General features: G+C 42.9%; 2 protein-coding genes and 1 long non-coding RNA gene across 7 annotated transcripts; 2 read left to right on the top strand and 1 right to left on the bottom strand.

Moving 5' to 3' along the window:
* The first annotated feature begins 22,042 nt into the window (after positions 1-22,042).
* LOC116374023 (uncharacterized) lies at positions 22,043-23,259 on the top strand. Its single transcript, XR_004209833.1, has 2 exons — positions 22,043-22,229; positions 22,772-23,259. It is a non-coding gene; the product is annotated as an uncharacterized LOC116374023 (long non-coding RNA).
* A 1,235-nt stretch (positions 23,260-24,494) lies between these two features.
* fancl (FA complementation group L) lies at positions 24,495-41,307 on the top strand. 3 transcript variants are annotated; one of them, XM_031823531.1, is made up of 15 exons: positions 24,498-24,676; positions 24,745-24,866; positions 25,099-25,157; positions 25,434-25,494; positions 25,956-26,012; positions 26,141-26,238; positions 31,047-31,143; positions 32,114-32,182; positions 35,707-35,857; positions 36,041-36,124; positions 37,005-37,050; positions 37,283-37,364; positions 37,856-37,972; positions 38,245-38,316; positions 38,710-41,307. In XM_031823531.1, the coding sequence occupies exons 1-15, from the start codon at positions 24,658-24,660 to the stop codon at positions 38,743-38,745; spliced, it is 1,170 nt and encodes a 389-aa protein (XP_031679391.1). In that variant the 5' UTR covers positions 24,498-24,657; the 3' UTR covers positions 38,746-41,307. The 3 variants fall into 3 exon arrangements, with proteins under 3 accessions (XP_031679392.1, XP_020337349.1, XP_031679391.1); XM_020481760.2 differs by having other exon boundaries at positions 24,497-24,866; XM_031823532.1 differs by lacking the exon at positions 38,710-41,307 and having other exon boundaries at positions 24,495-24,866; positions 38,175-38,291.
* vrk2 (VRK serine/threonine kinase 2) lies at positions 38,588-54,595 on the bottom strand. 3 transcript variants are annotated; one of them, XM_020481758.2, is made up of 15 exons: positions 54,467-54,595; positions 53,902-54,053; positions 53,557-53,612; positions 53,163-53,232; positions 51,995-52,082; positions 51,698-51,806; positions 51,365-51,457; positions 51,043-51,175; positions 44,913-45,033; positions 43,443-43,501; positions 42,728-42,927; positions 40,363-40,491; positions 39,969-40,139; positions 39,706-39,852; positions 38,598-39,412 (listed from the first exon to the last, which is right to left on the bottom strand). In XM_020481758.2, exons 2-15 carry the CDS (start codon positions 54,029-54,031, stop codon positions 38,957-38,959), a joined length of 1,962 nt encoding a protein of 653 aa, XP_020337347.1. In that variant the 5' UTR covers positions 54,032-54,053; positions 54,467-54,595; the 3' UTR covers positions 38,598-38,956. The 3 variants fall into 3 exon arrangements, with proteins under 3 accessions (XP_031679390.1, XP_020337347.1, XP_020337348.1); XM_020481759.2 differs by lacking the exon at positions 54,467-54,595 and having other exon boundaries at positions 38,600-39,412; positions 51,995-52,077; positions 53,902-54,054; XM_031823530.1 differs by lacking the exons at positions 53,557-53,612; positions 53,902-54,053; positions 54,467-54,595 and having other exon boundaries at positions 38,588-39,412; positions 51,995-52,077.
* Positions 54,596-72,089: the final 17,494 nt, after the last annotated feature.

The raw sequence follows: 72,089 nt of genomic DNA, 5'->3' as shown, positions 1-72,089 counted from the left end.
CATGATACTGCCACCATCATGCTTCAGCGTAGGGATGGTGCCAGGTTTCCTCCAGACATGATGCTTGGCATTCAGGTCAAATAATTCAATCTTGGTTTCATCAGACCAGAGAATCTTCTTTCTCATGGTCTGAGAGTCCTTTAGGTGCCTTTTGGCCTTTTACTGAGGAGTGGCTTCCGTCTGGCCAATCTACCATAAAGGCCTGATTGGTGGAGTGCTGCAGAGATGGTTGTCCTTCTGGAAGTTTCTCCCATCTCCACAGAGGAACTCTGGAGCTCTGTCAGTGGCAATCGGGTTCTTGGCCACCTCCCTGACCAAGGCCCTTCTTACCCGATTGCTCAGTTTGGCCAGGCAACCAGCTCTAGGAAGAGTTTTGTTGGTTCCAAACTTCTTCCATTTATGAATGATGGAGGACACTGTGTTTTTGGGGAGCTTCAATGCTGCAGACATTTTTTGGTACCCTTCCCCAGATCTGTGCCTTGACTTAATCCTGTCTTGGAGCTCTACAGACAATTTCTTCGACCTCATCGCTTGGTTTCTCCTCTGACTTGCACTGTCAACTGTGGGACCTTACATAGACAGGTGTGTGCCTTTCCCTATCATGTCCAATCAATTGAATTTACCACTGGTGTATTCCAATCAAGTTGTAGAAACGTCTCAATGATGATCAATGGAAACAGGAGGCACCTGACCTCGATTTCGGGTCTCATAGCAAAGGGTCTGAATACTTATGTAAATCATGTATTTCTGTTTTCGCTGTTGTCATTACGGGGTATTGTGTGTAGATTGATGAGGAATTTATTTCACTTGGTCTATTTAAGAATAAGGCTGTAACATAACAAAATGTGGAAAAGGTCAAGGGGTCTGAATACTTTCCGAATGCACTAGGCTGTACATAGGCTGTAGCGTTGTGCTATAACCAGTGTAATGTGTCATGCTAACGTCACTATGACTTGATGGCCCATAGTCCACCAATATGTCATGCAAATGAGACACTGTTTACTTGACTGGCCACGCTGGGTATTCATTCAGTTCTTCTGGTGGTAGTAATCAGTGCTGTATACAGGCAGACAATCTGCTGAACAGGCAAGCATAGCTAACTATAGAGAGCAATAGTAATGGTTTCTTTTTGTAGGCACTAACTCCACCATGGTTCGTCGGACAAAGCCTATGAGGAAAATGAATGGCGTTTTTGGAGGGTTTTTGGATAAACGGCGATACGATAATTATTTTGCTGGTAATCGACCAAAATAGAGCTCACCAGCTTGTAGTTCTAAAACACGGATATAAGTTACCTGGTTCATGCAGCCATCCTTATTGGAAAAATGAATGTGGAGAGAATAGGGGTTTGGAATAAATACTGAAAATAAGGTCTGTGGTAATCACAGGCTTGGAAGATCTTATTCGTTTTGTTCTGCTGTCACTAGCCGGCAACACCCGGTACTCTACCCTGCACCTTAAAGACTGCTGCCCTATGTACAAAGTCATTGAACACTGGTCACTTTAATAATGTTTACATACTGTTTTACCCACTTCATATGTATATGTCTTCTATAGAACTACTGCTGTACACACCTTTTCTGTTCATATCCTGTCCATACCGTCTATACACGACATCATAAACGTATTGTATATAGTTATATTCCGGATTCTGACTTTGTTTGTTCTGAGATTTCTTAATTCCTTTTTATTTTGGGGATTTGTGTGTATTATTTTGTATTGTTAAGTATTACTGATCTGTTGGAGCTAGGAGCATTTCACTACACACGTGAACACCTGCAAAATATGTATTTGTCATCAATAGAGTTTGATTATGTGTTATCACGTGATGCTGCCTTCGAATCCTGTCCCTAATGGATGTAACCTAACTGGAAGAGTTCTACTTCTAAGGTAGGTGTCTTTGGAGGTAGGTAGGCAGCAGCCTTTGGATTAGTTAAATAATAACAGTAGTCTACACCAACGTTCGTTTCAATTCATACAAAGTGTCAAAGCGATTGCCAAGCACGGGGTGCAAACTCTTGATGCTCAGAGACAAAGTGTGCTGCACAGATCACTGCACTATGGCAGTTTACAATGCTCTAGCAAGCTGTGAGAATACTTGATGATACTTGATGGTTGGTTGGCAGAGACTTCCCCAAACTACAGCCCCCTAGGTACGGTACTGCATTGTATAGCCTACAAACAAACATCGCTCCCAGCTGCCTCCTGACAGCCATTTTAAATATTCAATATTCATTCAAATCCTCCTTCTGCAGGACTATTTTCCTCCTGCGATGAAATGGGGCATATTAAGATCTGACATCTGTGACTAGCAGGTAGCCTAGTGGTTAGAGCGTTGGGCCAGTAACCGACAGGTTGCTGGATCGAAAACCCTGAGCAAGGTAGTTAACCCACTGTTCCCCGGGCGCCGTGGATGTCGATTAAGGCCGCTCCCTGCACCTCTCTGATTCAGAGGGGTTGGGTTACATGCGGAAGACACATTTCAGTTGAAGGCTGACTAGGTATCCCCCTTTCCCTTATTTGTCCAGCCTCCCTCATTACTCACTCTAAGGAGAGTAAAACTACATTTACTTTAGATTAACATTTATTGTTTTAATACAATTATTCTTACATTGCATTAATAAAAGCAACGCCACCAATTAAATGCATAGACTCATGTGTATGCACCAGAACAGTACATTTCATAACAGGAATAGAGAGCATATAAGTCTGTCCTTGTAGATGTGTACAAGCACATTCGCAATGTCAATGTGTCACAAACCACACAGAACTCTCTCCTTTCCCCCTGTTTTGAGTAGTGGGGTCATAGCGGGCCAGTGCTTTATGGTATGTGTATTTTGGGATCAGAGGAAAATGGCTTCCCTGAATAAATAATCAGCATTTGTGAGCCATTACCATCGGCAGCACACACAGGGAGATGAGAACTGCATCGCCCAAGATATATTACCCACAATGCTTTTCAACAAGGCAACTAATTAGAAGAAGAAAGGTCAAGTAAAAGCAGAGTGTGATTAGAGAGAGAGAAAGAGAGAGAGAGTGTGGAAAAAGAGAGCGGAAAAAATTTCACATACATAGTCGCTTTTGGACCGATGCCAAAAAGGCTTTTTTCTGCCACTAGAACTGCTAGTAGCTTGTAAACGGTGGCTTCAATATTTAATGAAATGCTTATGTTGCAGCACCTGGACATATCCGCTCAGCCGCCCAACAGGGCGCTCCCAGGAGGGTCATTACCGCAGCCATTTTCAGAGAGGGCAGATCCCAGGCCTGGGTGCCAACCATGATGCCTGTCTTCTGGAATCTACGCTCACTAAAACAGCAGGGGAGGGGGATGCACTGCTGCTGGGACCAGCGCCTGAGAAGGTGTGTGTGTGAGAGAGAGGGTGAAGAGGAGAGAGTAGTAGAACACGGTGGTGTAGTGTGGGGCCAGTGTAGTGTGGGGCCAGTGTATTCCCAGTGAGTGCGGTAGGTAGGTATTATAGCCTAGGGCTTCTCTCCTAGCATCTAAACACCACAGTGGTCCTGCAGGGGGACATTGAGCACTCGGTGAAGACAGACTGAAGTATGCTTTCCTGTCAACACAAAAACCCTTACAGTATGTGTGACGTTGCCTCGGCTGCAACCTGTCATGTAAACTGTACAAACACTAACACACACGCACACACGTAAACACACTCTTTTGGGATCAGCAATGAAACATGGGAGATCATAGAGACGCTTGCACTCATGAGTCCTTCACACACAGACTCAGACACACACACACACACACACACACACACACACACACACACACACACACGTGCCCTTTTCCCTAGGATGGACTGGCTGGGGATAATGCTGCTTTCATGCATTCTTCTACCTCCCAGCCGCCTGACTGTCCGGCACTGCCCTGGCGCACACGCACGCACACACACACACACACACACACACACACATCCCTGGGTAAGTGAAGTCCCATCCTAATGGAGTTTAATTACTCACACCACATCCATCACAGCTCCAGTAGGAGCCCACAGTATTTTATCACCACTTTTAGGGGTTATTAGTACAAATACACTGTCACACTGCATTACCAGAGAAGCGCTTTAGGTGCCATCTCTCCTGAACATTCATTAAAATCTCTATCAATATCTATCAGCGCCCGCTCTCCCTTCACACTCTCTCTCGCTCCCATTACAGAAGGCCGGGCAACTCTTCCCCATCGCCCCGGCCGGCTGCCGACACTCTGCATACCTCGAAAAGTTTTCATTTCATCTATCGCCCCTCTCTTCCTCTGTTCCGCCCATCGCCGGGCGATTGATGGAGGCTGGCAAGGACACCGGTGGCAGGGGCTTTAAGAGACCGCGTCCTGAGAAACATGGATCAGATGACTACTTTTAGGGGAAGCAGAGCACATTATTCATTCTGCACCATTACCAACTGGACAAAGGTGAGGGGATTAAGAAAGACTAAGCTTTTGCAAAGTTTCGGGAAGAAAGGGACAGTTTGCAGTTCTGGAGAATGAACTAAGTTGGGCATCCATCACATAGTATCAGACACCAATTCACAGTACATTACAGTATCAGAACTGACATTCTGACAGAGTCTAATGGATCATTATGGTTAAGGCCTTTGGACAATGTTGGCCGTGTAGCTACTGCCCATATCTGAATGAATGGTTGTACCCTAATAGCATTCATCAGATAGACAGAGAAGTTAAAAAAGCCTGACACCTCTAAGTGGCAGCTGTTGTGTTCGGGTGGTGGGTTGATGCCTCTAAATGTTATTTCCAGGTAAATGCACACAGCTTGGGGCCCTAAGTGGAACAATTAGCATCCTTACATGTCTGTTTAGGTATAGGACACAAACACCTGGTGCTGTTACCATGAGGATGTTCCCTTATCATTCCCCTATAGGAAATATTATCCCCCTTCCAGCTCCTATTCTCTGTTCATGTCTGTGCCACTCTCAACTCTCTGGGTCATCAACTTGAGTGAGTTCCCTCACGTTAGAGACGAGAAAACTCAGACTCCAACTTTCATCCCCCCCCAGTCCCCCTCTGACCAGGTGCCTGTTTACACAACTTTAATTATTTTGTATTTTTTTCCGGCCACGAAATAAAAATCTATAAGCGGATTCCCCAAAGCTCTCATTATCCTGTTGAACATATTTTATAGTGAAATAAAACGCCAGTGTAGAGAACGCTGGAATTTGAACCCTGCTGCTCGGGCGAAGCTAAGGTCAGGGAAATTAATTTTACTGACTGTTGAGGAGGGAAGACGAAGGCAAATAAATAGAAAGAGGGATGGAGAGAGAAATATTGCAAACTCAATCAAAATCATGTAACTTCAACCTCTTCTTTTCAACTGCGAGTACAGTGTTTCACCTTATTCACCTTATTGTATTTCATATAATTCACTAAACTAAATTTACTTTATTTAATTTGCTGTTCATACATTATTGAGATCTAAATCTATACACTGAGTGTACAAACATTAGGAACATCTTTCTAATTGAGTTGCATCCCCTTTTGCCATCAGAACAGCCTCAATTCGTTGGGGCATGGACTCTACAAGGTGTCAAAAGCCTTCAACCGGGATGCTGGCACATGTTGACTCCAATGCTTCCCACAGTTGTGTCAAGTTGGCAGGCAGTGGATCTCTACTCCGAATTGCACGTTCCATCTCATCCCACAAATGCTCAATTGGATTGTGATCTGGTGACTGGGCAGGACACTACAGTAAGCTGAATTCACTGTCATGTTTGTGGAACCATTCCTGGACAATCCTGGCCTTATGCTGAAAAAAAATCTATTAGAAGATGGATACACTGCTGCCATGGAGGGATGCACCTGATTGGCAATGATGTTCAAATATCCTGTGTGCATTTAAACGTTCCAACACTTTAATCAAGGAGCCCAATGTGTGCCATGAAAAACACACCCCGCACCATCACCACCAGCCTGCGATGTTAACACGCAGCATGATGGATGCATATACTCATTTGGTTTTCTCCATACTCTAGTCGTCCCATCAGCATGAAACAGCAGGAACCAGGATTCATCAGACCAGGCAATGTTTTTCCAATTCTCCAGTGTCCAGTGTTTTCGTTCCTTGGCCCACTGCAGCAGCATTGGAACTCTGTAAGGTCATCAGCTGCCACACCCCATTCATGTCAAGGTACGACGAGTTGCGCAGTCCTTTGTGTCTTTGGGCACCAATGTTGTACTGGACTGTCAGTTGACAACTGTAGCCTGTCTGTTGCTCTGCACAATTCGTGTCAGCCTCCTTCGTCCCCTTTCGTCAATTACCCGTTTTTGACCACTGGCCTGCCGTTGGGTGGTGGAACATTATTGATACACATGGGAAACTGTTGAGTGTGAAAAACCCAGCAGCATTGTAGTTCTTGACACACTCAAACCGGTGCGCCTGGCACCTACCACCATACTCAGTTCAAAGGCACTTAAAAATGTTGTCTTGCCCATTGACCCTATGAATGGCACACATACACAATCCATGTCTCAATTGTCTCAAGGCTTAAAAATCCTTCTTTAACGTGTCTCCTCCACTTCATCTACACAGATTGAAGTGGATTGTGACATCAATAAGAAATAATAGCTTTCACCTGGATTTACCTGGTCAGTCTACACACATTGCTACACTTGCTATCCAAAATAGTTTAAATAAGTCTACACATTTCTGGTAGAAATAACACAAATTTTGTGCTGTGCTAGTGTGTGTGTGTGTATCAGTGTGTGTGTGTGTGTATCAGTGTGTGTGTGCGTGTGTTTACACATCTCCTCAGGTAGTGTCAAGCAGTTGGACTGCTTCTAAGCTGAGGATTCTGGATGTGAAAAAGACATGCGATGAGAGGAAGAGGAGGAGGAGGAGAGAGGAAGAGGAGAGAAAACCTCTGGCCGCCTGCCACTCATCTGGGCACCTTCCTAAGCAGGGCAGAAAATAAAACACGCTGGGAAAGAATTAAATAAAAGAGAGGAAGAAAAATGATTTCTTATAAATAGCAGGGCTCGCCAGAAGGCAGAGGAAATGAGAGCAGCGAGCTCTGGAAAGGAGCTTGAGCTTGACACGGGGCTTAAAATTGAGAGGGGGCGGAAAGAGGGACCTACTGTGCGAAAATGTCTCCAACCAAAGCGCAGATTAGTGTTCCAGCCTTCTCCACTGCCAAGATCCGCCAGAACAACTAATCACCTTCCAAATTTTTTCTCTTCTTCTCCTTCCCTTCTTTCTCTCCTTCTCTTTAAAGTATCATTTCCCCCTCACCGTCTGTATGCCTAAAATGAAGCATAGGATGTTCTGCCAGGGCCGGTCAGACACATCAGACTATCTGGGTGCAGTGAGGTGCTGCTGCTGCTGTGTGTGTTAGTCACTGACTATGGCTGTCTGTCTGTCTGTCTGTCTGTGTGTGTGTATGCTTTGTTAGAAAGCAACGGGACTGCAACTACAAAGGAATCTATATAGAGGTGTAGCAGATAAATTATCTCCCTCTGTCCCTTCATCCCTCATTTTATGATGACCTTTCATTCTCTTTCCTTCCATTTTGCCATCCATCTCCCTCTATCCCTTTCGCACAATCTATTTCTCCTGAAAGGATTGCGGCGGCGACGAGAGATCCTGCAGAAACCACATAAACAAGTCAAAGTGATCACATAAAGATCATTCGGTGGATCAGGAAGACAGGAGCGATTAAGCCTTCGTTCTCCCGGGTCGTGGAAGAGCGTTCCGGAATGCTGGGAGTAAAAGAGCCACTTCATAAACAGATGCCTGGCGTATGATTTCACTGGGGGAGTGTGAATACATTTCAGCTATAAATACTCCCGTCTCTGTATAGGTGCGAGCATACGTAATTAGACACTGCAACAGAAAACCTACTTGTGTTCTTCTCTGTCTGCATATTTTGTCCACAAATAATGTACTACAAAGGCAGATCGTGCCTGTATATTCATTTACAAAATAACAGTTTGCTGATAAGACTGAGGCATGTGATAATCAATTAGCTAAATGTTAGACAAAAAAAACAAGCTGCTTTTTGGGCGTTTGGTGTTTGAGAAGACACAAAATGTCTACTTCAGCAAAACTCTCTCGTCTCTGAATATGAATTCCACATTAGCCCAGATAAGACCAAAGACAAAAGAGGGAAACAGGAGATATATTTGTAATGAGTTAGTTTCGAGGGTTGTTCGGCAGTACAAGGGGTTTGTTTTACAGAATGGAAACAGGGTGTCTAAATGCACCTGCTATTGCTGTTTCTAAACAGACATTGGGTGAAAATGAGCTTGCCACATAAATTTGTCAGAAATCTATTGACAGTCAGAAAAAATGTAAATAAAAATGTTATGACATTGAAGACGAAAACAGTAAATGGATAGACTTGGAAATCCTGTGTGCAATCTATTGTTGTGTGCACTCTATTGTTGTGTGCACTCTATTGTTGTGTGCACTCTATTGTTGTGTGCACTCGATTGTTGTGTGCACTCGATTGTTGTGTGCACTCTATTGTTGTGTGCACTCTATTGTTGTGTGCACTCTATTGTTGTGTGCACTCTATTGTTGTGTGCACTCTATTGTTGTGTGCACTCTATTGTTGTGTGCACTCTATTGTTGTGTGCACTCTATTGTTGTGTGCATTCTATTGTTGTGTGCATTCTATTGTTGTGTGCACTCTATTGTTGTGTGCACTCTATTGTTGTGTGCACTCTATTGTTGTGTGCACTCTATTGTTGTGTGCACTCTATTGTTGTGTGCATTCTATTGTTGTGTGCACTCTATTGTTGTGTGCACTCTATTGTTGTGTGCACTCGATTGTTGTGTGCATTCTATTGTTGTGTGCATTCTATTGTTGTGTGCATTCTATTGTTGTGTGCATTCTATTGTTGTGTGCATTCTATTGTTGTGTGCACTCTATTGTTGTGTGCATTCTATTGTTGTGTGCATTCTATTGTTGTGTGCATTCTATTGTTGTGTGCACTCTATTGTTGTGTGCACTCTATTGTTGTGTGCACTCTATTGTTGTGTGCATTCTATTGTTGTGTGCACTCTATTGTTGTGTGCATTCTATTGTTGTGTGCACTCGATTGTTGTGTGCATTCTATTGTTGTGTGCATTCTATTGTTGTGTGCATTCTATTGTTGTGTGCATTCTATTGTTGTGTGCACTCGATTGTTGTGTGCATTCTATTGTTGTGTGCATTCTATTGTTGTGTGCATTCTATTGTTGTGTGCATTCTATTGTTGTGTGCATTCTATTGTTGTGTGCATTCTATTGTTGTGTGCACTCTATTGTTGTGTGCATTCTATTGTTGTGTGCATTCTATTGTTGTGTGCATTCTATTGTTGTGTGCACTCTATTGTTGTGTGCACTCTATTGTTGTGTGCACTCTATTGTTGTGTGCATACAGTAGAGTAAATTGTTACATATATCACTTGAGCACAGCTTGACAAGAGACATGAATGTTTTTAGTTCCACCTTGGTGATCCTGGAGAGCATGCATTGACCAACAAATGAAATGATCCCTGCATACTTGCAAATGTCTCACAAATATGCAAGTAATTTACTGTTAAATTCCATTACAGGAAAGTCTAATTGTACAGCATGTACAACTTAATTGAATTGTTCTACAATTACTGTACTGTAATGCATTTCCAGTGGTACCAGTATTAGTTTTTGTCTGGGCTAATACAGCAGTTATCTATCTATTAGTTTGTAATTAGGAGCACTACCTATTAACAGTATTAGTAATACTACTGAGTAGATATATTATAACTTACTCCTTCCCACTTATACCTTTAATAGTAATAATATGAAGAAAAATAAGAAAATAATACTGAACATGTAGTCTGATGTTTTCTCTAGTCGGGACAACCCTGTGGTTTTTAAAATGCCATACCACTACTGTACAATATCTCCTTCTCTCTCGAACTACGTCCCCATGCCAGGGCACCTTGCCCTCTGCTGGCCAGATATTGAACTACCACTGACCCTGCCACTGTATTTCCAGCAGGCTGTCCCTGACAGGGAACAAAGGCAGAACACTGTGCCAAAGAGGGCTATCATTCTCCACTCAGGGACATGGGTTGAGGGAGGACAGGAGTGCAGGGTAAGGGGCTTCGTGGTACAGAGGGTAGCAGTGGAGCTGAAGATGGTGGTCTCTTCAGCAGAATGGACTGGGGATACTACTTGACTAGGACAACTATGGGGGCGTGTTGATGTACACCCATAAAACTACTGTAAAAGCATTCAATAGCAATCAAAAATCAACTGTACGAATCAAAGATCACTTCAACTGGACAGCTTTAATCTGAATGTGGGGTGTTTTGTAAATGCATTATTTTTAGAGATGACTTGGAGATTTCTCAAATTTTCCATTAACAAAGCTTCCATTAACAACAATGGTAAAGATAATGATACAAATCTTAAATATAAATATAATTAAAAGATAACTCAAACTCAGACTAGAATAGTAATAAAAGTAAAGTAATATAAGAGGGTTTGTTTAACATCCAGACGTCCTTGGCTGAGGCCCAGCCAGGCAGCTGAGACGGTTTCAGGAGGAAGAGACTGGCACATTTAATTTTCCCCTTGTTTTGATTTGGCTTCCACGCCAAGGCAAGGTCTTTCATAATGGCACCTTGACTGTGAAGAACTTCATCCCAAGCCTCGCTGTCTTTACCATGTGACAAGGTGCTGCTTTGTAGCCAGGAGAGTGGAAGGCGCTTTGAACTGCAGACTGACAGCGCGAGGGAAGCCGTTCCAAGCGTAAATGTAAATTATTGTTACTTACGCGTTTAACCCGACACATACAATCTCATTCAGGACCCAGAACAGGAATTCTGACATCATGTTGCCCTCTTTTGGTCGGCATGTGCAACTGCAACTCTCTCCTCACTGCAACATGCTCCTTATCTCAACATTCAAGATTAAATTACTAGATGCCCAGAAAAAAAGATTAAGTAAGTGACAAATATTGCTGAAAATGTAAATTGTACAAAAAAGTTAAACTTTCAATTCTTCAAGAATCTGATAATACAACAACAAATTATATCATTTTGGTTCAACTGAAAAGGGACCATTAACACAAACAATGAGAAGCTTTCACAGACAATGAGAAGCAGTCATACCAGTCACAGGAACGAAAATAATGAATGTATTAACCTTGCTGTGGAAACACCTGCTAATATTTCCACATGTCTATTTATCTCCTTGTGCTTGAGGACAGACTAGGTGTTAATGGACTGACAAGCAGCAATGACCCCATCCGGTAAACAATACACTACACAGTCAGACCAGCCTAATTCTGGTCTGAGATCAGCAACAATTCACCAGCAGCAGTCACATTAGGAGACGGTTACCAAGGTGATCAAAGAAATCTCAGTCATCTAAGCTACGGCACTACAGAGACCGCATGCCCTCTTTCAGCAGCAATGCCAGCCTCACCAGGAACCGTTTCAAAGAAATACACCACTTTAGATAACAAACACTGTAGAAATTCCCAATTTCCTCCAGCTCTCTCTCTCTTTCTCTCTCTACTTTCCTACTCCCTCCCACCCGCTCTCCACACCACTTTCCCAACTCACCTCTCTCTCTCCTTTCCTCCAGCAGATCCCTCCGTCCAGGGCTCAGCTTCACTCCTTCACTCACTCTCCAGCATTCAGCTCCTCTACATCTTCTGCAAAGAGAAAACATAAACCCGGACTTTAAGTCTCCCTGCATCCTTTCACACTGTCTTTACACCTGTCTGTTTGCCATCCCTGTTTCCTACCTTGTCTTCCCCCAGAGAGGAGAAGTGGAGAGGTGGGCAGTTTGTTTGGTAATCTCACCCAACTGCAGATCTAAATAAAGATGGTCTTCAAATTCCATTACATGTCAGATAGTCTGCTGCAGTGGAAGGATTATAAATGTGATTTAAGCATGGCACAATAGTGAGAAAGAGGAATGAAGACAAATCTTGTTTGGTAACAAGGTTTCCTTGTTGAGTATTCCAGTGCCTCTGAAATGCTAAGATAATTTTCTGGCTGGTGCAATTCAACATACTAACACTGAATCGAAGTGAGTGGCAGAGATTGCCAATAGGCAAATTTGCAATTCATTTAGTCCAGGTGCATCATAAACTGAATCAATAAGCCTCTCTCAGCATATCATTATTGGCAGAAGTATTATAATGACTTATGTTATAAAAAAAATCTTAATTTGAGGGTAATATGATATGTAATTCAACCCCTATTGAAGAGAGGGAAAATAAGATCATCATAAATGCATCTTTTTTTTTTTAATCAATTCCAAGTGGATATTCCGATATCGCCCCACCACTGCCCTGTGGTTTTCTCATGCATATCAACCAATCATTTTCTGCATTCATCTGGAAAAATATATAAATATATCAACATATTTCACAGTGCCCCTGTCCAAGGAAAACAATATGGATTTGTATTTCTTTGCAAACAATTTTAATAAAAAGCTATTGATCAGCGATCGAGTGGCTAGCCCGTGGGCTGGGTACACAGACCCCAGTGAGTCTGGATCATTATGTCCTCAACTGCTGGGCTCATTCACACAGATTTGGTCAATAATGGTCTGGCACGCTTCAGGCTCCATTACCGCAAAGACTCCACACTATTCTCAGCTCTGACTGAGGGCCCTGTTCATTTAAAACTGCCAGAGTATGACTTCCTAGGTAGCACAGAAATAAACATTGCTTTTATGCAACAAGAGAGCATGTTCTGATTGTTGAGTTTCATTTTGTTTCAATGATAATATGATTACAATGAAACATACCTGGCATTATGAATGCATTTCTTACATTGGATTAACGGGATTCACTGTTTATCATTTTTTTGACTGAACAGGGCCCTTGTCTCAGGCCCCCTAAAATGAGTTAAAGAGGTGAATACATAGAGCCACAACTTTTCACTAGTCTATCCGGTCTAAGGAAATACCTCAGCATACCACAGAGACAAAAGCCAATCAATCCACAAAACAGACACACAAGGTAAACTGAATGTACATCCCTATTCTGAAAGAATGGCCTCCGATTTAATATATCCTAGACTGTGAACGCTATTGGATGGTGTGCACACACACAAACACACACCCGTGCGCACACACACACACACACACAGACACACACACACACACAGAGTCAGACAAACACACACAGACGTTTGAGTACGTATCAAAGCCCTGGCGCACCGAGACAGTTTTAATTATCAGGTACTGTCCTTATGCTATGATTTGAATTTTAGCAAAATGTGGTAATGATATTCCAAAAGCCTGCTGGCAATTCCAGCTCTTTCTCTCTCTCGCCTTTTATTTTCTTTCCATGAAAATGTGAATACTTCAGTTTATAGGCTTATTTAACGGCAAGTCACTATGTAAAATCTTTATTCTAGTGAACATATCTTTCGCTGGAGAAATGGCAATAAAGGTTTGGAGGGGGATCAATTCAGAATGTATTAGTCTGCACTACAGAGGCCGCCTTTAATAATAAAAGAATTGATCCATTAAAGTGAACCTTAGTCTGTGCCAAAATAGGCGAGGTTAGTCCACTCTTCACTCTTTACTCGTGCCTATAAGGCCTATGTGAAGAATCGCTATATTTTACCGAGAGACAGAATTAATGACAGCTTATTGGAAATGAAGAACACTCATTACTTCACTGAAATATACTATAGTCCGTATCTTTCCATGGATAACTTTAAGTTGATGTTTAAGAAAGAGAAAAACAAAGGGATAGCATGCAGAACTAACTTAAAAATAAATGAATGTTCTGTTTTAAGTACATCTAAAAGACATCTCTCACCAGTGCAGCTATTTACAAGACATTAGGAAAATGAAGTTGGAAATAACATATTTGATTGATGTGTTAGCCGACACTGTATAGTTCATATTTATATAATGGCTTTGTGATTATTTTGCTATGTAGTATTTAAAAAGACAAAAGAACACTTCCAAGCTTCTTTCCTTAGTCAGTAGTGCTACTGAAGATAAGTGGATACATACTATAACACTACTGTATCACTGGGCATGGCAAACCTACCATAGCCTACTGGTTAGATGACTGTAATCAACAGTATGGGGTGAAGGATACATCACAATAACACTCCACAGTGTGTATAACAAGCACACTTCACTAAATCAAGTGGACTTTCTACATCCACACCCTGCGTTTTCTCACCTTATCACATGGGAACCTCTTGATTATTAAATTGTCTTGATATGATTAGATATTACACTGAACAAAAATATAAAAGCAACAATTTAAAGATTTTGAGTTACAGTTCATATAAGGAAATCAGTCAATTGAAATGAATTCATTAGGCCCTGATCTATGGATTTCACATGACTGGGAATACAGATACGCATCTGTTGGACACAGAAACGTAAAAGAAAAGAGTTGGGGATCAGAAAACCAGTCAGTATCTGGTGTGACCACCATTTACATCATGCAGTGTGACACATTTCCTTCGCATAGAGTTGATCAGGCTATTGATTGTGGCCTGTAGAATGTTGTCCAGCTCCTCTTTAATGGCTGTGGAAGTTGATGGAATTGGCGGGAATTGGCGGGAATTGGCGGGAATTGGAACAGGCTGTCATACAAGGCGATCCAGAGCATCCCAAACGTGCTCAATGGGTGGCATGTCTGGTGAGTATGAGGGACATTTTCAGTTTCCAGGAATTGTGTACAGATCCTTGCGAGATGGGGACGTGTCTTATCGTGCTGAAACATGAGGTGATGGTGGCGGATGAATGGCACAACAATGGGCCTCAGGATCTCGCCAGAGTATCTCTGTGCATTTAAATGCCATTGATAAAATGCAATTATGTTCATTGTTCGTAGCTTATTCCTGCCAATACCATAACCCCATTATCATCATGGGGCACTCCGTTCACAATTTTGACATCAGCAAACTGCTTGTCCACATGTCTCCATGCACACTGTCTGTCATCTGCCCAATACAGTTGAAACCAGGATTCATCCATGAAGAGCACACTTCTCCAGCGTATCAGTGGCCATCGAAGGTGAGTATTTGCCCACTGAATTCGGTTACCACACCAAACTGCAGTCAGGTCAAGACCCTGGTGAGGATGACAAGCACGCAGATGAGCTTCCCTGAGACGGTTTTTGACAGTTTGAGAAGAAATTCTTTGGTTGTGCAAACTCACAGTTTCATCAGCTGTCTGGGTAGCTGGTCTCAGACGATCCCGCAGGTGAAGAAGTCAGATGTGGAGGTCCTGGGCTAGCGAGGTTGCATGTAGTCTGCGGTTGTGAGGCTGGTTAGACGTACTGCCAAATTCTCTAAAATGACGTTGGAAGCTGCTTATGGTAGAGAAATTAACATTAAACTCTCTGCCAACAGCTCTGGTCGACATTCCTGTAGTCAGCAAGTCAATTGCACGCTTCCTCAAAACCTGAAACATCTATGACATTGTTTTGTGTGACAAAAAAAACTGCAAAGAGTGGCCTTTTATTATCCCAGCACAAGGTGTACCTGTGTAATGATCATGCCGTTTAATTTTCAGGATATTCCACACCTGTCAGGTGGATGGACTATCTTGGCAAAGGAGAAATGCTCACTAACAGGGATGTAAACAGAGAAATAAGCTTATTTTCTCTTAAATGTTTTTGTAATTGTACCCCCTTTTCTCCCCAATTTCGATCTTGTCTCATCGCTGCAACTCCCCAATGGGCTCGGGAGAGGCAAAGGTTGAGTCATGCTTCTTCCAAAACATGACCCGCCAAGCTTCACTTCATAACACCTTGACACCCGCTCGCTTATCCCTGAAGTCGTTTAGCCCCCCACAAGTGCCTTAGACCGCTGCGCCACTCAGGAGGCCAGAAATAAGCTTTTTGAAATGCTTTCATGAAGGACAGGCTTGAATTGTGAGGATGACCTCACAATTTATTTTCATAATAAGACAGTTCTATTGGTTTTCTACACAAAGTTGCAAAGGAAATGTTGATCTATTTAATAAACACAAGAGACCAGCAAAATTGATTTTAAAAAGTGTTGTGGTATATCAGCAACAGTGTTATCTAGTAGTCAAAACCTGGTACTTTCACACTACTTTATGGTAAATAATGAAAGCAACATCAATGACAAATTTATCTGAACAGGGGGAAAAAAACATCACCATATTAACAGGGAATACATGACAAAGAATGAAGAAGCAATACTCCAAGCCACAGCTTCATACTACTTGTCAAACATAGAGAACTAATACTGTTCACTGGTTGTTGGGGTGGGATTGGCATGGGATATGAGAGGTACGTGGGTGGCTTTTGAATACGTTTTGGATTCCTCAAGTCTTACTCATTGGTAGGAAAAAGTTTGTTGGGCACTATATTCATTGAATATTATCTGAATCCTATAAATTAAAATGGCCAATTTGGGTGCAATCAATTTCTCTGAGATAAAAAAAAAATAATGTTTCAGGAACTCTAATTTTACATGTCTCTAACTACAGAAACAATTTCAGAACAATCTGAGATGCTGGGTGTCGATATCCTCCTTTATTGTGCTTTCTGAGGTGGAAAGACCCCCCTACTGTTATTTAGGTAGGTTCCCAGCTGCAACTCAACACTGGTGATATCGATCTGTTCCTAAGCCTCCGCCAGGCTCCTAGGGATAACCCCCTCCCAGACAGACAGACCTCCCTAGCCCACAAGACATTCAGGGAGTAAAGTCAATTATACACAACCTGCTTGGTCTCCCCGTGGGGGAAAGGAACCCACACTTTCTAATCCGATCAATTCATGTCAGACAGCTGGCTGGATTCAGCCCTATCTCTGAGCCCTGTAATCCAGGCTAAGACTTCTCACTCTGCGCCGCTCCAACTCAGATCACCACACATCCGTGATACAGCAAATTAGAGTAAACACACCCACACTAACAGATATATATATGTGCATAGTCAAACAAACACATAAAAAAAAACATAAATGTACTCAGTTCCTAAACTTCATTGTGAATGCCACGATACAGGCTAGAACAAACAACAGAAAAAGCACGAAACCACATAAAAAGTATTTATACTTATTTATCAAGAAGCCAGGTAAGAACTTAAACAGCAGTTTTAAAAACGGCCATGTCATTTGATGTCAGATAATCAGAGTTCATATTATAGTCTTTGGCAGCCCTCCTTCCTGCAGCACATTACATCTGACTCTTTGGCTCAGAGTTGGGTCCTGAGAGCAGTTTAGTGCTACTCAACACATTTCTCAGACTGTTGCCCAGTCCTGTCAGTGCTCACAGTGAATCAAGAGGTTTGAAGATGAAGATGGAGCTGCAGTGTATAGCAGCCGTCTTAAAAGCTCCTGAACAATTTTGCTATTTTTCGTGGGGTTTTAAAGCTGATCTAATAAAAATATGTACATAATGCGTCCACCATCATTTCCTATGCCCGAAAACAGCTTCTGGACATCAGAACAATGATCATGAACCTCGATTTGGATGAACATGTCTACCTCAACAAGTTGGCAGCTCTGGAGATTCTGCTTAATACGGACCAGACCCTATTCCCTGGAACTCTAAGGAGGAAGAGAGAGTGAAAAAAAGAGGCAGGCGAGGCGGCATCCTGACGAGACTACGTCGACAAACAAACAGACCGCCATTGGATTCTGTTCTGTTGGCGAACGTGCAGTCACTGGAGAACAAACTGGATGAGCTCTGTTCAAGACTATCCTATCAACGAACCTGAAAAACTGTGGTATTCGAGAACATGAATATACATCTCGCTGGTTTTTCTACGCATTGTCAACACCAGACGGCAGCCTTGGGTAAGACGAAGGGAGAATGGGTGTGTCTCTTTGTTAACAGCAGCTGGTGCGCAATCTTTATTGTTAACGAAGTCTCAAGTTTTTGCTCGACTGAGTTGAAATACCAGTCATGATATGCTGCAGACCATACTATTTGGCAAGATAGTTTTCTGTCTATTTACCACCACAAACAGATGGTGGCTCTAAGACAGCACTCAACGAGATATAACCAAACAAGAAAATGCACATTCAGGTGCAGCGTTTCTCGTGGCCGATGATTTTAATGCAGGAAAACTGACATCTGTTTTACCTTTATTTTACCAGCATGTGACCTGTGCAACTAGGCAACAACATTTTAGATCACCTTTACTCCACCCACAGAAACACATACAAGGCCCTCCCTCACCCTCCTGTTGGCAAATCAGACCATAACTTTATCCTCCTTCTTCCTGCTTCCTGCAAGCAAAAACTCAAAACAGGAAGTACCAGTGAAACACTCAAAACAGAAATAGTCTGATTAAGCAGATGCTAAACTGCAGGATGGTTTTGCTAGCACAGACTCAAAAAAAATCTGGGATCGTCACCAAAGTGACCGTACGTACATACCCCAACCAAAGGCCATGGATTACAGGCAACACCCTCACTGAGCTGAAGTCTAGAGCTGCTGCTTTCAAGAAGCGGGACACTAATATCAATGCTTATAAGAAATCCCACTACGACCTCTGATGAGCCATCAAACAGGCAAAACGTCAATACCAGGACTAAGACTAAGATTGAATCCTACTATGCCAGCTTTGACACTCGGCAGATGAAGCAGGGCTTGCAAACTATTATGCATTGCAAAGGAAAACCCAGCTGTAAGTTGCCCACTGACGCAAGCCTACGAGAGGAGAGACATTTTTTTTCACATTTTGTTACGTTATAGCTTTATTCTAAAATTGATTACATATTTTTTTTATTCATCAATCTACACACAATACCCCATAACGACAAAGCGAAAACAGCTTGTTCAAAATCGTTGCTAATTTATGCTAAATAAAAACAGAATAACAATATTTACGTTCGTATTCAGAATCTTTGCTATGAGACTCGAAATTTAGCTCAGGTGCATCCTGTTTCCATTGATCATCCTTGAGATGTTTCCACAACTTGTTTGGAGTCCACCTGTGGTAAATTCAATTGATTGGACATGATAGGGAAAGGCATGCACCTGTCTACATAAGGTCCCACAGTTGACAGTGCATATCAGAGCAAAAAACAAGCCTTGAGGTTGAAGGAATTGTCCGTAGAGCTCTGAGACAGGATTGTCTAAAGGCACAGATCTGGGAAAGGGTACATAGAAATGTTTGCAGTATTAACGGTCCCCACGAGTACAGTGGCCTCTGTCATTCTTAAATGGAAGAAGTTTGGAACCACCAAGACTCTTCCTAGAGCTGGCCGCCCAACCAAACTGAGCAATCGGGGGAGAAGGGCCTTGGTCTGGGAGATGACCAAGAACCCCATGGTCACTGACAGAGCTCCAGAGTTCCTCTGTGGAGATGGGATAAACTTCCAGAAGTACCACCATGTCTGCAGCACTCCAGCAATCAGGCCTTTATGGTAGAGTGGCCAGACGGAAGCCACTCCTTAGTAAAAGGTACATGACAGCACGATTGGAATTTGCCAAAAGGCACTTAAAGGACTCTCAGACGATGAGAAACATGATTCTCTGGTCTGATGAAACCAAGATTGAAGTCTTTGGCCTGAATGCCAAACGTCACGTCTGGAGAAAACCTGGCGCCATCCCTTCGATGAAGCATGGTGGTGGCAGCATCATGCTGTGGGGATGTTTTTCAGAGGCAGGGGCTGGGAGACTAGTCAGGATCAAGGGAAAGATGAACAGAGAAAAGTACAGAAAAATCCTTGATGAAAACCTGCTCTAGAGCACTCTGGGGAAAAGGTTCACCTTTCAACCAGACAATAACCCTAAGCACACAGCCAAGACAACGCATGAGTGGCTTTGGGACAAGTATCTGAATGTCCTTGAGTGGTGCAGCCAGAGCCCGGACTTGAACCCGATCAAACATCTCTAGAGAGACCTGAAAATAGCTGTGCAGTGATGCTCCCCATCCAACCTGACAGAGCTTGAGCGTATCTGCAGAGAGGAATGGGAGAAACTCCCCAATTACAGGTGTGCCAAGCTTGTAGCATCATAGCCAAAAAAGACTTGAGGCTGTAATCATTGTCAAAGGTGCTTCAGCAAAGTACTGAGTAAAGGGTCTGAGTACTTATATAACTGTGATATTTCCGTTTTTATTTTATACAAAAATATATATAAATATTTGTAATGATGGGGTATTGTGTGGAGAGTGATGAGGATAAACAACAATTTAATCCATTTTAGAATACGGCTGTAATGTAACAACATGTGGAAAAAGTCAAAGGGTCTGAATACCTTCCGAATACACTGTTTATGCAGCGCTTGAATTGTGCAGGAGCTATCCAGAGCGCCATACCGGCATTTCAAATGTTTGGGTAATTGCGTACCAGCTCCTCTATAAAACAAAGTAGCCTATCACCGTCCCAGACTCACGCATAAGGCAAAAAAAGGTTCATCGATGCAGAATGAAGGCGGGATCTATATTGAATAGCAATGGTGAGTGGGCATTCGTGTCCTGATTACGCTTTGTTCAAATTTATTTGCCGCTACTCTGTAAATCTGTGCGTGACAGTAGGCTGTTCGAGATTGTGCAGATTGAAAATACACCAGCCTGAATGCGCTTGATTCCACCTCAGGTTCCAAATGGTCAAATTAGGGTTTGTAAGATCATGAAAAGTAATGTAATTCATGAAGCCACGCTTTTAAATATGACCAATCACTTATAAATATACATATCAACCATTATCGGAAAGACCCTTCTTTGTGTGTTGCATGCCAGTAGGCCGTTGCCCGAGGAGAGAGCGCGAGACAAATCAACAGCATGTATAAAATAATGACAGACTAACTAGATAGCCAATTCAAAACATACCATGTAGCAGTTATCTCGCTAGTTAACTATAGCTAACTAAGCATTAATATCGTCGTCGTCTTTCCACCGCCACTAAATCTAGCCTAAATAAATCTGCACCGTTGGAAAACTGGGATTCCCGTCTATTAAACAGTAGCAATGTATTTGTTGCAACGTTAAAAAGACAACTTGCTGTGCATGGATGTCCCCTGAAACATGTTTATTTGCACCTTATACTATCACGACTCCGGATATGAACCAAATGCAGACACGAGAGGCGTGTCTGCATTTGTTCAAATGATGGTTTATTAGAAACACGGGCAGGCAAAGAGCAGATTGAGGGCAGACAGAGGTTTGTGATCAGGTCAGAGTCAGGCAGGTCCAGGCCAGCAGGCAGGCTCTGGGTCAGGGCAGGCAGAGAGAGGTTTGTGATCAGGTCAGAGTCAGGCAGGTCCAGGCCAGCAGGCAGGCTCAGGTCAGGGCAGGCAGAGGTACATAATCAGGTCAGGGTCACGCAGGTACAGGAGGCAGACTATTATAATAGTCATTGTTTTTGAACCCTTCAGGCTCAGGTCAGGGCAGGCAGAGGTACATAATCAGGTCAGGGTCACGCAGGTACAGGAGGCAGACTATATTATAATAGTCATTGTTTTTGAACCCTTAACATTGAATGATCAGAGGTCTCTATAGCATAATGTAATTTGTGAATTTCCGTTAACATAGTCTAATGGACCGACTTGAAAAAAGACCGCTCCGGCACTTCTTTCATCCCAATTCAAGCACTGCCACCAGGGGCGGCAGGGTGCCTAGTGGTTAGAGCGTTGTACTAGTAACCGGAAGGTTGCAAGTTCAAACCCCCGAGCTGACAAGGTACAAATCTGTCGTTCTGCCCCTGAACAGGCAGTTAACCCACTGTTCCTAGGCCGTCATTGAAAATAAGAATTTGTTCTTAACTGACTTGCCTGGTTAAATAAAGGTGAAATAAAAATATGTATATAGCCACATCAACTACCTCGTACCCCTGCACATTGATTTGGTGCTGGTACTCCCTGTATATAGTCATGTTATATTTTACTCTGCATTGTTATTTGTTACTCGCTGTATATTTATTCCTGGTGTCACTATTTCTATTTGCAATTTTATTTTTTGCCTTTAACTCTGCATTGTTGAAAAAGGACCCGTAACTAAGCATTTCACTGTTAGTCTTCACCTGTTTTATTTTTTTTACAAAGAATATGCAAAATAACATTTGATTTTGATTCTATTTGTTTTTTAATAAACAAGCGCTGTGTTTTTGTCTGTCTTGTTTGTCTGTGTGAGTCTATTTAATGGGCCTAAATAAGACATCCGGACCGGGGCCAGACTCTGGCACGCTGGGCTGGCCTGGTCAGTAGTGAGGCTGGGTCTGATTCCCTTCATTACTTCAAACCTTCATAGTGCACTACCTAGGAACTAATCTGGTGTGGGACCACTCACATCCAGTCTCTTTTTTCAAAGGTAAGGTACAAAAACACTTGATATAAGTAACTCTTCATAATCTTTGTTTTGTCTTTCATTATGTCTATCATATATTCGCTCTTGAAAATAACAGGTGCACACTGCAAATATTTTGTAACTCTGACTATAATGATGTAAATTTAAAAAATGTCTAGTGTGCATGTCTGAAGAGCCATTCGAGCAGAACAGATCTTGGCTCAAATAATATGATAAAGACCTGGGTAATGGGCAGGGGGTTCCCATAATATAATATATACCTTCAATTATTTCTAAACAGCTGACATAGAATGGCAACACACATTTTATATGTGAGAAAAAAGTGTAAATTAAGTATAAATCTGTGGTAAGTGGTAACATAAAATATAGGTCATATCAGCAATCCCACCAGCATTCAAAAGATAGCTAAAATAGTGTAACCTAAACACAACCTACATCCTTATCAATAAAAACTATATTTACCGGTATGTCATTATTTTACTATTTAGTCTTTATGTCCATTTCAACTCTTGCACAACAATATGTCCTATATATTGTCATTTCAGATGAATGCAGAACACAGAGAGAGAGAGAGAGAAGTGCGTTGGACCAGACACCCCTGCTCATATCTTGTCTCAAAGGGATCTGTACGAACGAGCGAGAGAGAGAGGGAGAGCGAGGCAGAGAGAGGAAAAGAGAGGGAGGAGGAAAAAACACTGGGTGCAGGACCCACACGCTGTAGTTCCAGCCAATTGCATTTCAGAGAAGTGACCATGGCTAGCGATAAACAAAGCACAATAGATCATTTCTCTCAGAGCTGGAGCCCAGCGCTGGAGGCTGCGGAAGGAAGGACAGAGAGAGGGAAAGAGAGAGAGCACAATCTATGCACCGGCTTGGGCTATTCTCCAACACTCAATTCTTTAAGCCTTTTTTCTTTTTGAATGCTATTAAGCCAGCCGTGTTGCATGACTGCTGCACTTTGCACATGAAGAGAGACAGAGAGAGAAGGAGAATATCACTCACCCGTTTCACTGAGACAGGAGCCGTGCAGCCATTTGAGCGCGATGTCAAAACATACAAGCCCAGATAGTCCTCCACACAGATGTGTAAACAGCACCAGTAAGGTCTCTCTTTGTTTGTTTTTTTCCGGGCAGGGTAGGTCTCTCCGTTTGCTGCTGCCTCCCGGGTTTTACAGCTTTGAAGCAGGTGGATGACAAAACATCAATCTCTCCAGGCACATTGTGGAGCATGCACGGTTGACACACTCCTCTCACAGACCCATATATAATCACAAACTGCAATAAAGTCATCCTGGCTGGAGGGATAAATATTTGCTTAAAGGGAGCTAAGCCTCAAACCTGCATATAGGAGCACGGCAATACGGTGGCGTTTGTAGTAATCATGGTTTGATTGGATTTGAATAGGAATTGTAATGACATATTTGGCATTCGGGAGGGGATTCATGCCACATGTTGTGACAATGCGTATGTAAATTGAAACAGAGACAGATGTCTTATTCGATTTCATAATATATGGAATATGAATGATACTGGCAGAAAAATTACATGACAGTGTGATTGTTTTGTTGTCTTATGGTCAAGGTAATCTAGACTAAAAATAGATGTAATGTCAATACCTACCTCAAAGGAGAACACATTATCTGAGGTTGGCAATGTCACCTGTAGAATAGAATAGAACAGAATAAACTGAGAATCCTTTCACAAAACTATAAGCAATACTTTTATTTCTTAACCTATCCCAGTCCCTTACATATTGTCTTTATAATGAATAAAAAAGGAATACCCACTGTAAATATAACCACACATTTTGCTTAGCCTACATTTCAACACATTGACTAGGCCTATGCCTTCCAGAGACTCTTTTAGCTACTGCTTTGGTACATTTTTCGACCATGAAATTCCATTCTTTATACTGTACATCAAAAGGTGTCCATTACCTTTGGGCTATTCATATAAAAGGACCAGTTAGCTGAACATCCTAGAAGTGAGGTTAAGCCTATTTCCATGATTTAATCATGTATTTAATTTGAGGCCAAGCTAATATAGGGTTATGTCTAGTCAGCAACATTCATGAACCATTCAATATTTTTGTAAACAGGCTACAACAATAATTTACATGGAGAATGGCAATTGATAATGTGTAATAACTTATAATAACCATTTTTCTTAATCAATTAACTTTTTCAGTGAAAGTTGCATAAATACTTAAAATAATAGTAGCTTACCCGAAACACTGCTTAGTTGGCACTGGCTAATAAAGTTTTGTAATTCAAACCAAAGCCTGAGTGACGTATGTTACACTTTTTTCTTGTTTTTTTTGCGGGAAAAACAGTTAGCTGGCTAGATACTCAACCAAAAATAACGTATCGGTTTGTGTACAAAGGCAATACTTGTATTTCTGAAATACCTTTTCTCAAACGCATTCTTAGTTAATGTTCAAGTGGCACGAACGTGAGTACTGTATGCAGCTGAAGATGTTTACATGCTAGCATGGTCAGCTAACCATGTTGTTATTTTAGCCCAGCACCACACAGCTGACTTCGAAATGTCAAGAATGGAGAGTTTACTTGTCAAAGAGAGTCCGCTGTTGTTACCACTCAACAAGGATAAAACTGTCTATGATGGATTTATCACGGTTCAGGTGGGAGAAACAGGGTTTCTGAGCTAGGTAACTGTTACTTGCGCTACAATCAAGTCAAGATAATGTTGTATCTTAGATATAATTTGTAACGTTGTTAGCTGTGTAGTAGTCGCGCGCATGCATCGATTCTTGGACAGTCAGCTGTTTATTTAGAAGTTGCCAGAAGAATATTTATGGTTTGAACAAGATCTGATGACCTACTTTATCTACTATTGTTGCTATTTTATTTTAGGAGAGAGACTTCAGAATAAGAATACTGCTTCCACCAGATCATCAACTTAAACTGGCTAAGTAACGTTACAAGTCCCCTGTATTCTATGTGTGTGTGTGTGTGTGTGTGTGTCCGAGAAAGACAGACACAAGAAATTGTCTGTCAATTCCTCTCTGTTCATCTGTTTCTTGCTTTCTCTACACGCACACAGGCAGACTTATGCAGAGGATTGGTGGCCTCAAACTTAATGATACATGTTGCTTGCCCTCTTTTATACCCCAAATTAATTATATTTCACTCTAGTCCCCTGGATCAAATGGAATCAATGATTCACTAAATATCATTCTGCATTGCAGGCTTCAATGCTGCTGGCAGTTGAAACAGCTATTGTGTGGATATGGACACATAGTAAAACAGGTAAGAAAAAAACAAAGCTAACCACACCAACACTTTAATAACTCTAATCAATTGAGAGGCCAACTCATTTCAGATGAAGATGTTTTCAAGGATAGGTAGACTGGACTGCTTAGTGAACTGTATGTTCACTTATGCATTCCATCACATGCTGTGTTTCATTCGCTTGTTGAAAGAAATATTTTCCACTGCATAATTAACATTGCCTTGGAAATGTCCCTATTTGTTATGTGGTCACCTCTGGGTTATTGGGATTAGATTTATATTTCACCCCAGGCTGTAAAGTTCATTATTTTCACAGGCTTTAAGCTATCATTAATTATTAAACCTAGTGGCAGGCTCCATTAATCAAAACTTTGGCCTTGATTTGAACAGCTACTAAGTTGGTTTGAAAGAAGACACTACAGTAACACTTAATTTTCCAGCTGATCAGAGATCTCTCTTGTTGTTTTGTCTTTTCGCAGAGATTACATCACTCTCCTGATCTAGTCAGCTTTGTTCTGGAGCTGAAGACTGTCCTGGTAAGAGCATCTGTTTTTACCTTTCAGATTGATATTGACATATTCCTTGATGTCATAATACATACAGTAAAATAATACCGCACTGAAATGCTGGTGATTGAATGTAAACAGGAAGTGTTCTGTTCCAGGAAGTGGCCCTCAAGTGCAGGCCAGAGTGTCGCTCTATCCCCCCTCCACAGTACTACTCTCAGCTCATCATTGAGATGGAGGACCTGGGATGGGATAAGTATGTACTGGAGCAAGTAGGGATAGGGCCAGGAGCTTTACCATGTGACCTGACCAGGAAAAACTCTTGTCACTAGTCATAGAATATAACTATGCCCTGCATTATTTCCTGTTGAGTTCTATTATACCAGCCAGTGACTAACTATTACCCTATAGCGGCCATACCATCAGCCTGAACCATAAAATAAAGGCTTAGGACAATATTATACTGCATTAATAACTGACTAATAATGACATCCTTATTTTTTTGTTGCTGAGTTATAGTTAAAGCCATATCCCATTTAATAACACTGCCTAGCTATATGTCAGCCAGGGCCAATACCGTCTTCTCTTTGTGACTGGTGATGCATCTCAGCTACCATTTAGCTCGGCTACTCATTTTCCACTTTCCCTATTAATGACTACAGCTGCAATTATGATATTAGCAAATGCAAATTGGTCTAATTGAAGACCCTACTCTTAGGTTTAATGGGGGGGGATGTTGAAGTTATGTGGAAATGAGGTGAACGTCATTTCAATACTGTATTACCTTTAGAGGCATTACGCAGCAGGCCTCAATGCACTCGAGATTCGTTTAACGTCTTAATTGGCAGTGGCATTAATAGCCAGGGTTTTCACTCGTTCACTCATTTTGTCTGCTGATGGGTGCAGGCAAGAGAGGCTTGCATTGAGCCTGGTCATTTGAATGGGCTTGAGACTACCTTGAGAAGTCATGGGTTAGTGAATGGGAATATGGAGTCAAGTATCTCCACTCTAGCCCCCTCTATGCCCAAAACACATGCTTTAAAGTGTTTGGCATCATTAAATAGACACAACTTTATTCCATATTCACAACTCTTTGAGGCATATACATTTTTTTCTTCTCTGTTTGGAGTAAGAGGTGTGTGAATGGGTTTTTGCCTTGACCTTTTGTGTATTGCTCTTCAATCTGCCTTTAGGTTTCCCAAAGACCGTATACCACGTGTCAATCTCATTCCACGGAGGGCAGTGTCTGCAGGTTTTCGCTCCTCCCTTGTACTTGATTGATGAATTAAGGTCACTAATTAGTAAACAACTCCCCTCACCTGATGGTCTAGATCTTAATTGACAGGAAGAAGGGGGGAAAAACACGGACACTAGGCCCTCCATGGATTGACTTTGACACCCCTGCCGTATACTTTGCCTTTACCCCTAATGGCCATACATCCATTTGGCTTTAATTGTAATCGATATAGGTGTCACATCTTCCTAACTTGGAGGAGTCTACTAGGCATCATTGAATATTTTTTTTGTGTGTGTTTACAAATGTATTAAAAATAAGAGAAATACCTTATTTACATAAGTATTCAGACCCTTTGCTACGAGACCTGAAATCGAGCTCTGGTGCATCCTGTTTCCATTGATTATCCTTGAGATGTTTCTACAACTTTATTGTTGAGTCCACCTGTGGGAAATTCAATTGATTGGACATGATTTGGAAAGGCACACCCCTGTCAATTTAAGGTCTCACAGTTGACAGAGCAAAAACGAAGCATTGAAGTCGAAGGAATTGTCCGTAGAGCTCCTAGACAGGATTGTGTCGAAGCACAGATATGGGGAAGGGTACCAAAAAAATGTCTGCAGCATTGAAGGTCCCCAAGAACACAGTGGCCTCCATAATTATTAAATGGAAGAAGTTTGGAACCAACAACATTCTTCCTAGAGCTGGCCGCCCAGCCAAACTGAGCACTCGAGGGAGAAGGGCCTTGGTCAGGGAGGTAACCAAGAACCCCATGGTCACTCTGACAGAGCTCTACAGTTGCTCTGTGGAGATGGGAGAACCTTCCAGAAGGACAACCATCTCTGCAGAAATCAGGCCTTTATGGTAGTGTGGCCAGACGCAAGCCACTCCTCAGTAAAAGGCACATGACCACCCGCTTGGAGTTTTCCAAAAGGCACCTAAAGACTCTCAGACCATGAGAAACAAGATTCTCGGGTCTGATGAAACCAAGATTTGGCCTGAATTTCAAGTGTCACATCTGGAGGAAACCTGGCACCACCCCTACGGTGAAGCATGGTGGTGGCAGCATCATGCTGTGTGGATGTTTTTCAGCAGCAGGGACTGGGACACCAATCAGGTTTGAGGCAAAGATGAATGGAGTGAAGTACAGAGAGATCCTTGATGAAAACCTACTCCAGAGCGCTCAGGACCTCAGACTGGGTTGAAGGCTCACCTTCCAACAGGACAATGATCATAAGCACACAGCCAAAACAACGCAGGAGTGGCTTCGGGACATGTCTCTGAATGTCCTTGGGTGGCCCAGCCAGAGTCCGGACTTTGAACCCGATCGAACATCTCTGGAGAGACCTGAAAATAGCTGTGCAGCAACGCTCCCCATCCAACCTTCCTCTGCATCTGAATCCTGGACTTACTGACAGGCTGCCCCTAGTTGGTAAGAGTAAGTAACAAACATCCACCACGCTGATCCTCAACACGGAGGCCCCTCAGAGGTGTGTGCTCAGTCCCCTCCTGTAGTCCCTGTTCACTCATGACTGCACAGCCATGCACATCACTAACACCATCATTAAGTTTGCCGATGACACAACAGTGGTAGACCTGATCACCGACAACGATGAGACAGTCTATAGGGAGGAAGTCAGAGACCTGACCCTGTGGTGCAAGGACTACAAACTCCCTCAACGTGATCAAGACAAAGGAGAGGAGTGTGGACTTCAGGAAAAGGAGGACCGATCATGCCCCCATTAACATCGACGGGGCAGTAGTGAAGGTTGAGAGCTTCAAGTTCCTTGGCGTCCACATCACCAACAAACTAACATGGTCCAAACACACCAAGACAGTCGTGAAGAGGGCACAACAAACCCTATTCCCCCAGCACCATCGAGAGCATCCTGACGGGTTGCATCACTGCCTGGTATGGCAACTGCTCAGCCTCCAACTTCAAGGCACTACAGAGGGCAGTGCGTACAGGGGGGCAGTACATCAACGGGGCCACGCTTCCTGCTACCCGGGAGCTCTATACCAGGCGGTGTCAGAGGAAGGCCCTAAAAATTATCAAAGACTCCAGCCACCCTAGTCATAGACTGTTCTCTCTGCTACCGCACAGTAAGCTGTACCAGAGCGCCAAGTCTAGGTCCAAGAGGCTTCTAAACATCTTCTAACCCCAAGCCATAGGACTCCTGAACATCTAATTAAATAGCTAACCAGACTATTTGCATTGCCCCCCTCTTCTACACTGCTGCTACTCTCTGTTATCTATGCATAGTCACTTTAATAACTCTACCTACATGTACATTACCTCAGTACCGGTGCCCTCGCACATTGACTCTGTACCGGTACCCCCTGTATATAGCCCCGCTATTGTTATTTTTTCTGCTGCTCTTTAATTATTTGTTATCCTTATCTCTTACTTTTTTTGTATTTTCTTAAATCTCCATTGTTGGTTAAAGGCTTGTAAGTAAGCATTTCACCTGTTGTATTCGGCGCATGTGACAAATTTGATTTAAATTGAGCCAGACAAACCTTGAGAGGATCTGCAGAGAAGAATGGGAGAAACTCCCCAGATTGAGGTGTGCTAAGCTTGTAGCGTCATACCTAAGAAGACTTGATGCTGTAATCGCTGCCAAAGGTGCTTCAACAAAATACTGAGTAAAGGGTCTGAATACTTATGTAAATATCATATTTCCATTTTTCTAAAAACCAGTTTTTGTCATTATGGTGTATTATGTGTATATTAATGAGGGGGGGACTATTTAACTATTTTAGAATAAGGCTGTAACATAACCAAATTTGGAAAAAGTCAAGGGGTCTGAATACTTTCCGAAGGCACTGTAATAGTGAATGGAATTTTACATGACTGTCTGGCTTTCTACACAGATCTCATACTTTTCATACTGATATCTGGAGTACCACAGTTCTCATCATTACTTTAACAAATTACTTTTTCACCAATGTGTACAGCTAGCTCCATCCATATACTGCTCACTCAAACACACGTGTGTCATCTGTTCCTGTTTTCTAAGCAGCTCCGTTCCTGTAGTTCCAATTGCACTGCTATCATCAGTCTTCACAGTGGGGCATCACACTGTCATGCTGTGTCCATCGCGCCAAGTGCCAGCCAGCCCCTGCTATTGTGGGGCGGGAGGCCGCGTGTGAATGCAGAGTAGAGGATATGGGACTGTGATTCAAGAATGGAGCTGTGATACTGATATGCAGAAATGTTTTTGCTAGATTGTCACTGCAATGAAATGGGAAGGGGGGAAAGAGGGAGATGAATTGAGTGAGTGAAACATTTTCTGTGTGTTACTAGATTAAAGGAGTGAGGTACTGTGTTGGGTCACAGTGTGTGTGTTCGAGCATATTTCCACTCATTTCTGTGGTTTTGTCAGTTTTACGATCATCCTAGTCGGGTCCGTCAGAAACGCTGCCCTGCTCCATGCCTTCAGAAGTTGCACACTGAACACCACACCACAAATCTCCAGCAGAAATATGGCCATATCAGCCACAGCAGAGTTCCATTACTGCACTGGAAATCTAGGAGGAAGTTACCCCCCAGAGTCTAGAAACTGATCTAGGGTCAGTTTGCCATTTCCTCCGCTAAAGGTTAAGGTTAGGATTAGGGAAATGTAAGCTGGTCCTAGAGCTGTACCTACGGGGATTTCTATCTGTTTAGACATCTTACTGCCTCTCAGAGGGTGTGATTAATGGGCTACGATGGGAGCAACCTGCTTTCCCTCTACTAAACACCTCTGAGTCTGTCTGTGTGTGAGAACGCATCACCTCTTTATGCAGTATGTGTCGGACCAGACTGACCAATGTCTGTGTGTTCCCAGGCTGGTGTCCATTGACACGGAGTTCCGCACACTGAGACTGAGGGCTGAGGACTCCTCAGGGCGACAGCACGTCGTCACCGTCAAACTGAAGCCCAAGGTAAGGGAACACACACACTATGCAGGCTAATATGTTCACACATGTACACTTACAGCTAAGCTAACTAAAGCCTGAAGTGAGAACACACACATTGTAACAGTCAATGAAAAACCCTAAGTCATACTCTTACACAGTACGTTCAAATATCCATCTTGTGTTAAAAAGACAGTACTTCTCTGAGCAGTCCCATATCTAGGACAAACATAGTTTGCTGAAGTCTGCGTGAGAGGTTCCAACAACCTGTGAGATGGGAGTGTAGAGATATCCACTTTAGATTCACAGTTGCATGATACACCCTCCAGAAGCAGAGGAGAGGAGGGAGATGTGGGCATAACTAGTAGAAATACATATGGTTGGTCCTCTTAAAAGGTAGAACATCTAGATCAGTTTTAGCACAGACCGTGCCTGCATCTTGGTTAGCGATAGCCGGCATATCACTCTTTCTATGCCTGCCTGCCCCCTCCCTCTGAGTATAGCAGGGTGGCAGTGCTGGGTTCGAGAGTAGTGAGCAGGGTGGCCGCATGGCAGGTTGGTGGTAGCTGGCCCAGATGATATCCAGAGGAGGTGGTTGGTTTCACCCTGTGCCCACCTGCCTGTGTGCCCACCTGCCTGCCCCCGTCGCTGTGTAAAAATAGCCTGGATTCCCCCTGTGGCCCAGCTGCCTCGCCCGCCCTTCTCCCCTACCCAGGTCACCCCACATAGGCACAGTCAGAGGGTGGAAGGTAGGCGTTGGCATGCAGAGATAGGGAGGGAGGGGCAGGGAGAAAGTGATATGTGGAAAGAAGGAGAGGAATCATAAAAAAGAGATGTAAGGAAAGGGTGTGGGTTAACTTCCTGAAAAGCACATTTACCAGTAGGCTATAGCCTGTTTAGTGTACATACAGTATTGGTAACAGTCAAGTCCCAGGGACATTGATATGCATGTTTGCCAACTCTAGGGTGTTAAGGCAAGTTTCCCTCCTATTCACAGCACCCTGTAGAGGCCCCATGGTGCTCCGCAGACCTACCTGTTCCACTGGCCCTGACTTGGACACCACAGGTACTGTACACACAAACACATCACACTGTTTCAGTCCAACTGTCTCACACTCGTACATGGGAGTGGAAATTGCCAGGGACCAATATTATCACGATACTTAGGTGCCGATTCTATATGTATTGTGATTCGATACTGGGATTTTATTGCGATTTGAAATTCCAAACATATTGCTCACTATGTCTGCTGCAGAGAGACGAGAGCCATGAGAAAACAAATGTTGATCAGTCATGGAATGAAAGTGCTGAAAACATGTTGGCTCACTATTTAAAAATATGGATAACAAGCTATAGGATGAAAAATACCAGAGTTTTAGCGCAAGTACAGCCGACTAGCGCTAGCTAACGCAACCTAACAACAAAGTTGTTTTGTCAAAAATAGTATTGCGATATGTAACTATATTCATTTTTGATTTTCTTTACTACTTATACACACTAACACACTTTTTCAGTTGCAATTCACACACTTGCTGTCTGTCGCAGTACAACCTTTAAAGGATAGCCTTTTAACTCCTATTTTATTCTCAGTTACAGTCAGTAATATTGAGCTCTAGACACTGACAGCTGTTCTCTTGCTATGTGCTGGGTGTGTCCCTCTACACGTGTGTGTGTGTGTGTGTGTGTGTGTGTGTGTGTGTGTGTGTGTGTGTGTGTGTGTGTGTGTGTGTGTGTGTGTGTGGTACATGGCAGCCGTACAGAGAAGACGAGCTAAGTACAGCGCTGCCGTATGGAGCCTGTCTGCCTGCTGGGCAGCTGATGGATCTCTCCTGTGCTGTGAGAGGAGTGTGTGTGTTGTGGGGGAAGGGCTTGTCTGTCGGCTGTCCTGACATGTTCATTTGAATGAGTAATTATTGCCTGCTCTGTTGCAGGGCCAAGATGTGCCACACTGTGTTTGTGTGAGAGAATGAGAGGGACAGAGAGACACTAGTTTGTGTGCACATTAGAGAGGAAAAACAAGACAATGCGTCATATACACTCAGTGGCCAGTTTATCAAGTACATGTTCCCATTGAAAATGGTTCACTCCTACAAGACAGTGAGTCACGTGGCTGTGGTTTGCTATATAAAGCAGGCAGACAGGCATCGAGGCATTCAGTTACTTTTCGATTGAGCGTAAGAATGGGCAAAACGAGTGACCTCAGCGACTGTGCGTGGTATGATCGTCGGTGCCAGGCGCGCCAGTTCCAGTATCTCAGAAACAGTCGGCCTCCTGGGCTTTTTATTCATGATAGTGTCTAAGGTTTACAGAGAATGTTGCTACACACTAAAAAACATCCAGTCAGCGGCATTCCTGTGGGCTGAAAGCTATTTGATGAGAGGTCGAAGGAGAATGGGAAGAATTGTGCAAGCCAACAAGCGGGCCACAAAAGGGCAAGTAACGGTGCAGTACAACAGTGATGTGCAGAACGGCATCTCGGAATGCACAACTCGTCATTCCTTGTCACCGATGGGCTATTGTAGCAGACGACCACACCGGGCTCCACTCCTATCAGGTAAAAACAAGAAGTGGCTCCACCAACACTGGACATTTGAGAATTGGAAAAACATTGCCTGGTCAGACAAATCCTGGTTCCTGTTGCGTCATGCTGATGGCAGTCAGGATTTGGCGTAAGCAACATGACACCGTGGCCCCATCCTGCCTATTGTCAACGGTACAGGCTGGTGGCAGTGGTGTAACGTTGTGGGGAATGTTTTCTTGGCACACGTTAGGTCCCTTGATACAAATTGAGCAACGTTTTCCAACCCAAAGAATTCAGGCTGTTCTGGGGGCAAAGGTGGGGTCTGACCTGGCACAAGATGGGTGTACCTAATAAACTGGCAAATGAGTGTATGTTCATACAGTAATACATACCTGTTTTGTGTCTTTTAAAATCAGTGTGTGGTGATTGACGTACGAATCAGATTGTGGCTGGGCAGGACCATTGGTGGGCACCAGACCCACCAATGCAGGTGTGGCACAGCATGAGCAACCTCTGCCAGCAGTCTGTGTGTTTGTGAGTCCGTGCATGTACAACTGTATGTACCGGACCTACAGTAATAGATGATTAGAATCCTATCTGTCATCAGCCAGGAGAAGAGGGCCCAGGCAGATGCATCACAGTTCCCACAACGTCTACACAAGCCACCATTATAAAGGCTTTAGGTGTATCCATTCATACATCATTACTCGATTTGAACCACACTAGATGATTGCTTTTATTAGCAGTGTTTTAGTATGTACGGTTAGGCTCTCATTTCCTCAGAAGTTAAGCCTGTAGCGAGGATAGATCTGTTTTTACTCAGTGCTAGATGAAGAGGCCTAATTGAGGCACTCAAGGAGTACTGAGCGGATCTTAGCTTTCCACAGACACACACTCTTACATCCTGCCACTCAAATCCAGCAGGAATTCAATTACCAAGCCCCCTTTTACTGGGTCCACTGTATTTCTATGGAGCCATAACCATAATCACGCCACTGGCATTAATTGGCCAGTAATTGCGGAGTCTCTGCACCTGTGCGATGCTAAATTGTGTGCACTGTGCTGGCACAATGACCCATAATTTTTGGTTCATTTCTCTATTTTTTTTGTACGTTTTTTTTTTTCTTTTTTTCTCCCTCATGTCGGATTTCCCGGGACAAAGCTAGTCTAAAGGTTTTTTTTTTTTTTTTGAGCCTGTGCCTGCATTAAATGCTAAATAAAGAGTCAAATCATTTTCTAAATCATGTTTGTGTATATAATGTTTCATCTTCAACTCACAAATCTAGGCAAAAATATTTCCCTAACCGTTAGATAGCTTAGTTGGTGTAAATTGTGGTCATTTTAATACAAATAAACTTATTAGGTTACACGGGTCATTCTCTCCAAGGTCAGACCTTTTATAGATGCCAATTTTTCTGCAAATCTTTACCATTTAATGTACATGGGTATAATGATACAGTGCCTTCAGAAAGTATTCATATCCCTTGACTTTTTCCACATTTTGTGTTACAGCCTGAATTGAAAATTGTTTAAACTGAGATTTTTGTTACTGGCCTACACACAATATCAAAGTGGAATTTCGAATTTAGACATTTTTACAAATTAATTAAATATGAAATGTCTTGAGTCAATAAGTATTCAACCCCTTTGTTATGGCAAGCATAAATAAGTTCAGAAGTAATCATTTTAAAGACTGAGCTATAATCACTGCCAAAGGTGATTTTTAACATGTATTGACTCAGGGGGTTGAATACTTATCTAATCAAGATATATTAGTGTTTTTAGGTTTTATAAATATTTTACAAATGTTAGAATTTTTCTTCTACTTTGACATTAAGAGTATTTTGTGTCAATCATTTTTTTAAATAAAATATAATTAAATACATTTTAAACTCACTTTGGAACAACAAAATGTGGCAAAAGTGGTGTGAATACTTTGAAGGGACTGTATTAACTACCGGTAATTATAATTTCTCAGTTAAGATAATTCATTTCTTTATTCAAAAAGTATCCACCCACACATTTGAACCCTAGTTTAGGTTGTCATACCGGTGTTCTGTTCCCCACAGAGTTCTCTGGGTCATGTTCACACTCAGTTCCTGCTGCTTCTAGAGTCTCTGGCTGAGTTTTGGGCGGTTCTAGATGAGATCGATGAAAAGACCTGGGTTCTAGAGCCAGAGAAACCCAGCAGAGCCGACACCATGAGGAGGATTGCCATCGGTAACGCACACACAGACATGCAAACTCACCAACTAGAGACCTCTATAGGCCATAATTAACCCTCATGCACACTGAACTACACAACAGACCACTACTGCTACTACCTATCACTTTTATCATTGCTTCCTTTGTGTTGTGGTCAGCTATTCCTCGTCTCCAATCACTGATTAACTATGTCTGCAGCAAATAACGTGTCCATAAAAGTGGAGGTTGACACGCAACACCCAAAGATGTTGCCAGAGTGCTGCCTGCTTGGAGCTGAGCATGGTAGGTGAAAGACTATACTTATGGTTGTTCCTTTTTTTAATCGATAATGTATATGAAATGTGTACCCTATATTAAATGACGGCACACTGCCATGTTTCAATTTATTTTATTTTATGCATCCTCCTGTTTATTAACTGATCTGACTCAATTTGATAAGCACATGCAGTATTGAGGAAACCTGGCTTCCACCTACCCTTATTCTATCATATCTGTGATCACAGACAAAGGAAAGCTGTATTAAAAAGGAAAGCTGATGAATGTGTACTACCCAACAAAGTTTTTTACAACATAATCATGCTTTTGATTTGGTACGAGTAGGAGCGGACCAACCAAGGTCGAGTTTGTTCTATTTAAGTCCTAACAATTGTTGCCAATTGTTTCTTTAAATCCAAGGTCATGCTTGGCCAACAGTGCCACACAGAACTCATTGTTGGTTGCCTAGCAATGCTATTAAACACACACTGCTGTCGCCAAGACTGAGGCAGGCAGCGACCCTCAAATAGATGGGGTCACGCAGAAATATTGCTTTTTGCATTTAAGAATAACAAACAACAGAATGCAATGATGGCTGTACACAAAGACGAGGCTCATGGGGTGGAACGGACTAGAGCAGAGCGTTTATGTGGAAGTTATTGGAATATTTCCTCTTTGCCTGACTCTGTCATCAAATATGAAGAGCTGTTTGTAAGAGCCTGTGTGCTGCATCCAGGAAAACACTTGACATCACCCCAAATTAGACGTGGGGCGATGTTTTCTGAAATGCATTGAAATGCACAAAAACAACTGTTAAATCCCTCTGCAAGTGTTGTGTAGCTCTAAACCTCTTTTTACAATGTCCATTTGTCAATTCACAACTTGTGTGGGTTATTTTCCCCTGCAGTGGTAACACCTTTGAGGAACAAGCTGAATGCCAACATGCATTTATGGTAAGTTAGGTAGTCAGTCATTTGGATACAGTCTACTTTTTGGTATTATATGTTCAATGTGATTCTAAATTAACAGTCTTCTATGCCATTTCAACGTGATAGCATTGGTCAACATTTCCTGGCTGGGAGAGAAAGACATATTGGTCATAATTGCAAACTTCTCTTCCCTCCGTCTCACCCTCATTTGCATGTGTTTAATTAGTGTGTGAAGGAGCTGTTTTGTGTCTTTCAGGAACCCGGACTGCAGCATCTTGCAAAACCTCCGGGATGTTTTGGAGATAGAATTCCCATCACCTGCCACCCACGAAAAATCTGTACGTTGCATTTCCCTGTTTCAAACACCAAGCCCTCACAATTACCTCTGCCGAGGAATCGTGTGTATAGAAATATATTTTTATTTCTGGTCTTTTTTGTTTGCTGGAGGTGGGTGTGAATCCCCTTTAATTGGGTTGTTTACAGATAAGATCATTAGAATAACAAAGATGGCAGAATCCCCGGCACTATCGAGATCGCTTTAATCACACCCCCATTTATCTCTTTTTTGCCGCCGGATGGGTTGAAAGGGCGCCGTGTTTATCCACTGTCGCCACGGTGATTAATGCCTCAGCATCATTAACATTCCGAAGAGCAAAGTTTACTTTACCAGATGTTGAAATTGTACCTGCCATCCTCTTTTAATGGATCGCTTGGAGAGAAAAAGGGCTTCTCGTTACATGAAAAGAAATATGCAAACAGAGAGAGGGAAGGGGGACACTGGTAGAGAGGGGATAGACAGGAGGAGAGCTACTAAGAATGTCTCCTGTAGAGTTTCAGTGCGGAGTGTGGGATCTGTTACGCCTACCGTCTGGAGTCAGCCATTCCTGATCAGGTGTGCAACGACCCTCGCTGCGGCCAACCCTTCCACCAGGCCTGTCTGTACGAAGTAAGGGACACGCACACAACTATCCTACCCAATCAGTAGGCATGTCTGTTTTACAAAACACTACCCAGGATAAGACATGAATTTAAAATCATTTGTTATAAATTCATACAAAAATGGGATGTGATTATTTTTTTATTTTTTTTTCGTCAAATTCATTTCAGGTGTTTGGCTTCTTTGCATTTCTCTAATCTTGCCACTACAGGCACAAGGAATTGGTCAACTTCAATTTGACTAGTTTTAGTTTGACTAGTTCCTGTTCGGTTTCTCTCCAGTGGTTGCGTGGACTACCTTCCAGTCGCCAGAGCTTCAACATAGTGTTTGGAGAGTGTCCCTACTGCAGCAAGGTATTTCAAGCCGCCATATGGCATTAAGACTCACTTTACCATCGATGTCCTTCATAAAAAAGGTCCCTATAACATACCTTATATAGTCTTCATATAATGTGTCATTCATAAAGTTTCAAAAAAGGTAATATAGAGCGCTGTTCATGCACAATAAGTACATTGAATATAGCAGATCACATTTAGTAGTGTGGAGGTACCATGTCCTTGGTTAGTATATTATACAACAGTCACGCATATAAATCACACTGTAAGACTAGAAAATCCCCAGAGGTACAGTTGCAAATCACAAGAAAGTTTGTTTATTTTGTAATTGATACAGCGAGCCTGTTTTGACATTTGCAAATAACAATGTAGTCCATGTTAAATGACATTTGTACTTTTTGTTGTTTACAGCCCATTACAGTGAAGATGTCCACCCAGAAACCTTGAGAGCTGACTGAAGCCTGGGCCTAGAGCTATATGGTTTAACATGAGCCTTAGCAAATACATAATACATCTCATCTAATGTATATCGTCTCACTCACGTCATGACACTATAGCGAACTGGAGTAAGAGTTGGGGATGATGCAAACCTAAAATAGGCATGATGAATAGGAAACAACAAAAAAGCTCAGAGTTGCAGGGAAACAGCACCCAGTCATCATTCAGGACTGTCAGCCAGAGTGAATAGAAAGGCCAGGGACAGGAATAAGACCACCAAGGCACTACAGTACAGTGTGACATTACAGCCACTCTTCTGTTTGGGAGAAGGCTCTGCTCTCTGGCTGTATTCCTCCCACTCACCACAGTCATATATGTGGATGGGACTTTCCCAGTGGTCAGATTCTGGGGGATTGTGCTTATTACTCTTACCCCCACACCGGTGGTCATGGTTGAAGATTTCTGAACCATCCTCTTTGTACAGATGTTTTTCCCAGTGTGTCTGACTGTGGTCCTCCCACTGGTCATCATGTGTTTGACCCAATTTGCTTTTTGTAGGGGTTGTACTTTCTCTGGGTTGGAACAGTCTATGGTTGACTTGTGGTCTTGATGTCACAGCAACGCCGTCATCAGCAACTATTTTCCTGACGCGACGTTTGGTTTGTGTTGATGTTTTCTGTTAGGGGATAATTCACACATTTGCTTGGGTTTCTTCCATTGACCTGAACTTTTGTAACAGCCGTTAATGTGAAATTACAACAAAGGCAATTTTTTAAAAATTATCACAATTTTAAAAAGTGATTTATTTTGGGTTTGAACTTGCTCTGATAAAACGTATTTCATTATCAGTTGGGCGTCAATGTAAAGTAGCTGGTCATTTTGTCCATTCTTGTAAAACCAGTTGGACAACATTCTAGTAAAATGCTGTGAATCCTGTCAATATTGCAGGACTTAGTGCCTTGGCCTCACCGCCTGTTCTGGCTGGGGCTTGGAATTGGGTGGTCCTCTGATGTATTGAGACGGCACAGGTCTGGGTCTTTCCATCTCTTCCTCACTCTCGTCATCCTCCACATATACAGACTTTGGTTTGGACGACCCTCTAGCTCGTCCTGCTTTCTGTGGGGAAAAGATACAAGAAGACCGGATTGAGATTTCACGTGAAGCTAGCATGCACTAGTTTATGACAACATACTCCTGGACATTTCCTGCTTGTGAATTCACTAACAACTTACCCCATGTTCTGACTGGGGGTTGGATACTGGTGGTCCCCTAATGTAGCGAGATGGTACAGGCTTGGGTCTCCCCTCTTCAATCTCCATCTTTTCTTCATCACTGTCATCCTCCACATATATAGGCTTTGGTTTGGAGGCCCCTCTAGTTGCAGGTTTAGCCCTGCCCGCTTTCTGTGGGGAAAGGACACCGGAATAATTATTTCATGTGACGCAAACGAACAACTGAATGAAAACATACTTTACTCCTGTTGTCAACACTTCAGAATAAAAGGGCATTTCTCCATGTGTGTCCACTACTGTACATTCCAATACATTTATTTTGGGGTCATATTGTACTAAAAACCAGTTGCAAACAACTCAGTAAAGTTTGGTGAATCCCGTTTATAGCCAACACCTTTACACCCTTGGGTGGTACAGGTTTGGACCTCGCTTCATCCAACTCCATCTTCTCATCCTCTTCACTCTCCTCATCCACCACAACTACGGGCTTTAGTTTGGATGAGCCTCTACCTCGGCCTGCTTTCTGTGGGGAAAGGAAGAGAGGGTGAGGGGCTTAGTTAGAGGCTAGCATGCAACTGTTTCTGATAGTAGAAACTTGCTTGATTCTCCATTGACCAGGAGAAGGCCACCTACTGTGTTGAAGACGAAGAATTATTCATTTGTCTTTGAATGATGAAGATAAATAATAATACGGGAGTCCGTACAGGACAAATGATGTGACAACGACTAACTACCTATTGGATATCATGAAATCGGGGAGGAAAAAGGAGTAAATAACAATAGAGGAGTAGGACAGACACTGAAAGCAGCCTTTCCATGACCCCTATTAATTCGACTGACATTTACACTCACTTTCCAAACCTCCAAAAATTGACTTCTATTTGACTACAGATCCAACTGCCCAGCAGTTCAGCATGGAAATGAGAGAAAATTAGAACAATTATGGCTGCTGATCCTCTGCGCCTGTAAAGTGTGTGTAAAGTGTGTGTCATCAATCGCCTCAAATTGGGCTGTTTTGGCCATCTGCGGGTCAAGTTAGTCACCATTGGAGGCTCAAGTGATTCCGGTAAATTCCAGAAAATCACCACCTCTCCGCTCCAGAGCCTCTTGAGGGGGACGAGGTGTGCCTCCGTGGGGGTCAGGGGCAAGTTGACCCCCTTTACTGCGGTCAAGATCCCCGCCAGGCATTTAGAGAAGAAAATGTGATTCACCTCTACACCGCTATGCAAAGAGCCAGAGAGATGACATATTTGGTACAGTCCAATTGAAATGCACATATTTGATGAGAAATACTTTCTGGAGTGTATGTGTGTTGTAAATAAAGACCTGGATTTGTGGCTGAGGCTATCAGTGTGTGTAGATCTCCCACACTGCACTGGGGCTCCCGACAGACCCACACAGACACCTCACCTCTCCCAGAGGGTTATAAATCAGAGTATAAACAATGAACATGAAGTGAGTCTAGCCATCTGGTCTCCATTACACTCCCCTGACCTGCACTTTACCCTATCCAGCTATATTAGATACTGAACAAAAATATCAACATGTTGGTCCCATGTTTCATGAGCTGAAATGAAATGTTCCACACACACAACTTATTTCTCTCAAAATTGTTTACATTCCGGTTAGTGAGGCTTTCTCATTTTCCAAGACAATCCATCCTGACAGGTGTGGCATATCAAGAAGCTCATTAAAACAGCATGACACATAATTATGACATCCCTTCAAATTAGTGGATGCAACTATTTGAGCCACACCCATTGCTGACAGCTGTTTAAAAATCGAGCAAAGTGGCAACGTCTAGGAACAACAATGGCTCAGCTTTGAAGTGGTAGGCCACACAAGCCAACAGAACGGGACCACTGAGTGCTGAAGCACATATCACGTAAGAGTCGGCTGCCCTCGGTTGCAACACTCACTACCGAGTTCCAAACCACCTCTGGAAGCAACGTCAGCACAAGACCTGTTTGTCAGGAGCTTCATGAAATGGGTCTCCATGGCCAAGCATCCACACACAAGCTTGAGATCACCATGCGCAATGCCAAGTGTCGGCTAGAGTGGTGTAAATTGGATTCTGGAGTAGTGGAAACGCGTTCTCTGGAGTGATGAATCACGTTTCACCATCTGGCAGTCAGACGGACAAACTGGGATTGGCAGATGCCAGGAGAACGCTACCTGCCCGAATGCAGTGGCAACTGTAAAGTTTGGTGGATGAGCAATAATAGTCTGGGGCTGTTTTTCAAGGTTTGGGCTAGGCCCCTTAGTTCCAGTGAGGAGAAATCTTAATGCTACAGCATACAATGACATTCTAGATGATTCTGTGCTCCCAACATTGTGGCAACAGTTTGGAGAAGGCCCTTACCTGTTTCTGCATGAAAATGTCCCCATGCACAAAGCGAGGTCCATACAGAAAAAGTTTGTTGAGATTGGTGTGGAAGAACTTGACTGGCCTCCACAGAGCCCTGACCTCAACCCCATCGAACACCTTCAGGATGAATTGGAACGCTGACTGTGAGCCAGCCCTAATTGCCCAACATCAGTGCCCGAGCTACTAATGCTCGTGGCTGAATGGAAGCAAGTCCCCGCAGAAATGTTCCTTCATCTAGTGGAAAGCTTTCCCAGAAGAGCCTATTTAGCCTACATTTGTGAGTAGATCTGGATGTGTGCGATTGATTAATTGACGGATTAATTAATAGGTGTACATTAGGGGTCCCCAATAGGCAGTTTTCTGAGCAAGGTAATCTCTCAGGTACTCTCACCTTGCCCCTGTCTGGCCAATCAGACCCTCTTGTGGAGGAACCCCCTGACATTGCTCCTCGTGGCACAGACAGGTCCAGCCTTCCCTGGCCTCCGCTCGCTCTCAGTCCCGCCTCAGACAGCAGCTCTCTCAGCCTCTGGTAGTCCGGACGTTCCTCATACTCCAGAGCTTTGACACTGAGCAGGAAACTGGCCAACTCATCTGGGAGAGGAAGAGGGACAAAAGAGAGAGAATGCACAATAGTCCCACTCCGACGTATCTGTGATGTTTTAACACTGGCTATGTGACGTGTGATCTGCGTGTTTCAGTACACAGAAACAGTCACCCCTTACTGCAACTAACATGTCCAGCTACCTAGTGTACCCACACACACTGTGGTTGAGTGTGTATCACACTCATATACAATAGGGTTGATGCATGTCCTGGGCCTTATCTGTGGCGACCAGCCCGGCCCTGCCTCTGGAGGAGCTGTAGAGAATCATCTCAGTCAGTCATCACCATACATCACATAGCCATAACCTCACAGAGACGTGACCTCTGTTTACAGTACCAGAGATAACAACAATGGAGTCTCTAAGACATCTCTCTGGGATGGATAATGGAGTTGTGGGAACATATTTCAAAAAACCCTCCTAAAAATGTTTCATTCCCTTCTGGGACAAAGTGGTGACTCTGGAGTCTGACTACTGGACAAGTACGGAGGCCCTCTCACTCACCTGTGCAAGCTCCACCCACCGACAGCTCCTGCACCGAACCAGGTAGATTACCTATGAGTCTGGAAAGAGAAACAGGCATGAAATAGAGGGGGAGAGAGAAACAAGGGTTTAACTTAAAGACAACAGACATACTGTAAGGACAAAGTTTTGAAGGGTCTGTCCTATATCCGAGAGATATACTTTGTCAATTAGTGTGGACACAGGTTCGAACATCTCATTCTAAAATCATGGGCATTAACATGGAGTTGGTCCCCCCTTTGCTTCTATAACAGCCTCCACACTTCTGGGAAGGCTTTACACTAGATGTTGGAACATTGCTACGGGGACTTGCTTCCATTCAGCCACAAGAGCATTAGTGAGGTCGGGCACAGATGTTGGCCAGTCAAGTTCTTCCACACCGATCACGACAAACCATTTCTGTATGGACCTTGCTTTGTGCACAGGGGCATTGTCATGCTGAAACAGAAAATGTCCTTCCCCAAACTGTTGCCACAAAGTTGAAAACCCAGAATCGTTGAGAATGTCATTGTTTGCTGTAGTGTTAAGATTTCCCTTCAATGGAACTAAGGGGCTTAGCCCAAACCTTGAAAAACAGCCCCAGATCATTATTCCTCCAGTTGGCACTATGCATTTGGGCAGGTAACATTCTCCTGGCATCTGCCAAACCCAGATACGTCCGCCAGATAGCGACGGGTGATTCATCAGTCCAATGGGGGGCGAGTTTTACACCACTCCGGCCGACACTTAGCATTACGCATGGTCATCTTAGGCTTAGGCCGTGAAAACCCATTTCACGAAGCTCCCGATGAACAGTTATTGTGCTGACGTTGCTTCCAGAGGCAGTTTGAAACTCGGTAGTGAGTGTTGCAACCGGGAACATAATTTTTACGTGCTATGCGCTTCAGCACTCCCGTTCTGTGAGCTTGTGTGGCATACCACTTCACGGCTGAGCCTTTGTTGCTCCTAGACATTTCTACTTCACAAGAACTGCACTTACAGTTGACCAGGGCAGACATCTTACGAACTGACTTGTTATAAAAAGGTGGCATCCTATGACGGTGCCACATTGAAAGTCACTGAGCTCTTCAGTAAGGCCATTCAGTTTGTCTATGGAGATTGCATGGCGGTGTGCTCGATTTTGATACTCTATATACACACACACAAGTATGTGGACAGGTGTATAACAAAGCTCAGGAAATATATATTTTGACACATTTAACCCCTTATTTTCGACAAAACTAGCTCCATATTTTATTTTTAACTGGTACCGGGTTACCTTCAGACAAGTCACGTGACAAACACGACTGTAGCTCGGCCACCGACATATTCTAGGTGGGTGTGGTGAATTGAGACGCGGTCCATGCAAAAAACAACATCCCTCTAGCTTAAAACTGACGGATTTTGATGGGGATTTAACACTAAGGATCAATAGGAAGATGGAGAGGGATCCAGAGAGAGGGTGGTCTTTACCTGGTCTTGGCCTCTTGGACCTGTATAGGGTTCTTGAGCACAGAGTCCCAGGGCAGCGCCCCACACAGCCAGTGGAGCAGACAGAAGCCCAACACCTCCAGGTCTCCACGTCTCGATGGAGCTACACAGAGACAGAGAAGATGATCAGAACCTGGTTTGGGAGGATAGAAACAGCTTTGTTTGAGGGGCTGTGTTCAGAGGTAAAACAGTATGCAAAGAGAGGGTAAGGAGGATGACAATTATGGAGGGAGTGTTAGTCTTTCAACTTTTCCTGTGCTCTGCAGACAGACGGCTTTGAGGGGAGGGCCGACATTTTATGTCAGTTTTCCTTCTTCTCTGGCCTGTTCCAGGAAACTGGATCCTTGTGGCCTCTGACATGATTCAGACGCCCGCTGCACAGCCTAAACACACACACTCGATTGCTCAAACACCCCCTCTCTAAGGGCAGTAAAAAACACAGATATCTACGCCCAAATCAATACCACAGGTTACAGAAGTCGACAGGGTGCTGTGCACTGGGGAGATATCTAAATACTAAATACTGATGATGGCTAGACATTAACCTCTAGACTTGCCTCGTTGTAAACAATGCCTTCCATCTAGTTTTAATACAAGGAAGTGAACAAACCCTGCACTGAGAAAGTGTCTTTATGAAAAACTGTGGGGAGTTCATCAATACGTCTGGATTGAGTGCATGTGAGGGGTCGAGCCCGAGGAGTTTTAGCAGCTCAATACTGTAACGGCCGTGCATCTCCGGAGAAATTACCCATCGACTGACTAGCTTCGTCAGAAGGAGAAATCTCGAGCCAGATCCATCGCTAGCATTGATCCCAGACAGTGTTCCCAATTAAATAGGCTGCTGCCACAGTGGCTGCCAGGCAGCGGCACCCAACAGGACAGCACTACTGGCTAGCCTAGAGACGGACAACAGGGGTTGGTTGGTTGGTTGTAGTTAGATGTGGGTTGCCACTGCGTCTGCCTCTGTTGTTGCCTTCAACATTTTTGTGATTAAGCCGCTTGTTTAAGTAATTTACTGAATCAATTATCTCAAGAGTGGAAGGTGTAAAGTACTTAAGTGTATAGGTCAGCATTACAGTATATTTGTTGCTGCCACTTCTAATTAAGCCATTGTTGTAAACAATTATATAAAGCCTCATTGATACTGAGAGGCAGATAAGAGGGAATAAAGATGAAAAACACAAGTGACACCAGCACTCAAAAACTACACCAACTCCCACAGCCACAAAATAGATTAACAATTAAAAAGATCAACAACTACGTTAAGCACCAGTGGCGTGCTTTGACCATATTGTCCCTGTTCACAATAGCTTTTCCTTTGCTGTTTGGTCGTGTATTTATGAATCTTTCCCTAATGAGAAGGCAGCACACACACATACAGCTCTCTCTAACGCACCCACACATTCATGCATATGCTTGCGTGTACGCACACGCATTCATGCTCATGCGTGCGTAGGCACACGGGTTTCTCTCTCCTATTGATATTCAGATTTTCACTCTTAACACGCTCTTTCGGAATCTCCGTGTTCCAAAGCATCCTGCTCCAATAGGTGATAATTATCTCAGAGTTCAGTGATGCCTCACTCTGTTCTATCTCCACCCTTGTCATGGCAACATCTACCCAGCGAGGGTGATGATGGTAAGATGGGAGTGTGGGATCTTGAGCAAAAAGTAGTCTTGTAGCTCGTCAATCTGCATGCATCTCAATTTCCATTTGACCCAAAAGAACTTACAACGTGGAGGTCAAGTAAGACCAGCCATCATATTTAGCCACCTGGAATATAATTCTGGTTTGTTTATCAACTGTAGACAAAAAGGGAAACGTTACCTGATTGACTCATTCCAATAGTAGAGTACTGTAGGCCTAACAGAAGTTATTACATCAAAGGACTGATGATTAGAAGCATAAACACATACCAGACAGTTCACAAAAAAAAATTGGATCGCTCCTACAGACAGTGAGTCACGTGGCTTGCTATATAAAGCACGCACAGGCATTGAGGCATTCAGTTACTGTTGGGTTGAATGTTAGAGTAGGCAAAACGAGTGACCCAAGCAACTGAGCGTGTCGGATCAAGTATCTCAGATACGGCCGGCCTCCTGGGCTTTTCACGCGAGACAGTGTCTATGGTTTACAGAGACTGGTACGACAAACAAACATCCATCCATCAAATATATTGGTCACATTCACATATTTAGCATTTGTTATTGCGGGTGTAGCAAAATGCTTGTGTTCCTAGCGCCAACAGTGCAGTAGTATCTAACAATTAACAACAATACACAAATCTAAAAAGAATGGAATTAAGAAAAATATAAATATTAAGACGATCAATGTCGGAGTGGCATTGACTAAATACAGTAGAATACAGTATACACATATGATATGAATAAAGCAAATCAAATCAAATGTATTTATATAGCCCTTCGTACATCAGCTGATATCTCAAAGTGCTGTACAGAAACCCAGCCTACAACCCCAAACAGCAAGCAATGCAGGTGTAGAAGCACGGTGGCTAGGAAAAACTCGCTAGAAAGGCCAATACCTAGGAAGAAACCTAGAGAGGAACCAGGCTATGTGGGGTGGCCAGTCCTCTTCTGGCTGTGCCGGGTGGAGATTATAACAGAACATGGCCAAGATGTTCAAATGTTCATAAATGACCAGCATGGTCGAATAATAATAAGGCAGAACAGTTGAAACTAGAGCAGCAGCACAGTCAGGTGGAAGTTGAAACTGGAGCAGCAGCATGGCCAGGTGGACTGGGGACAGCAAGGAGTCATCATGTCAGGTAGTCCTGGGGCATGGTCCTAGGGCTCAGGTCCTCCGAGAGAGAGAAAGAAAGAGAGAAGGAGAGAATTAGAGAACGCACACTTAGATTCACACAGGACACCGAATAGGACAGGAGAAGTACTCCAGATATAACAAACTGACCCCAGCCCCCGACACAAACTACTGCAGCATAAATACTGGAGGCTGAGACAGGAGGGGTCAGGAGACACTGTGGCCCCATCCGAGGACACCCCCGGACAGGGCCAAACAGGAAGGATATAACCCCACCCACAAAGCAGTATGTAAACATTAAAGTGACTAGTGTTCCATTATTAAAGTGGCCAGTGATTTCATATCTATGTATATAGGGCAGCAGCCTTTAAGGTGCAGGGTTATGTAGCCGGGTGGTAGCTGGCTATTTAACAGTCTGACGGCCTTGAGGTAGGCAGTGTGCCCCCGGTGAGGTGTTGGGCAGACCATACCACCCTCTGGAGAGTTCTGCGGTTGCGGGCTGTGCAGTTGCCGTACACGGTCTGTGTAGGTGGAACATTTCAGTGTCAGTGATGTGTAGGCCGAGGAACTTGAAGCTTTCCAACTTCTCCACTATTGTCCCATCACTGTGGATGGGCGTGCTCCCTCTGCGGTTTCCTGAAATCCACCATCAGCTCCTTCGTTTTGTTGACGCTGAGGAAGATGTTATTTTCCTGGCACCACTCCGCCAGGGCCCTCACCTCCTCCCTGTAGGCTGTCTCGTCATTGTTGGTAATCAGGCCGACGACTGTTGTGTTGTCTGAAAACTTTATGATTGAGTTGGAGGTGTGCGTGGCCACACAGTCATGGGTGAACAGAGAGTACAGGAGGGGGCTGAGCATACATCCTTGTGGGGCCCCAGTGTTGAGGATCAGCTACTTTCACCACCTGGGGGGCGGCCCGTCAGGAAGTCCAAGACCCAGTTGCACAGGGCGGGGTTCAGACCCAGGGCCTCAAGCTTAATGATGAGATTGGAGGGTACTACGGTGTTGAATGCTGAGCTGTAGTCAATGAACAGCATAGGTATTCCTCTTGTCCAGATGGGATAGGGCAGTGTGCAGGCAATTCCGTCTGTGGACCTATTGGGGCAGTAAGCGAATTGAAGTGGATCTAGGGTGACAGGTAAGGTGGAGGTGATATGATCCTTGACTCGTCTCTCAAAGCACTTCATGATGACAGAAGTGAGTGCTATGGGGTGATAGTCATTTAGTTCAGATACCTTTGCTTTCTTGGGTACAGGAACAGTAGTGGACATCTTGAAGCAAGTGGGGACAGCAGACTGGGATAGAGAGAGATTGAATATGTCTATGAATATGTAAACACTCCAGCCAGCTGGTCTGCGCATGCTCTGAGGATGTGGCTAGGGATGCCGGCAGCCTTGCAAGGGTTAACACGCTTAAATGTCTTACTCAGTAATCTGTGATTGTCTGTAGATCCTGCCACATACTTTGTCTGTCCACTTTGTACTGACAAATGCTGCCTGTTTGATTGCCTTACAGAGGGAATAACTACACTGTATTTGACCATATTCCTAGTCCCCTTGCCATGGTTAAATGTGGTGGTTCGCGCTTTCAGTTGAGCGAATGCTGCCATCTATCCACGGTTTCTGTTTTGGGTAGGTTTAAGTCATGGTAGGAAAAATATCCCCTACACACTTCCTGATGAACTAGGTCACCGAAGGGAGGGCCTTATAGGTATTTCGAAAAGGTGAATAGCAGTGATCTAGTGTTTCCCTAAGCAAGTACTAGTCAATGTGTTGATAGAACTTCGGTAGCGTTTGCCTCAAATTTGCTTTGTTAAAATCCCCAGCTACAATAAATGCAGCCTCAGAATATGTGGTTACCAGTTTGCATAAAGTCCAGTGTAGTTTCTTGAGGGCTGTGACTATAACCAAAGGTAATTCTCTTGGGAGGTAATACGGTCAGCATTTGATTGTATTCTAGGTCGGGTGAACAAAAGGACTTAAGTTTATATATTATCACAATCACACCATGAAGCATACACCTACACATTTCTTCTTTCCGGAGAGTTCTTTATTCCTGTCTGCGCCATGAACTGAGAACCGAGCTGGTTGTATGGACGGGGACAGCATATCCCGAGAGTGCCATGATTCTGTGAAACAGAGTATGTTACAGTCCCTGATGTCTTTCTGGAAGGAGATCCTCACCCTGAGCTCGTCTACTTTATTGTCCAAAGACTGAACATTCGAAAGTAAAATCTGTGTGAGTGAGTGTATATTTTCATCTTATACCCACTTTAGTTTGTAGAAGATTCATGACCCCTGGGCTATAGAAGCAAAGGAATGATTCACCTATACTAGAGTTTCTACTGTTAAGCGAAGACCAAAAAGTGAGGACCATATGCAACGACATACAGTATATGTGACATGAGAACAAATTGCACTAGATGACAGTGTGTGTGTACTTCTATGTAGGTCTGTAAAAGAACAGACCGGTGTTTAAACCAGTCCTGTGATTTAAAATGTCATTCCTATCCAACCTCTTGTTAAATTAAATTCACAGCCATAGATCAACGACTCGGAACATGTTGAAGCATGTTCCGCCTGCCACATTTTAGCTTGTATGCAACTGTGAATTACATGGGCCCAACATTCACCTCTTGATTCAGAGAACCGAACATAAAAACACAAGCTCAGCATGTTAACCCCCACCACCCTCTTCACTCTATAAAAGATTAAAATTGACGGGTTTGCCTTTATCAATAACGCTGACTAAGCATCTTGTCTGTTTTCCTTCATATGGACAGCATTGATTGAAACAGTTGCATGGCGATTAGGGAGTCTTCTCCACACTCGTTCAGCATATCGAACTCGGCACCGTCCTCCGCTCTTTGCAAACAGAGGTTATCAGTGGCCAGTCCCACTCTAACCAAACATCAAAGCCTTAATTAATGGGGGATGAATACACGATGCAGGTTATGACTTTAGCTAATTAGGGGATTTTTTTAATGGAGTCTGTGTCGGGGAATACGAGGCCGAGAGAATCAATGTCCAATAAAAAAGGACCATGTACGCAATTTGCCAGCTAATGTGTTCCCTACTGAGGGCGGTTTTATAGCAAGGAACGAAGGGGGGGGGTTCACTTTATGCATTGATAAACAAGTACACTGCCAACTGAAAGATACAGTAACGCAGTTAGTATACATCCATAAGATATCATTGGCCACACAGTCAAGACAAGTGAGCTATTGTCCACCAATTCTTGTATGTATACCCAGAAACCTTGCCCTTTCACTACACAATAGTTGTTGCCACCTGAAACTATGAGTGTTCATATCAATGAAATCCCACTTTACCGACTCCATTGTGGGCATCTATGCTGGTGTACTCTATGGTTCCGTTGTGTCCCTTTTTTGGGTTCTTTTTGTACTCTTTGTGTACGCCGTCTGGGCTGTACCTGTAGGACAGGCCGTAGTCAGCCAGGTACACCTGCAGTACAGGGAATAAACAGACAGTTTGTGTAGATAACAGTCAGCCCACCTACAAGTAAAATGCTTAACATATACATTGCTCAATGTTAATATAGCTAGTAACGGTCTTCTACGTATGTTTTATACACAGTACAAGAAATGCCTTGAATACGCATGCCTACTGTTCTGAGACAGTGCTAACGCTAACCTTGTCAGGGTCTGTGTGACCAAGCATCAGGTTGGCAGCCTTTATGTCTGCATGGACATACTCGTTGTCATGGATATACTCAAGCACATCCAGCTGTAGGAAGACAAAGAGAAGGTGAAATCTTTACATTCCATCTTGGAAGAGGATGTTTTATTCATATTATTTTATTGTGTTTTTTTTATTTATAATTTTATGTTTACTTTAGTTTATTTAGAAAATCTTTTTTTTACTCGTATTTTCTTAAAACTTCATTGTTGGCTTGTAAGTAAGCATTTCACTGTATTCGGCGCATGTGACGAATACAATTTGATTTGAACAGAGGGAGGGACTCACCAGGACACGTCCTAGCTGTAGTACTGTGTGCTTCTTCAGCTTGCCACCGTTTCTCTCACACACCTTCTGCAGGTCACTGCCCAGGCGGTCCATCACCATGAACCTGTACCTGGATTGTAAATAAGAATTTGTTCTTAATCGAGTCACCTGGATAAAAACTGTACATGGTACAGGGCAAAGGTCAAGGATAAGAGGTAAAATCATCTCTAACACACTTCCCAACCACAAAGCAAGGGATTATTAATGCCTTCACCATGACCATCACTACACCAGTCAGTGTAGTGGCTCCAGTAGTACCTGGTTCCGTTGTGTTCTGCCAGTCCTGATCCCCAGTATGCAGGGATCCCCAGAAAATCCAGCTTCTTGCTCCTCATCCACCTCTGCACTGAATCAACAGCAGGACAGAATTACAAGGGCCAAAAATGGTATCTTACATACTATATTTAGGGAAAGGGAGATACCTAATCAGTTGTCCAACTGGAATGTATTCAACTGAAACCTGTCTTCCACATTTAACCCAACCCCTTAATCAGGTGAGAGGTGCGGGGGGTCCTTCAGCACCCTGCCCCGCTCAGGGACGGAAGAACCGGTTTCTACTTTGTCAGCAAGGGGATTCGATCCAGCAACCTTCCAGCAACTGGCCCAACGCTCTAACCACTAGCCTACCTGCCGCCCCTTTCCACAACGTATTTTCACCAGTGCAACGATTGCACCTATTGTTTTTCTATAGAAATAATGGACACAATAAGAGTGCAAAAACAGATATTTGCTCTTTAGCATTTTTGTTTTATAAATTACTTGTTGCTCTCAGTATTTACCTTCATGCCATTTTGTTTCATTCCCTCTGAAAGGTAGCAGGTGCACAACTGGTGCTGAGCAAATATGGCCAAGTGCCCAAGATACGATCCTAGAGGACCTAAGCCTTTGGTCTTAAAAGTGGTGCAACAAATTAGGACGCGATGTGGTTTTAATGACTGTGGATTCAGGTTGGACTGTCTGAACTGTTCACAAAAACACATATGACCACTTAAAGACAGAGGAAATAATCATGCACTTCTAAATCACAGACACAGAAACACACAAAGTGAACAGGAAGCCTGTCTTAGAGTGCTGGCTGGCTCTCCACCAGACTGGCAGGTGGTCAGGGGCCCAGCAGAGGAGCAGGCATCATTATGTGGGATTGGGTCCCTCTCTATGAATTAAGAGCTCAAACAAGCAGGGAAGGGGCTAACTGCCACTGAGGTGCATGTTTGCTTTGGCTTATTAATTACACCAGGCAGCAGTCTTGGGCACTTCATCAGCCAAGTACACTCCCGCTGCACTGGGCCTGGCCGCTCAAATAAGATGTAGCCTAAAATAGGTTGTAACCACACAGTATGTAGCCTATATTGGACATAGGTTATGAACTCTTAGTCATATTTCTGCTACATCATGATGTTGACTGATTGAATTTGTTGATACTCACTGTTCTCAGGTTTAGCTGCCCTCTGATAGAACTTGAGCTCAGAAAACAGAGGCCCATTCTCATGGTACTCCTGCAGACAATGAAATAAGAGGGTGAAATATGAGGAAATGTGGAAATAGAAATGCTGAGAACTGTTGCATGTGACTGCCGTACAATTATAGGTTTATTTATTAGCATATTAACATGGCAGTTCCTTATTATACCTTCCCATATCCACGAAAAACCCAGTAAGCAGAGAGCAAGCGAGAGAAAGAAAGTGAAAGAGAGTTTCACAGCAAATTATTGTGGTTAAGTCAAACTGTCGATCACATCTGGAGTTATCTCTGAACAAATGGCAAAGCGTATACAGTGATAGAAATGCCCTGACTCACAACACAGCCATCCCTGTACTCACCACTTTAATCACAAAATGAGAATCCTCCCCAACAGGCATTTCCATGTCCTGCGAAGCTGAAGGAAAAAAAGGGAGAGAGAGAAAGGTAGGAGATGTGGAAAAAGGAGGGTGTGAATGTGTGAGAGAGAAAAAGAGAGGAGGAAAAAAAAACAGGGACACAGATAAATAAACCGTGATAAACATGACAGTAATTTGGCATCAATCAGATGTACTCCAGTTTTTATGCTCTGTTGGTAATGCTTTACACCCAAATCTATGATTCCTGGTAAAATAAATTGGGATGCGTGTGTTTATTTGAGAATCTGTGATACCTTGACAGATTGACATACTCGTCTGGTTACTTACCTAGGTAGATCAATCCAAAACCTCCTTGGCCAATAATTCTGCCCAGTTTCCATTGCTTCTTCTCAGTGTCCATCAGTGTAAACCCGTCTGGTAGGGGTGCAGGCAATGCTCGTTTCCTAGGAGGGGCCATGGGGCTAGCCAGCAATGGGAACCTATTTGGGCGTAAAAGAGAGTAAAGTTAGTTGGCTGGCAATAGTAACTTATGGTACAGACAGACTATTGACATGTGGTCAACAGATGCAACTACAGCCACCCAGCTAGCTTGCAAAGTAGAGAGAAGCTATATAGTCCCGTAATAAATCCAGAAACAAAACTGAAAGTCAGTTAAATCTGGAAACTGGCCAGCATATTAGCTAGCTAACGTTACCTAGATGGCTACAGCAAGCTAACAGACTATATCGAATAAACTAGTTAGCTCTCCCTACATATAACTAAATTAGCTAGCAAAACAATATATTCGATTCATTTGGCTCGGTGGCATTGCACAGTTCAGTGTCAACTTGTTCTTAGCAAGATACCCAACTAGAAATCTACTATAAAAATGAAACATCTGGCGATACATTACCATTAGAGTTTGGATAATTTTCCGTGAAATGTCTCAAAGATCTAGGAAGCGATAGAGCTGGATATTCAACCGCCAATGAATGCTATCTAGAGGCGGGACGATGACACAGCATGTGCCGTACAGGTTCACACTGCTGTCAGTCACCTTTAAAACGTCTGACCTGGGATGCATTAAGTGGAGTACAACGTTACAGAACGTTCTGGTAAAACTGTATAGAACAGAAACGCTATGTCATTTAGATTAGGCCAGGGAGTCGTATCAATTTAATTGATATATTTGTAAGAAAGACACGTAGGCAGGCGGCCAAATTGTATTTCAAATTCCCAGCATCTTGAAGCTGAAATTGGGATCATGTATATCCTCTTAATGACCAGACAAAAAAAGAGTAAAGGAAAGCAATGTACAATATATTGGGAATTTAGTAAAAGGAGGCATTTGTGGTAAGCGCATGGGGGCAGCTAGCCCAAGAGTGACGCTAAGGAGCCTACCGTCACTCCTTAAGGTCCAAGGATCTTATGTTATTTTCAGAGGTGGATTGACTCTGGCTGCCAAAACAGCCAAATAGGCCATCTAAACGCGAATCGAATGTCAATTGCGATATTATTATAAAAACATAAAGCCCTTAACTTTCATGTCATAACACAATAATTATACCAATCAAAATATACACTGTTTTAACCGTCTTTATCACAGTTGCAGCCAACAGTATTTTTCAGTGACAAGTGTCTGGCGTCCTTCCATTACGCACAAGTGTTCGGATCATGCTAAATAGCTCATTAGCACAGGTGGTGCTTCGGTCTTCCATAAACACGCGCTGTGATATGGCCATCTGGGAACACTAACCATAACCTTATAAAAGGTGAGTATTAATTTAACATATTTTTTTTTGAAAATGATTTCTCACTGATATGAAAGATTAGATCCTAATGCTTCCAAAACCATACTGCAAGTGATGCATAGTAACTTTCAGACCGAACATTGGGGATCTTAAAACTCCCCCCTAAGAATGACGCCTTCGTCCAATGATTTATGTGTAATGGACCTGAGAGTCATCACGATCAAAGGATAAGGGGCCGCGATCTTTATCCACCTCCGCTATTTTGAGGTTTTTTTCCCAAGATCTTTTTCAGGGTTAATCTGATTGGTCAAAATACCAATTAGTTAAAACAACTATCAGAATTGGACTGCCTGTCTTTCTGATTGATGGCACTGATGGAGTGGAAGGAGGGAGTCGTGGCACCAGGAATCCAAGTCTAGGGTTTTCCTTTTCTTGGAGGGCCCAAAAGGTAAAAATCTTGCAGAAACTTTGTACAAAAATAGTGTGACCCAGCCCTTGATCATTCTTCCATTCCATTACATTACACATAAGTCATTGGACAAAGGCGTCTTTTGTAGGGGAGAGTTTTTGTAGAAGGGAGGGCTGGAAGAGTAGCCTGATGTTTGGGAAAGATTGAGCCGCGAAGCTCGGTCTGAACAGTAACACGCATGGCTTGCGGTATGGTTTTGGAAGCATAAGAACCCTGTCTTTCATATCAGTGAGAACCCATTTTCAAAAAATTAAAGGTTAAATTGATACACACCTTTATGGGGTTAGGGTTCCCACACAGCCATATTTCCATGTTGCAGCGTTTGTTTACGGAAAACAGACGGAAGACAGAGTGGACTACCTGTGCTAATTAGCTATTTTCGTCACCGAACACGTGTGACGTGTATAAATGGAAGACAGACACCACAAATGTGTTGTCACTGAAAAAAAAATATATTTTGATGTGATATGAAAGTAGAGGGATTTGTGTTTCTAGATCTGTACAGCAATTGAGAATCAATTCACATTAAGATGGAGTATTTTACTATTTTGGCTTCTAGAGCCAATGCGCCCTTTACACAGAACACACAAGGTCCTTGGACTAAGGAGTAACGTTAGGCTCCTTTAGTCCAATATTGGGCTAAGTGTGACCTAGCTTTTTACGGGCTAGAAGGTTGACGGTTCCCCATGCAGGCCACCTTGCACAAGCTCTGGTTGATTGGCCACTTTCCTCGCAATATCGCAAAGGTTTTGCATAAAGTTCAGCTTTCCCCAATGCTCCTTTTGCCCATGCTCCTTTTGCCCATGCTCCTTTCCCCAATGCTCCTTTCCCCAATGCTCCTTTCCCCAATGCTCCTTTTGCCCATGCTCCTTTTGCCCATGCTCCTTTCTCCAATGCTCCTTTCCCCAATGCTCCTTTCCCCAATGCTCCTTTTGCCAATGCTCCTTTTGCCCAATGCTCCTTTTGCCCAATGCTCCTTTTGCCCAATGCTCCTTTTGCCCAATGCTCCTTTTGCCCAATGCTCCTTTTGCCCAATGCTCCTTTTGCCCACGCTCCTTTTGCCCACGCTCCTTTTGCCCACGCTCCTTTTGCCCACGCTCCTTTTGCCCACGCTCCTTTTGCCCACGCTCCTTTTGCCCACGCTCCTTTTGCCCACGCTCCTTTTGCCCACGCTCCTTTTGCCCACGCTCCTTTTGCCCATGCTCCTTTTGCACCTGCTCCTTTCCCCAATGCTCCTTTTGGCCCCGTGCTCCTTTTGGCCCCGTGCTCCTTTTGGCCCCGTGCTCCTTTTGGCCCCGTGCTCCTTTTGGCCCCGTGCTCCTTTTGGCCCCGTGCTCCTTTTGGCCCCGTGCTCCTTTTGGCCCCGTGCTCCTTTTCCCCAGTGCTCCTTTTCCCCAGTGGTCCAACGGTCCCTGCCCACTCCGCTTGAATTTGAATGGCTTCCGATGTTTCACTGCACAATGCCGCATTATATTAGCACAGGCTGTAAAAGTGGCTTCACATGCTCATGGGAAATGGTCAACTGGGAAGTCCGACATGATTGTGTTCAAGTGCTTTTGAACATTCCCAGCGCCTGTACAATCTTTCTTGGGCACACTACCTGCAGCTTGCTACTCCCCACCACTCTGTCCTGGAGAGAGAAACTAAAATAACAAAGACAAGATTCAAGTTAATGCTAATGTTAGATGAGTTGATCAAGCTCTGTGTATTTCATTTACTGATATGTTTTCAACTTTTGACCAAAAAAACAAAACATTGCCGCATTGCGTTCACCGGCCTATGCCATGGCTAGTGCTAATGGAACAATCAAATGTGTAGAGTCAGTGGAATTAACACTATTCTCCACAATACTATTAATATACTTAGCCTGAATAATAGGTTACATGAGGCAAATATACAGGTAGGCTGATAAATCAGACTATGATACCAGAAAGTTTCCTTACAAGCCAAAATGTTGAATACAATTACATTTCTACTTACTCTGCACGCGGGCAAAATTTGAGACAGAATATGCACAGGAAACTATTGTTTACCCAACTTTTTAGAGCGTTGGTACTGCCTCAGTTGTCTAAACCAAAGCTTTCTGGATGATTGTAGAAGTAGGCACTAAAACTATTGCCAAGATCTCTTCAGCTCATGGGATGAGGCCAGGGGAGAACAACTGCCCCCTCTCATTGAAGCCACGGTGTTCAAGGCTAATCAACAGTACTGCAGGCATTGTTTGCAGAAAACAGGACCCCCCATTTTAGTGAATGGGGAAAATGGCAATTTTTGTGTTCCATCTTTGTGTAAAAAAAATTATAAAAATGTTTAGGAGACACTCATGTTACCAATAATTACTTCTAATACACCAGATGTATGTCCTTGAACCGATTATTTGAAAAATCGCACATAGAAGACGTTATAAGGATAATTTAGTTGCTAATTGCAGCCTACAGTACCCCGGTAGGCCATCAACTTTAGTTACTCATTGAGAGGGGGCAGCACTTAGCTAGCCTGCAACGTTGCTTCCTGGAGTAGGTCAAACTGCACATATTAAGTATCCATGAGACGCCATCTTAACCAACTTAATTTGGCTTCAATGGGTTATTGAGTCTTCACATAGGAATGAATGGTGTCACTTGATCGATGGCATTGTCTATTCATGGGCCTAGGCTATAGAGACTGAACACAAGCTAAACTTTTGACACGTAAAAGATGCACAAAGATGTGTAAAACGTAGAGCTGCCAGTTGTCTCTGTCCTAGTCAAGATGACACAATGGAAGGAAATCAGCTCAATCAGTTTTTATCAGCTTAAACCTTTATGTCATGACATTGGCTCTAACCTTGCTCCAAACCTGTCGGATCCCATAATGCACTAGGCTTTATCTTAGAGACCTTGATGTTGCTCCAGCATGGTTTGTGTAACAGCCAATGCAGCACATTATCATTATAGCTGTTCTTGATACAGTGAAACTTCCATTTCAGTCTATTTATAAAGTGATTGAAGAAACCACAACAGAGAGACACTAACAACAATTATTTACCAGAATAACAACCTCTCATTTCTTGCTGGTTTAGTTCACACACAGATCAATAGGCAGTTGTTTTTTGGACAGCAGTCTGGTGGTCTCTGAGATGTATCACAGCTTGATCCTAGTGTTGCTTTACAGCATGTATTGGTCAATATTATCCTTCCATAATGTACCCAGAGTGGTTTAACAAACAGAGCGCTCAAACTGATGGCGAAGGCGCTCTCTGCTCTCAGCCCAGGTTGTTTTATTTAGAGCAGAGCAAAACTGCAGTTTTTTCCCATTGGCACGCACCTGCAGCGAGGCTATCGATCGGTGGGCACCCGTAGGGCCTAATTTAAGACTCAAGGACTCTGCTAAAGTACATTAAGGGTTGAGCACAAAGAGAGGGGAAGGTAAAAAATCGGAAGAATGTTAATTTAGAGAAAAAAAGTGAAGTCTAACCAATGCATGTGTTGCTGCATATGAAAGATCAATGGATAACATTGGGTTTATATCCAACTAGAACATAATGAATTTGGCCTAATTGCGTGTAGGCCTTCTGTATATGAATGACCAGCTAATGATTAGGTTCTATATAATTGGCATGAAGCTCTTGGTGTTGCATAATCTCTCACATATTTTTTGCATTCACCCATCTTCAATTCCAAGTAAGTCTCTGTTGTGTTATTGCAAAGCAAGTTATGTTTTTTTACTACATTCGCTAATATGGAACTACAGGAAACATCCACAGCCTACTCATCTGCACTCTCATCTCTGATGGCCTGCCGTTTCCCTAATGTTATTCCAACTAGGTCGCCTTATTCATGCGGAACAGTGGAGTTCACAGTAACATCACTTTGGTTCTGACTTTGTCGAGATGTAGAGAAGGCGATTCATCTCTAAAAGTCACCTACATTAACGCTGAGGATCCCCTAATCTCTGGCTAGCCTGGTGTAGCTGTCTCCCTCCTCTGCCCTCTCTCCGTCTCCTCTCCCTTCACCCAGGGTAATTGCTCTGTGAGCTCCAAGAGGCCTTCCGAGTGCCACCGGGCACCTCTCCCCAGCTCTCATAGTCTGGGCACAGTGACACCAATCTCGGGAAGGCCGTGACACCATTTTGTGTAACTGGCCCTCGTGATGGAGATGGCATAATTGTTATAATTAGGCGGAGCAGAGCAGGGTGGCGCTGTGGTGACCCACCCCAGCCCAAGTCCATATGGTGGGAAATAGATAATGAGCCAGTTAATGTGCTGTGTCCATCAGGAAGAGATACTCAATATGGAACCGCGGCCATCAGTCTGGCTGGAGACTTTTCTGTTCCTTTTGTTCGTCTGTCGTGATACGAGTTTGTACTGTAGAGTGAGCATCGCTGCCACCGTGTGACAGTGAGGTCTGAATTGTAGTCATCTACCTATAATTCTTCAACTCTCTAGAAGTCTCCCAATATTTAATCAACAGGAATGTGTTTCTGAGACTGTGTGTGTTTGTCTTTTTCTTTTGAATTCCATCATGCATCACATGTAACTTTTCTGCTTTGTGGCTCTCTCAATTAAAAAAAAAATATGAGTGCCATTTCAAATGAACATACATTATACATCTAATGGCCAGTAATGTGAAGCAGTGTCTCTATAATAGACAGTGGCACTGTGTGAGTGCAGGTCTGTGTGTGTGATGTGAGGATGATAAAGTCTGCTTTCTGCTCCAGGGAGCAGGCACTGACCAGGATTCAGATTAGGCCATAATGGCTCTTAGGCCTGGGGCTAAATTGAAATGTAAAACCACAAACCAAACATAATTTAGTCCTATACGTCTACCCTGTTGATGTGGCCCTGCATGTGGATATTGGCGCCTCTGTTGGAGTTATTGAACTATAATTTGTTGGACTGTAGTTGTTGGATTGTAATTTAATTTGTTCTAAAGAGCCACTCTGAGCTAAAGAGCTCATTGGTTATCTCCAGGAGAACTATGAGACTGAAATTAGTTAGTTAGGCCTATGAGAATGTATGTTCAGGTGATGCTATATCATTTGACAGGCATGATTGTGCAACCTTACATTACTGTACTGTTAATGATTGCATTGATGTTTTCATAATAATGAGAGGACAAAAGGAGTGCTGCTAACTGTCAGACCATGGTGTATAAAATTAAATAAAGTACCTCTATGTATTTAGTAACTACCATTCAATGTCAGTTTCCTTTGTCAAAAACTGATCAATATAACAACGTATTATATTTTCAATCAACCAGCATGAGCAAAGAGGAAATTAATGATTGAGAAGTTGCACAGAGCATAAGAAATACATGTTTTTGAGAAGTTTGACAGAGAATATCAAGTTTGTCTCTTTCCTCGAGTATCTCTGACTCTCCACACGTACAAGCAACACGTCTGAGTGTGCCAGAGTGAATTTACGAACACACCCCAAATGTCGTTGGTATTTTGCAGTGGTCACTGTATCCCATCAATTGTTCTCAATCTTTAACATTCTTTTCAATTCAATATTCTTGATGTTCACCATTGTGTGTTCTTGTGGTTCAAGGAGAAAGCAGAAGTCTTGAAATGAGAAATTAAATGAAAACACACAAACATGTATGTCATCTTGTTGTCCTTGTTGATTCCAGGGTCAGTGTGTGTGTGTGTGTGTGTGTGTGTGTGGGGGGGGGGGGGGGCTGGTTGAACAGACACATGCACTGAGGAGTCTCTTTGGAGACATATGCACACACACATAGTGACAGGAAAGGACTCGTAAAGTAAGCATTTCATGGTAAAGTCTACATCTGTATTCGCCGCATGTTTCAAATACAATTTGATTTGATTTGACACTACCTGGCCCCATAGGACAACCAATTAGAGACCAGCACACCATGGGAGACGAGACAAAGTATTCCCAGTACTCCCAGTGCTCTTATAAAGATAACTTTTCTAAAATACACTGTCCTTGAAATGTATATAGTACTGTATGTATAAGCTGTAAGTAGAAGCATAAGTGTTGTTGTCTGTTAGTTTACTCAAATTAGGGGAGGGGTGGTAGGGTTAGGGGAAAATAATAAAGGAAAATATATTTCAAAAAATATATATTTTTTTATACTTACAAAAAACTATATATATGGGGGATTGGAAATTATGCACACAATTACACTGATGGAAGCCTACAACCTATCTGTGATATTAACACTGATCTACCCCCTAAAAATGTTAAATGAAAAAGACTGGACGGTCTGATCGGAGAACTCTACACACAGACAAGCCAGGACACCCTCAGAGGTCTGGCCCTGACCTTTTGGAGCATAAAATGAGGAAAGTGAACGGTTTCCCTGTATCTGTAAAGGACGGACTGCATTCCTTATGGCCTGCAAGGTGTTAAGGCTTGTACAGCACAGAGGCTGGGAAATGTACTTTTTGAAGTTATTCTGGCAAATATGGAACCACCTGTAGTCTCACCTTGCAGAGATCATGTGCAGACTACAGCAGAGAAGAGATGGCAGAGAGAGGGGGGGGGGGGGGGGGTAGCGAGAGGAGGAAGAGGGTGAAAGGCAGAGAAGAATTGATGGCCTGGTTGTCAGATTTGAGCAGAGGAACATTCCTAACACCTGGTAGATTACTGCTCTCCATGAGGCTCTGTTTGTTCCAACAGGCCACTTCCTAAAGGGAGAGGACGAGAGAGAGGGGTGGAGAGGGCCAGCAAATAAGATAGGTAGAGCGTACAGTAAGTATGAAATAGGTGGAGGAAGAGTGCTCAGAGAACGAGAGTTAAAGTTGAAAAGAGAGGTAGAGGACATACGGGGAGAAAGAGGAGACAGTGATTTAACAGAGAGGAGGGGTGGAGGATACAGCTGCTGAGTAGTAGTTTACTGGATTAGAGTTGATTGACAAGGCTGTGAAAGTTAACAGTCGAGTTTGAAGTCGAACACGAACAAGCTACAAACACAATAACCGTGGTGCTTTTTGTTTCGCCCCAAATCATTCTCCAAATCACTCTGACCTTGATAAACAATGGAGACTTTTGAAATACAAAAGCACTTCAGATGCTGATTTGAAAGTTTACATTTAATTTGTGTGTGTTTGTCTGTACTTGTTTAATGTGGTGTGAGGGGAGACTGGGGGATGCAGAAGAGCCAACCCCACTGTTATCTTCTCTGGTCTCACCTGGGACTTCTAACTAGCTCAGAGAATATCTCCACAATACTCCCAGGTATGGCAATTACAGGCCTATCATTTGCTCAAGATTCCATTTCCCTTTCATGTTGTTCCTAAACAACAATGGATTCATATTCCTATCACCGATGTGCCCACTCTGGCATTGTTAATTACAAAGGCTATTATCATCAGCATCTAAATAAATCCTCCACACACACACATGGACACACACGCAGACACCAGAACACACATACACACACATACTCTCAGTACCTGCAGTACTGTCCACGCCCATATGCATTATTTGGCCAACACACATGAACAGCAATGAAGCGTACAGATACAGAGAGTGAAAATGTACATGAACTGCACACTGCACACTGTAATTGAGAGAACTCTCACATGCACATACACTTTTGCCTTGCACTAAGATAAAAATTGTGAGTTAACAGCAGTTGGGTTATTTTATGTTTAGAGATCTCTTCCTTACAGTAAATGCTTGTTTTAAAGTTTATATATATATATATATATAAGCACGCTATATGGCAGGTTAATATGTGTGCCTGTTTAAACAGTTACTGGACATCATGCCTAGGCTAGATAGGCACACTCTCTTTCAGATGAGAATTTATTATGCAGAAGCATCTATTTTTATTAGTTTATTTTTCTTCTCAGATGACTGTGGCACAATCATCCATGAAATAAGTTAGGTGTATAAATTTGTGTTTGTTTTTTTTCAGGTCTTTCAGGTGCGCCTTTTGTATTCATGGCGGTTTCCCTGCACCAAAAATCTATCTCAATCAAAGGTGCTGTGAGTTTATCATAAATTATCATGAAAAGGGTTCCCACTCAGTAGATCCTTAATTACAATCTCATTTGAATAAGTTTGCATATTAATGAGTTTGGAATGAAAATGGTTTGGGGGGGATTCTGACGGGGGCCGGGGTAACCCATGGCGATAATGGCAGCGCTTTAAAATGATCTTATTACCAGCAGAGGCTCAGCCATCACACACGCAAGAGCACACACACACACACACACACAGACACACACAGTCACACACACTCACAGGGGTGTTATAACGTGATTAATCGCAGAGTGTCTCTGACATTAATATACTATAACCAAATGAAAGACTTCATTAGTTTCAACTTGGATGCCGTGTTTGGTCACATCGTGAATCAGCGCTGTGTGATATTTGCCTCTTGTGACTTTTTAAACTTTGGATAAAAGTTTGCTTCAAAGTTTCACTTCAAGAATCTGGAACGAGTAGTTTCTTGTGCTAGAGTGTGACTTTAATACATATCTCTGAATAAAGGTATTTTAATTTGCTTCAGTTTACTTAATTTCCATGATATTGTTTTTACAGGTAGGTCTAAGTTTAAATTCTGACAGTTAGACTTATAGTTTTGGATGATTTGAGTGGTGTAACAAACAGTCTGGCACCCAGGCTAGAAATAGGTGCTGCTTGTGACACGTGCCTTACAAAATTGTGAAACGCTTAGTCATTGACGAGCAAAGCCTTCTAATACAGCAGATGTAGAGTGAGTGACTATAGTTACTCAGTGTGTTATTTTCAGTGAAGCTACAGTACATAGAAGTGGAGGCAAAAGTGATGCAACAGCAGAGACATGTGGTGAGTGGGAGATGTGCGGGGAACTTTCTATTTTCCTCTCTCTCTCTCTCTCTCTCTCTCTTTCCTTCTTACCTCCCTCCATCTTCCCCTCACAGCCCTGACCTTTTCCTCTGTTTGCAGGATTATTACGGCTACAATTATTACAGATTACACTGAGAAGAAGCTCTTCAGCGTTGAGTTGAGAAACCTCTTTATTAAAGGCTTCTAATAGATCTTATTGACTTGATTTCATAAAGGGCAATCACAAGCACTGTAATAAAGGGGCTTTAGATATCACTGTCATTTTGTTCATGAATATGCAGATGCATATTTCTATCTTATACACGCACCAGTGTGGGCTAATACTGTATGTTTAAGTGGGCTTACACCTCCCAGAGGTTTGTGAGGGTCTTGATAGTATCCCCTACTTCCTGGTTTCCCTGTGTTTCCTAGATCTGTTCCTGTGTTGTTGTTCCTGGTGAGTATGACTAGGCTGGGGAGGCCTGAAGAAGACTGGTGGAGTGATCATGAAGTATCTGAGTTTAATCAGAGCTGAGGAGCAGCTTATTAATTACAGCGGGAGTCATAGTCACGATACCTAAGGAACCCCCCCCCCCCCCCCCCCCCCCCCACACACACACACACACACACACACACACAAAGGATGGGTCAAAGACACCGGCTGCTCCGGCTAATAAAGGCAGCATGCTAATGAGCTAGCTGAGGCTGGAAAAATAGACCCAGGCCAGATAATTAATAAAGTATATTGATCTCCCAGTAAAGACGTTAAGCCCCGATTTTAAGGGCAACAAAAGGAAAGGCATCGCACTTCATCAAGTGGTGGAGCTGAAGGAAGAAATGTGAGATTGTCATTAAGAAAGTCACTTGCCAAACGCACAGGCACAGACACAACAAAACTGCCACATACGTTCTTCACAACGCAAAATAGAGGGAGGGAGAGAAACGATAATGAAGAGAGAGGAGGAGGTTGGGTTTCTCAAAAGAATCAGAGTGCAGACGAGTGTTGTGTTTTGTTTGTTTGGTGATGGACTCTAACAAGACTTTATGGCAGCCGTGTGGTCCAGCTCTACGCATCTCACCCGACAAATAATGTGGCATGTACAGTGCCTTCAGAAAGTATTCATACCCCTTGACTTATGCCACATTTGTTGTGTTACAGCCTGAATTCAAAATGGATTAAATATATACTTTTTTAAATCTCACCCATCTACACATAATACCCCATAATAATAAAGTTAAAACATCTTTTAATACATTTTTGCAAATTTATTGAAATTAAATGCAAAAATATCTAATTTACGTAAGTATTCACACCCCTGAGTTAAAACTTTGTAGAAGGACCTTTGGCAGCGATTACAGCTGTGAGTCTTTCTGGCTAAGTCTCTAAGAGCTTTCCACACCTGGATGTGCAACATTTGCCCATTATTCTTTCCAAGATTCTTAAAGCTCTGTCAAATTGGTTGTTGATCATTTAAGTGATAATGCCCAAGAAGCTAGTGTTTGGAGGATATATTGGCACGAGTGTTGTTAGCCCCGAGACGAAGTCGAGGCCGGGAAAACTGTGACAATATATCCTCCAAACACCGGCTTCGAAGGCATTATCACTTTTACATATTGAAATGATGATTGACATATTTATTAAAATCATAATTTTTTGTATTTTTTTTGTGTGAATTTTACCCCTTTTTCTCCCCAATTTCGTGGTATCCAATTGTTTGTAGCTACTATCTTGTCTCATCGCTACAACCAATTGTGCGTCACCCCACGGACCTCCCTGTCGCAGCCGGTTACGACAGAGCCTGGGCGAGAACCACAGTCTCTGGTGGCACAGTTGGCGCTGCAGTACAGCGCCCTTAACCACTACGCCACCCAGGAGGCCCTTTAAAATCATAGTATGAATAAATTCATTAAATTATTTCATCCTTCCACAAGATATAGTCCCGACGCAAATCTAGGGTTGCTTCCCAAGCCGGCTGGTCATTCGTTCTATCGGTTCGGTTGCCAGAGACGCGACCCAGTCGTTCAGTTTTTTTGTTCTGTATCTATGGATGCGACCCAGTCATTCATTCTAAATGTTTCAATGCCATACCAGCTTGCAACGTTCTTATTCCTTGCTTGCTAGCTAGCCAACTATGGCTAACTTACAGTGATGTCAAACAGTTCACCCAGAATAACAGCAAAGTAGCTGTATTTGCATTTGTTTAAGCTGTTTTCTAGTGACATGTCTTTGGATACATCCATAACAATGACCTAATGAGGTGCAATTTCACCTGGCATAGAAAATATGCTCACTCTTCAAGACACTGTTGTTCAGAGCAGCTAGCCAACAACACAGCTAACACAATCACTTCAAACTGAAGCTGGAAAGACTGCAAACTAGCTGAACTTCATTTCATTTGACCTTTTTCAATTGACATTTCTTTGTATATATCCATAAAAATGATGAGAGGATTCATGATTTCAAGTGGTTGAGAAACCAGCCTGTCAGTCTCATCCAGACTCCTGACACGTTCATTACTATGGGACAGCTGGAGATTGAATTTGAATATTGAAACAATGTTGCTAATGTCGGAGAGACAAACAGCAAGGTTTATACAAATCTCAGCTCTTTAAAGCGAAATATTAGTCTAAAAGAAATGTGAGATAATGTGTAGATGCTTTTTATAGTGGAGATCAAGTTTATAAATTGCTTGGCTGGGCTGATGAGACAGGGGATTGCGCAGTCAGATGTAATGGAGTAAATAGGCATTTTAACGCAGATTTAGCCGGTGGTAACTTGTGGAATGGTCACCAGCTGGAATGCAGTTTTAAGCAATCAGCATTCAGTATTAGTCCCACCCGTTGTACAGTATAATGCTAGACATTAGACAACCATTTTCAGGTCTTGTCATTTTAAAGTAGATTTAAGTCAACACTGTAACTTGGCCACTCAGGAACATTCACCGTCTTTTTGATAAGGTTTTAGGTTATTGTCTTGCTGAAGGGTGAATTCCTATCCCAGTGTCCTCTAGGATTTTGCCTGTACCATTCCGTTTATATTTTATCCCCAAAAAACCTCTCCAGTCCTTAACGATTACAAGCATAAGCATGACATTGTTTCCCATGGAAAGCTAACATATGGAATTGTTTTAAGATGGTCATACCAAGGATCATTTAGCTATTTGATTTAGAATTGTATGAAACCTGTAGGTACCAAAAAATATATGAATAAATAGTTTGATAAAATATAGAATTTGGCCTTTACTACCCATAGAAATGCATTAAATAACACGGTCATAAATGGCAAAACAGACTGTCCAAAAATAAGGAATAAGATTTTGAAGTGTGTCGTGTATCTCTGAGATATAAGAAAGTGCATTAAATATTTTTGTTTTTTTGGACACATATTTAACCCCTCTTTTTGGTCGGCACAAAACTACCTCCATACTTCCTCCATGGTAGCTACTAACATAGTAGCTACTAACAAAGGCATGGTACCTACAGACGAGTCCTGTGACACTTGTGGGGGCCGTAGAGACTTGTGGGGGCCGTCCTTCATATTAGTTTGTAGCCCAAACGGTTCGGACAATACAGACAGAAGTTGGCACATCAGCAGTATTGACTTCAGACGAGTCCCATCGGGCTTGCGGGGGTCGTTCAGACGCTACAGACATTTTCATGAGAATATCCATTTTTGGGATGTCTCATGGTCTGACAAACACTGCTGTAGCTAGGCCACCTTTCACCAGAAGCGTAAGGCCGACATAAGGGGATGCGGTAGATATCTCTAGCTTAAACCATCCATAGCGTAATTAATAACTGCACCATGCTCAAAGGGATATTGAATGTCTGCTTTTTTTACCCATCTACCAATAGGTGCCCTTTGCGAGGCATTGGAATACCTCCCTGATCTTTGTTGTTGAATTGGTATTTGAAATTCACTGCTTGACTGAGGGACCTTACAGATAATTGTATGGGTGGGGTACAGACATACATGAGGTAGTCATAAAAAAAAGAATGTTAAACGCTATGCAACTTATTATGTGACGTGTTAAGCACATCTTTACTCCTGAACTTATTTAGGGTAGCCATAACAAAGGGGTTGAATATTTATTGACTGAATAAATTCATTTTTAATACATTTGTACAATTTTTGAAAAACAAAATTCCACTTTGACATTATGGGTTATTGTGTGTAGACCAGTGACATTAAAATAAAATAAAAATGACATTCAGGTTGTAACACAACAAAATGTGGAAAAATGTAAAGGGGTGTCAATACTTTCTAATGGCACTGTACATGCAGATCAGTTAATTACTTCAGTGTAGCAAATAATATTGCAATAGAATCCTAGCTAGACAACTTCGGTATTGAGCAGGGTTGGTGTCAATTCCATTTCAATTCAGTCATGTTAGGCAAATAACAAAAATTCTACAAGGTAGTAGAAGTACTGTTTGTTTCCTAAGACGACTTTGGACTTTAAATTCACTTCTGCATTGATTTAATTAAATTGAATTGACAGCAAGTCCTAGCACTGTGATATGTTTCATTGTAAGATAGTATCTTTACAGCCGTTTTTCTATAGGTGAGCGCTGTCGAATGGCTATAGTGACAGGTTTCAAGCGCTGTTGCTGTGTGCTGTCTCTACCAGGTCAGGTCATACAAAACTTGAGGGTCATCGCTGTAGGTTCACAAGACAGAAGAAAACATATATGCGCTGTATGGATTTGAGTATGCATTTTATGTGTGTGTTTGTGTTCATGTCTTTATGTGCATGTGTACCCACATTGGTTTGTATGTTCGTGTATGTGTTTGTGTGCTCATTCAGTGTTTATAAGAGCGATTGAGTTGGCAGCAGTCCAAATGAAGGTTGTGTTTTGTGTTTTGCCCACACTGGGGAGAGTGCTGGCGAGATGCTTCATCTTGACTCTCGTCTGGTAGCATGGCAGCACACTTAAAACTGCAATTTGTTTCCCTTGCATCCAATAAGCAGCTCACACCCTCCCCAATCAGTCACCTCGAGCACAGAGATTAAAAGCAGGAGGGAGAATGGAAAGAGGAGAGCGGAGCCGCTTGCTGGGAGAAACTGCGGTTGATTTGATAGAGAGAGAGGGGAGAGAGGGACAGATGGATGGATTTGCATTGTATTGTATATGAGAAAGAGGGAGAGAGGGAGAAAAGAAGAGTGAGAGGTTCCAGTGTGTCTGTACTTCTCTCCTGAAATGTCAAGGAATAGGAACGTGTGCTCAAAAAAACAAGATATGACTTGTTTTTTTCTAAATCAACAAAAATTATTGATCACAAATAAACAAGTCATACAATTCAATGTCCACTGGAACACTAGTCTATTCAGTCAAATCAATAAGAACAAGTTGTGCAGTTTTGTACCTTTTTAGGGGTAACTTGTCATTAGTGTTAAAGATATTCTCCGGTGTCCCTGTATACTTTTTAGCCAGTAGTTCTGAAAGTAGCGCTCACGAGACAAAAGTGGTACCCAAAAATTGCATACTACGTTACATATGTGCAGGTATGTGCACCACGTCATTGCTCTCTCTCTCTCTTGCTGTGCCGTGTGTGCATCTTAGCTAACTGTCACTCAAATGGCGAGGAGCTATGGCTTATTGGTTGACTCTCAAATTGCTAGGGGGCCGGACCACATGGAGGAAAATGTAGGGAAAATGGCGTAGCACAGCTTTCCAGAAAAACAGTCACTTTCAAACTAGGCATTTCATTGCTAATTGAGGTAAAACAGTAATTCTGCTCCTAGATTATGCATGTATGAACTACACATTGACACATACAGCTCAAAGCGAGAGGTTTAAAAATAATCAGTAAAGTTCTAGAGCATGTCTTTAAGGTGTGAGTCAATAATCTGGTGTGAGGTCACTTTCAAATGTGACTTTTGTGAAAAACCTGTTTTTGGGGATATTTGTCTGACCCCGTGTGTGATAGATCCAGGTGATGATGCTAACTCTGCAGATGGGAAGTGAGACAGTATAGCATTTAGGTGTGTGTGTGTGTGTGTGACTGGCATGGTGGTGTGAAAGCTGTTGTCCTTGTCAGAACACCTGCTGTTTCCTTCCCTCTTCTCCTCTCGTCGTCCTCCTCTCCTCCCTCCTTCCGACACTTCATCAATCCCCTCTTATCAGAGCTGGCATTAAGGGGACCACCAGAGAAAGCACAGGACAGAGGAAAGGTCATCACACACACACACACACACACACACAGGAGCTTATATTTCCTCACAACTTCACCCCCTTGTTTTTTCACCACAATATTTCAATTTCTACCCCTCACTCGTCCTCTCAACCAAGTCATCCTCCTTCCCTCTTTACCTCCTTCTTCCTCTTCTTTCCTCATCCCTCCCTCCCTCTCTCATTATCCTAATTAGATCCAGCAGATGAACATCCTCTTGTCTGTAGAGGAGGAAAGAGTGCTTCATGATGCAATGCACCTAATTTGCATATCCAAAGTTAATTGCAGGAGCGGAGCAGGTGTAAAATAATAATAATAATCACACATGACACTCACCTGTGACCAGCCTTGCACACACACACACACACACACACACACACACACACACACACACACACACACACACACACACACACACACACACACACACACACACACACACTAAATCGCACTCGCACACTCTCATTCTCTCATTCTTTCACATACAGACATACTGTAAACACACTCACACACATGACCTGTCATCACAACTGGCACGCTTTACACACCACCAAAGAATCAAATGAAATCCACCAATCTCAAGTGTTGCTGCTGTTAAAAAAAATCTATTTTGGTTGGCGATATCTCGCTTCTGACACTAAACCCCGTGAGACCTAAGACCTTCATAATTTCCTGTTAAACACAGTATCTGGTTTAACCTGCTGGCTAACACACCTCCACCTTACCAAGAATCATCCCTGTGTGTTGCCGTGGCTCTAATTGCTGTAGCTAATTCTGTGCTGTCCTCTCACCTCTCTACTGTTTCTCTTGCTGAGGTGAGGATCACACCTCTCCATGGCCCGACCTGTTCGTGAGGTGAATTTTCACACTTTTAACACTGTTGGAATCAGCAAGCCTTTAAAGCCGCACACACATGCTTACACACACAGATACATGCACACATACACAGGCTTTCCATTGATCTGACAGCTCATCAGAGTACAGAAAGCTTTCTTACAGCTCACACACTCTCCTGATGTGACATTCAGGAGAGTCAACTGGTCTGTGTTCAAATTGGAAATAAACTTACCATCAATAAAGTGAGGTTTCACATCAGGAGAAGTAACACATCCGAACAGTATTGTAGGATATTAATATGTTCATACTCTAGCAACCATGCAGCATCTAGAAAACATCATGGCTCCCACTATTTACCAAGAGGTGGCGTAGTTAGTTTAATCTAATTAGACTCACACCCCTTCAAAACTCCTTCTGACACTACAGCCAGTACAGTAATTCAACTTCAAGCACGGTAAGAAAAATGCACTGTACCTTCAGCACTTTCCGTCTGTTGACCTATCAGTCAATTCCCAAGGAATAATTTGCCTGTGAAGAATC

This window comes from Oncorhynchus kisutch, linkage group LG4, assembly GCF_002021735.2.
Source record: "Oncorhynchus kisutch isolate 150728-3 linkage group LG4, Okis_V2, whole genome shotgun sequence".
Lineage (NCBI taxonomy): Eukaryota > Metazoa > Chordata > Actinopteri > Salmoniformes > Salmonidae > Oncorhynchus > Oncorhynchus kisutch.
Note: the sequence above shows the minus strand (reverse complement) of the source record. Positions and strands in the feature narration are given on the sequence as shown.

What these genes read in the sequence shown, in the direction of transcription:
- vrk2 (XM_020481758.2), bottom strand. Translation starts at nt 54,031, where the DNA reads ATGGCCCCTCCTAGGAAACGAGCATTGCCTGCACCCCTACCAGACGGG. An exon ending in GCAGAACACAACGGAACCAG is followed by an intron (nt 51,807 to 51,994) that starts GTACTACTGGAG and finishes TTTACAATCCAG; the next exon opens with GTACAGGTTCATGGTGATGG. An exon ending in AGATGCCCACAATGGAGTCG is followed by an intron (nt 45,034 to 51,042) that starts GTAAAGTGGGAT and finishes GTCTCTGTGTAG; the next exon opens with CTCCATCGAGACGTGGAGAC.
- fancl (XM_020481760.2), top strand. Translation starts at nt 24,708, where the DNA reads ATGCTAGCATGGTCAGCTAACCATGTTGTTATTTTAGCCCAGCACCAC. An exon ending in CATCAACTTAAACTGGCTAA is followed by an intron (nt 25,158 to 25,433) that starts GTAACGTTACAA and finishes TCTGCATTGCAG; the next exon opens with GCTTCAATGCTGCTGGCAGT. An exon ending in AATGCCAACATGCATTTATG is followed by an intron (nt 37,051 to 37,282) that starts GTAAGTTAGGTA and finishes TGTGTCTTTCAG; the next exon opens with GAACCCGGACTGCAGCATCT.